This window comes from Pinus tabuliformis, chromosome 9, assembly GCF_031772625.1.
Source record: "Pinus tabuliformis cultivar Carrire ecotype Pingquan chromosome 9, CPIR1, whole genome shotgun sequence".
In the NCBI taxonomy this organism is placed as follows: domain Eukaryota; kingdom Viridiplantae; phylum Streptophyta; class Pinopsida; order Pinales; family Pinaceae; genus Pinus; species Pinus tabuliformis.
In genome coordinates, this window is record NC_142307.1 from 340,072,125 (window position 1) to 340,144,213 (window position 72,089).

The 72,089-nt window shown below is 36.2% G+C and overlaps 3 pseudogenes; 2 read left to right on the top strand and 1 right to left on the bottom strand.

Annotated features, from left to right (window-relative positions):
- The first annotated feature begins 6,718 nt into the window (after positions 1 to 6,718).
- Positions 6,719 to 8,096, top strand: LOC149148607 (uncharacterized; annotated as a pseudogene).
- A 668-nt stretch (positions 8,097 to 8,764) lies between these two features.
- On the bottom strand, positions 8,765 to 9,576 carry LOC149148608 (ATP-dependent Clp protease adapter protein CLPS1, chloroplastic-like; annotated as a pseudogene).
- A 2,533-nt stretch (positions 9,577 to 12,109) lies between these two features.
- Positions 12,110 to 48,994, top strand: LOC149148609 (aspartate aminotransferase, chloroplastic-like; annotated as a pseudogene).
- Positions 48,995 to 72,089: the final 23,095 nt, after the last annotated feature.

The following is a 72,089-nucleotide window of genomic DNA, read 5'->3' on the forward strand; positions in this document are numbered from 1 at the left end:
GATCTAATCCTATAGGAACATGAACAAACCCTACATAACCACAGTCAAAGACACCTGACAGCTCCAAAATGAAACCTTGTCCATCCTAAATCATTAAGAGACCATACTTGATATTTTGAGAAGCCACACAACTCCTGAGGAGAAACTACGGAGTCACTGATCACTTCCAATAACAATAGATCAATCCTTGAAGAACATGCATAAGAAAACTTCACTTAGTTAGGCACCTATCAAAGAATATTGATTAATTTTTTTTTAGATATATATATATATATATATATATATATATATATATATATATATATATATATATATATATATATATATATTAAACTAGTTCATGAAAAGCTAGCATAAGGCTAGTCGATCTATCACTAAAGCAAGATGGAGGTATCAACAACAACTTGATATCACCAGTTAGGTTTAGGTATAACACTTCTCACCTCTTCCTTTAAGCACATAATGGTTTAAAAGTGTTTTTACTGGATGAGGGACAAATTTCATAAGATGGAGGTGGGCAGTGAACTTGGCCACCCTCAGATAGTTAAAGTGGAGCTCGCTCACCTTCCATGCAACATGGAAAATTCAAAACAAAGGGGGTGATTATTCAAAGGGGTGGGGGCCAATGGTCCAAAAAAGGAAATCTGTGTATGGTGGGTAAGGGGTAGCTCACAAAGTGCACTGATCCCACTACCACAAGAGGAAATAAGAAGGAAAAACCTGATTCAATTTGTACTGAGAAGTTCATTCCCAAAATGGTTGGAGAGTCCCACTAAGACATCAAGAGTTGAGCTACATATGACCAAGGGTCCCTTAGGGTGCTACAAAGAAGCTACAAGGTTGGAGATTGGGTGTTACAGGATTAGAGATAGTTTCAGAGGATCACACAAATTGCTATAGGATTAAAGAGCAGTTACTACAGGATCAGGTAGATAGGGGAAAGATGGTGCAAATTGGTAAAACAATTCATCCAAACACCCACAATCACGAAGAAATATCCTATGGAATGGTAAGTAGTTTTTTTCTCCTCACCTTTCATGGTCAAAAAATGAAATGATTTGATTGAAATTCTTCATGTACAAACATCTTATAGCAAGCCCTTAGAAAATTGAATTTCTCTTAAAAAAATCCTTTTTTCATATTAGGAAGGCAAGGTGGCAACAAAGGTATTTCACTTGAAGTTTGGCATATAGTTCTCCTCCCTCTGACCAAAAGAAGATTACCAATTCTCTCATCTCTATCTTCACTAGTATAAAATGACGAAATTAATGATTAGGTGACTAAAAACGTTAGTCACCACAATTATTTCAAGTGAATTACTACTAAATGTGAGCAATTTTAAGTGACCGAACTAAAAATTACTAACTTAAATGACTAATTTAGTCTAGGGATAAAATATATGACTAGGTAATAAGTGACTAAACTAAAACCGACTAACTTAAATGACTAATTTAGTCTAGGATTAAAAAATATGACTAGACAATAAGTGAAAATTATTTCAAGATGAGACTACCCTACAGGCCATCAAATCTCTATCATATCCACGAGGTCAACAACAATTTGTGGTTCAAGATATAGCTAAGTTGTAACAAACTTAGCTCTAGAGCCTAGGATTTGTTTCCACCTCTAATGTTCATGGTCAAAGAGATCAATTTCTAAAGCAGGTGGGAGCCAAACTATCACCTTTCCCATGTTGACTCCCTCTATTGAACATCATGGAAAATCTCCATAGATTAGTAATCCTTACTAAAAAAAACATTTCATTGGAAATGGTCATTAATCCTATGACATTACTACTTCACTATACTTTTTAACCAAACAGAGATTATTTTGATGTCCACCCTTCTTATTTCATGACAGGACTACCCTACAAGCTACCGAATTTCTATCATATCCATGAGGTCAACCCCAGTTTGTGGTTCAAGATATAACTAAGTTGGAACAAACTTATCTCTAGAGCCTATGTTATATTTCCACCCCTAATGTTTATGGACAAAGATAAATCAATTTTCTAAAACATGTCAGAGCCAAAGTATTACCTTTCCCATGTTGACTCCCTCTATTGAACATCATGAAAAATCTCCATAAATTAGTTATCCTTATCAAACCAAACATTTAATTGTAAATAATGATTAATCATTACCATGCCATCAATGAAATCAAATATCCTAAGGCCATAGGTGGTAACAAGGAAAATTATCTAACACAGATGGATTATGATGATCCAGTCATCCCTAAAAATGACAGATACCCAAAAAGGACCTTAGATTTGCCTAGACGTAGGCTTTTTAGAGTCCCAAAGAAAAAAATTGGATGTCGAGGAAATGGATGTGGACTCAGAAAAGAAATATTGAGGCTTTGTTCCAGAGGAGAATCTTCCAAAGGCCATACCCACTAAAAAGGTAGGTAGCTAACTACATTTTCTATTTATTTTTAATTATAATAATTACCGATTCTTGCCCATGAGGAACTTGAAAGAGTTAACTCTCTAGGATCAGATTGAGAATCCAACCTTCTACTTTATTAAATACAAAATAAAATGAATGTGTATATATACAATGGGATGAGCCCCATGGATAACTTTCATAGTGGGAAAATAGAAAACCTACGTGAGCTTACAACTCACAACACAACAAAGAAAACTAATTTGCTTTCTTTAGAAATTACCAACACCAACACCCCCCATAAGTGAAATGTAGGGAGGAAACAAACAAATGGGTCCCAACAACTAGGCCTGATGAGGTACCCATGTACAACAACAATGAAACCTCATAGAAAACTAGAAACAAGAAACCAAAGAAAAAAAAAATTAGTGAAGGTAGGAGGATTCAAGAGGACCCCCCAAAGACTACTTCCTTCACCCCAAGCATCGAATGAAGCTGAAGAAACCTAGGAGATGCAAGAGGTTTAGTGAAGATGTCAGCCACTTGCACTTTGGTAGGCAGATATTCCAGATTGAGAACTCTATCTTGGATTAATTTCCAGATAAAGTGCATGTAGATCTCTATGTGTTTGCTTCATTGATGGATTTATAGAGATGTTGATGGAACTTTAGTTGTCACACCAAAGAGTGGTTGGATGCTCCTGTTGAATTCCAAACTCCATCAGTAACTGTCGAATCCAAAGGACTTCTTGACTAACCAAGACTATCGTATGGTTCCCATCCTCGGCGGAAGACAATATAATTGTCGATTGTTTCTTGCAAGACTAGATAGTAGAAGTTGAACCAAGATGGTAAAGAAAGCCTAATGTAGACTTTCGATCATCAACAGAACTAGCCCAATCAGATTCAATAAAACCTTCCATCTTAGAAGAACCAATGGTGTACTGAATGCCAAAATTGGAAGTACCTTGAATATACTGAAGAATAGGCTGAGCTTCTTGCCTATGAATCTCATGTGGATCCTTGGAGAACCAACAGACAAATCCAACTGCAAAAGAGATGTCTAGTCTGGTATGTGTTAATTACAACAAACTCCCAACCAACTATCGATACAAGGCCAGAGCAACACTGGGTGATGAGAAACTAGCATTAAGTGTAACAACTGACTAAAATGGAGAGGGTGTTGACTTACAATCAACCATGCAATATATCTGAAGAAAATCAAGAGCATACTTTTATTGATAAATCAATATGCCATATAAAAATTGATGAACCTACAAACCAAGAAAATAATGTAGAAATCCAAGGTCTATCATGTCAAACTACTACATCAACTGTTAATGTACACTATGTATCATGGATGAAGAACTCTTAGTAATAATCAAATCATCCAAATATAGAACTAATACCAAAATATCAGTTCCTTTGCTTTTAGTATTAAATGTAGGATCTGAGTGACAACGAGAAAAGCCTATAGTCAGTAGAAAACTATCCATCTTCTCATACCAAGCTCATGGAGCCTGTTTGAGACCATACAAAGAACGATGAAGCATGTAGACAAGAAAAAAGTCCTTCAAAAAACTAGGAAGCTGCACCATGTAGATTTCTTCCTACAAATATCTGTGCAAGAAAGCATTCTTCATATCTATCTGATAAACTCACCAGCATTGTGAGGAAGCAAGAGACAATAAAAGACATATGGAATTCAATTTTGCAACAAGAGAAAAAGTTTCAGAGTAATCAATACCTTCAACCTAAGAAAAACCCTTGATCACTACTCATGCCTTATACTTGTCAACAGTACCATCTGCAACATACTTTGTCGTATAGACCCATTTGCAACAAACTAGTTTTTGTCCCTTAGGAAGAGGAACAAGATCCCATGTGTGATTATTCATCATAGAAGAATACTCCTCTATCGTGACAACTTCCCATTCAGGTATCCCAACAACATCAAAAAATTATTGGGGATCGTTTGAAATGGCATGAATGAAAAGAGAAATACCAATTGTCTTGGGATGAATATTTCTAGGAGCAAGAGAAAAATAACTAAAATCAGATACATCATAGCCATACCTTTCAGGTCACTTCTTCTGGCGAAGGCTTCTCCCCGCTTGTTCTTAATTAAGATGTTCCTGTCTAGGTTGATCAACTGCAGGAGGTGGTTTTTCTTTCGGCTGATTTTAATCTTCAGGAGGAGGATTCTCATCATCCTCTTGATCATCAAGAATAAAACTATAATCATGAACTACACCATCATGCTAACCTATGGAGAGAGTCGGTTCTAATGAGTGTTTGGTGTTCTCATCAAAATGAATAGCTTTGTGAAACAAAAAGTCCTTTGTAACATGATCAAAAAAACTATATGCTTACGTGTCTTCATAGTAGCCAAAAAAAAACAATGGTTGGCTCTTTTTCTCCCTAGTGTTACGTTTCTCATTTGGAATCAAGGCCCATGTCGCGATGCCAAAGACTCTGAAAGTAGAGACATCAGGTTTGACATGACTCCAAGCTTCCTTTGGAGTCATATGTAACACTTCTTTATGAGGCATCCGATTCTGAATGTAATTAGCACAGTTCACTGCTTCTGCCCAAAAGGAGGATGGTAGGTTCTTGGACTTAATCATGCAATTGGCTATTTCTTTCAATGTCATGTTTTCTCCTTTCAGCAATGCCATTTTGCTGAGGGGTGTAGGGAATAAAGTGTTAATGCAAGATGTCATGTTCTTTACAAAAATCTTTGAATGCCGGACTAACATACTCCCCACCATTTTCTGTGTGTGTATTCTTGATATAAAGAAAGGATTTCTTCTCAACAAAAGCTTTAAAACTTTGAAAGTGGCCAAGTCTTCACTTTTAAACTTAAGAAAATATACCCAAGATTTGTGTGAGAAATCATCAATGAAGGTAACTGCATACTTATCTCTTGAAAAGGAATGAGTTGGAAAGATCATAAGATCAATATGCACCAGCTTGAGAGGAACAATAACATGTAATTTTTTCCATTTTGGAAAGGGATCTTGATATTATTTGCCAAGAACACATCCTGGACAAACTCCATCTGTGCATGACACCATAAGAATCCCAAGAATAAGATTTTGAGAATTCATTTGTTGCAAATCTTTGTAGTTAAGGTTTCTAAATCTTTCATTCCAAAGCTTACTTAATGAATCAGAATGTGAGATAACAGAGTTACCAAATGAAGGCTCAAAACCTGCAAATATGTATAAGGGAGAGTTGTGATCTACCTGTCCATATGCAACAAAAACTTCTAGATCTTGTAGTTCTCGAATGAATACATCATTGCGAGAAAACGAAATTGTTTTCCCATCCCCAGAATGGGAGATCTGATAAATAGAAAGTAAATTTGTGGAGATGTTAGGCATAAGGAAAACATTCTTGGTGCAACCATCATCTAAATGCACAGTTCCTGATCCATGAACATCAAGCTATGAATATTATTCCACTGCAATCTAAGAAACACTACAATCATATGGAGATGGAAGCAAATTACTGTAATGAGTCATATGATGAGGTGCATCTGAGTCAAATATCTAGTTGCATGAGAATGCATGTAAACATCGAGTAGATAAAGCATGCCCTCTACCAGATGAAGAGGGTTTGGATATTGAAATATTATGTTGCTTCATCACTTCATTCAATGCTTCAATTTTCTTATAACACTTGGATTCTGGATGCCCTTCTCCTCCACAAAAGATGCAAGTTTCATTTGAACTCTTCTTCCATGGCTTGGAGGAAGACATTTTGAACTTGGAAGAGGATGGAGAGGGCTTTGACTTTTTCTAAGGTTTGGAGGGAGGCTCACTACTTTGAGTAGAATCCTTCTTCTTTTGAGGACTAGCTTTGGATTTTCCTTTGGAGATATGTGCTACAAGAGCTTGAGACGTTGAGCTAGAAAGAACATCTAACTGTTGAAGCTTAGATTGTTCTCTTGTTAAGGGGTCACAAAATAGCTAAAAATAAGGCATTCTAAAATTATCACCAAGTGAATCCATTGTAGAATAAAATGTAAAAGAAAATACCTGATACGAACCCTTCAACTTGGATAGAATCAGGAAAATGCACTCACTATCTGATTTGGTGTCTTCACATCCTTTGAGCTGTGCAACCAATGACTGGAATTTGACAAGATAGTCTTCAATAGAGGTATGCTCATCAGGGATCAATGAAGACAATTTCATTTCCAATTGTAAGGCCTTGAACTCATTTATTTTTCCAAATAGAGAGGTCGTCTTGTCCAAACTTCTCTTCGGAGCATCAAATTTATCAAGACAGAATAACAAATCATCTAAAACATGAAGCCCAATTCACCCTATGGCTTTATCTGCTATTTCACATGATAAAGATTGCACTAAGCGGACTTGGGAATAGGGAGTTAAGATATTTGTAAAATTGTTGAATTCTGATAAGGAATTAATGCAAATTAGAGCCACAATTACACTTGGGAGAATAACAAAATTTGCTCTGAAGGACATTTTAGAATAAATAGTGCCGCATTTGATTACTCTTATATGTCTTCCCTCCTATGGTGGGTCTCCATCTGTTCAAGATACAACTTATTTTTTCTTGGGAAGGATTGCACGGAGAGGGGATAATTTGAGATCTACTATTGCAGATTTTGGAACTATTTCCATCCTTGTAAGACTCTTGCTAGAATCTAAAGGGAGAATGCAGAGGGTGGTGGTCAAGGCTTTCAGGGAGCTTGTCGTATGTACAAATAGTAATCAATTAATTCTATCTAGGAGTGGAGCACAAGTAATAATGAATCTTATAGCTTCATCGCCTGATGATGTAAAGAAAACTCTACTGAAATATTGACTTCCTTAACACGCTTGAAGGACATTCAATGAGAATAAATAGTTTGGGTGGAATCCCCATGTTAATCTAGTCATCTAAATTAGGCAGGCTTACATCTAAAGTCAGGGCATCTCAGGTAATTAGACAACTAGGAGTCACCAGAAGGGTCAGAAGGATGCTTGTGAATGAAGGTGTTATCCTTGTTTTGATTGAGTTTCTAAAAGAAAATAATTTGCTTGCAAAGCTTGTTGCCAGTAATGCTCTTGGAATAATATTGGCCCATGTTGATTATCTTAGGCTTGTTTCTCAGGTTGGTTCGATTCCCCTCTTTGTGGAATTTCTTGAAGAAACCAATCCCAAGGGGAAAGAAATTGTTGAAGATATCATTTGTATTTTGGTAGTTGTAGAAGAGAATGTTATAGCCATTGCGGAGCTCTTAGTGAGGATACTACAAGGTTCCAATGTTGAAGCAAAAGCTATAGTAGAAGAGGTTGTATGGGATCTGTATAGCTACAAACATTATGTCTCTATTGTTAGAGCTTCAGTTGTATTGCATCTACTTCTGATACTGCTGGAGGATGATAATGATGATGTTAGAGAGAGAAGGCATATGGTGCTGTTGCACGATTGTGCTGACAGACTAGCATTAACAGAGGTTGGGGTCATCCCTATACTTCTGTCATTGTTGCAAAATGAATCAAAAGAGCTCAAAGATAATGTTGTTGAAGCTCTAATCAATTTCTCAAAGGACCCATCATTGAGTGATATGATTTAACAAGCATTTCATGTTCTTGCATTTCGAGAAATACAACAAAGACTTATGAGGATACAACAATCAAATGAGCATACCACTCACTCTCTAAGGTATAAAAGGTTGGCGAAATTTACATCCTAAGCCTTTTTGGTTCATAAATAGTTCTGGATGATATGAATATTTACCTTTATTCAAGTTTAATGACCAATCAAGCATGTGTATAGTGAGAGACATAACTAATTGGATATTCTCTCATTATTGAATAGAATAGGAAAATAGAACCAATCCCTTCAAAAGGCATTGTGGGATATTTTATTATTCGGCCAATTTCACTAGATTCTATTCAACACCTCTCGAAATTTTTTTCTCCTTTTAAACTAAAATCATGACCAAGTCACCAAGTCACCAAAATGATCTGCAAGGGAAAATAATTATCTTGCAATTTATAAAATACAACTAAAGGTAATTTTCCATGAATTGCAGACAAGGATATGCACTACAAAAAATTTAGCCATGCAACTGAAAGAAGACATAAAATACTCTTTATCATTTCCTTCATAATACAAGTTCCTGAACTACCACAAGTAGCATGATCTCTTTGCTTTGGTTCATTTCATTTATAGAGAGCTATAGATGTGCATTCAGAATTATAGAGGTATTAGCATTGCATTTTCAAGGGACTACATTCTAAGATTCCTATAGTTAATTTTACATATTGTACTTATATGACTAACATTGATGTGCATACCTAAAACACTACCCTAATCATAGTATGCAGTGCTCTTGACAAGTTAATATGACTGAAATCTTCAGCAACCATCATTGGAAGGCTCAAAGCTATTTCCTTGAAGCTGTGTACAGTGTTATTTGGCATCAACCTAAGCACAAATAATTACAAATGTGAGGCCATTGTAGTGGGATTTTTGTAGGATATTAACAACAATATCAAGGGTCTTTCCTGGCATAACATCCATCAAAACTTGCACATCATACTCCCATTTTTTATAATTGTCATTTTGCAATAATACATGATATGGTGGAGATGTCTTCCTTGATTTTATTTTATTTTAGTGACAAGAAAATAGCAAGAGACTTAGAAGATGCATCGAAGGAATTGGAAATTCTAAAGACATCATATCTATTTCATTGACAATGAAAATAGAATTCAAGTAAAATTCTAGTCACATACACTCTAATAACCATGTCCTTCGGAGTAGATATCTTTATTTGACAAAATTTCTACATAAGACAATACAATGAAACAAGAATCTATTCATAAGTCATCATTCTATTTATCGTAGATCAAACTCTGATTCTCAACCAAGTGTAGTTTTCTCAATTGTTGGCATCTCTATCAATCCACCACCTTTTCCCCATGGTGAGGTTGATCTGATTGCAGAAAACACCTAATTCATGAATGTCCCTTTTGACTGTGATATTTTTTCACCTTTGATACTTTGCAACTTTTTTGTCTTGTGGTTGTTCTCCTCACATTTCCCTCTTTGTACATGTAGTAGCTTACACGTGCTTAATTGCTAATTTACCCATAAGGGAAAGTTGATTTATGTTGATATGATTGGGGATGGGGAAGAATTAATCTCGAAGATATCAAACTAGCCATCACTTCTGACCCTACTTGAGAGTACAAACTCATGTTGTACATAATGAGAGGACAACTCTAGAATCGTGGGCCTCTTTCCATTATTCCTCTTTCATTGTTGTTTGCTTCCATGACCTTTTTTTTTCCTTTCCTGTTTTCCATTGATTTTCAATTGGAGAATACTTTGTGTGCACCCAGTGGTTGAAGGTCTAGTCGGCAGTAAATTGTGGTTGGAATTTCAACCTTTGAGATGGACCTAGCTCTAGCTTGTGAAGAATAATCTCCTCAAGGTTTTGATGCATGGGAGGGCTCTGTTGGGGCTATAGTTTTCATGTTGAAGGCATAAGAGAAAGAGGTATTTCTCTGCCATAGTTTAAACAAACCAACAAGGGCAAGATCTCCTATGATATTTCCATTCTTGTCTTTTAGTTGTAGATTCTTCGATAATGATATCAACAGTTATTTATGTTTTTCAATGATATGATTATAATCAATGAGATATTGCATTTATAGCTATTTTTGGGTTCTTAAACACTAAGTTTGTTTATGTTATTGTCATGTAACTAGAGATTTGATAAGGCCTATAGCAAAATAAGAGTTGATGGACAGCTACAATTTTAACCATATGCATTTGTATATCTATAAAGTGATTATTTCTTATATGTGTCATTATCTTTCATATTTAACCAGAAGAAAATTAGAGTGTAAACCTCCCCTCAAAGAATCTGTTACTAGTAAAATATATCATATTGAATTGCAGAATATATGGGTGAATGCCATCTTCCAGTTTTAAAAATACCTTTACTCCCTGTGGTGTGGTTGGGATGGTGACTATCCAGTCATGGTGATAGCATAGGTCTTGTCTAGTTACAAGTTGATTGGCTCTTCTAGAGTAGACTCATGACTGCATTAATTGCATGCATAATCACTCAGTCAAAAGTAAAACATTGGTAAAGTCTCCATAGCTTGAACACTCTTTCAAGTTCACCAAAGCAGTTCATAGCCATACTATATCTTCTATCAATAGATGCTTCATATGTAGGAAAAATATGTTATTCAATCATAAGATATGATAATTTAATTAATGTTGACAATTTACCAAATTGTGTCAATGGGACTATGGAGTATATGGAGTCAAAACACTAATAGTAATGTGGCAGTGACATGATAGCTCCTTAGTACCAAAGGAAAAGAAATATAGAGAAAAATAAAGGAGCTGGTAGGAAGGGGTATGTTGGAAGTGTAAACACTAACAAGGAGAGGTATTGCATGTTATACTAAATATGGATTCATTTCCTAGGTTCATAATTGTTTGGGATTGCTATGATATCAATTAAAATAGGTTGTCTAATTGAAACAAAAGACCTGGCTTTGCAGAATTCGTAGTGTGTGGAAGCCATCTCATGAAACTAAAAAAGCATTTTTTATTTGATCATTAATACTAGGTGGCCTAACTCTAGGAATGAAGCTTACAGAGCTTAGGGATACCACAACCTAACTTCCCTCTGGATGGTTAGTCTAATATGCTCAAAATGTCAAGCACATTTTTTTGGTTTTTCCCTCTTCCCAACTCTATCTGAGAATGGGTTTAGTTATTTTCTCGCTAGCTTTATTATAATCCATCTCATGGAAGATAGCCTTGTTATGTGATGAACTGCCATTCACAGTAGAATTGTAGGCTTCATGGCATATTTGGGGAGTGGAAATACTCTCTTATTTGTAGGAAAATGAATGGTGTGTTATTTAACCTCATACAACATGGTAAAAATTTGTTCTTGTTTTCCAGCATGCTAATTCATGCAAGCTTGTCCATGCAGATACATTTACGAGCCCAGAAAATGGACCTTAGGAAGCTTCTTGAGTTATTTGAGGGCATTGGATGTACTATGAGCAAGAATCCTCCTAGAGATTCTCCTGCATGTTCAACCCAATTGTGACAGCCTTAGCGTTTAGAAGGTTAACCACAATTGTTGACACAACCATAACTGTTAACCACAATTGGTGCCCAAAACCATAATTGTTAACAAAAAATGTTGACACAACCTCAACTCCACCACCGGGTCAAGTTTATCTAACATTTGACTGATGTTTCATCATGTGTGCCAAAGCTTTCTTTTGAGATGTTTAAACCCTTGGAGAACAACCACAATTTTGATTATGATTGTGTTGAATAGTTTGAATGAGTTAATGCTTATGTTATGATAAAATAATGCCATATCTAAGTAAAGGTATTTTCTCACAACAGAATAATATCATGAAATTTATGTAAGGTAGCTTGAGTAAGATGATTTCTTAAAGAATGCAAATATTTGTCATGAATGAAAAAGTGAATTCAAGATACTTGCGATTAAAAATATTATTCTATCATGATAAAATCAGTTGTCAGTGAAGACATTTGTTGAGGTGATCAAAGTCAAACTGATCAGTGATAGGAAATACTTTTTCTTGGAAGTGATATTCGAAATTTATCGTTGTTGGTTTCTGAGTTATGTTATTTCAAATTTGCAGTATTTTTAAAATTATTCTTAATCAAGAAAGAAATATAAGACTTGCAATGTATCTGAGGTTCTTCAGTGAATTTCTAAAACGTGTAACCATGTTTCCATATCTATTGATTTGAATGCATTTCTTCCAGCAACTCTATTTTCTGTAGTATATTGGTATAAATAAATTTTAATTGAAATTTGTTCCCATGGGTGGAGTTTTTTTTCCTAACAGAATGATTTTCTATACAGATTGTGAGCAGAATTAACATGGCTATTGCAACAGATGTCTCTCACTTTGAAGGAGTGACAATGGCACCTCCAGATCCAATTCTGGGTGTTTTAGAATCCTTTAAAGCAAATAAGTGATTTGAAGCTTAATCTTGGTGTTGGAGCTTATAGAACAGAAGATCTTCAACCCTGTGTGCTCAATGTGGTGAAAAATGTGTCATTCAATTCTTTTTTATTTTAGCTAATATGAATTGAATAATATAAAGGTTTTCAGGTCTTTATGTTAGTTTATAACATTTTGAGGGCTCTTTTAGATTTATCACTACTTCTATTTTGCAGGAAGAGAATCTGATGTTGAAGGGAGACAATGAAGAGGTATGCATGTGGTTCTAGTGAAGAAATTGTTGCACCTTTTCCATGGGAATCATTTTAAGTTTTTACATCTTTGACATTATCTTGTTATCCTTTTTCCACAATACCTCCCTGTTGAAGGTTTGGCTACTTTTAATAAGGCTATTATGGAATTGTTGGTGGGAGCTAACAATAATTCAACCAGGTAAGGATTGTATGTTGTCTCTAAATTACTTCTGGACATAGTAGGGTGGGGGTGGCAAGGTGAGATGGGTGGTAGAATAGGGCAAGTTATTTTTAACTTTTAGGTTGCACAATATTTTCCCTTATGCAGAATATGCTAGGAAAAGGATATTTGTATCTTTGTAGATCACCTAAGAGATGGTAATAAAGGTTGTATCATAGATCCCCTTTTTCAGACTGGCAGTACAGTGCTTCTGTGATGTGTGTGTTAGGATGATTATATTTTGTGCTTGTGTATGTGGAATTAAATTTACATAATACCCTGATGACACCTATCCAGGTGGCAATTGTCCAAGGCCTTCCAGGAACTGGTTCTCTGCACCTCATTGATACCTTTATTCAAAGATATTTCCCTGGAGTACAAGTCTTGATTTCTTCTCCAACTTTGGGAAATTATTATATTTTTTATTATGAGCTCTAAGTAATCTATTTAGAGTTGTGATAATGAAATATAAGTTATGTATTTAGAGTGGTCATACTCATCTTACAATTGAACATTTTTAATCATTTTGATGCAAACTAATATTTGATCTATTTGAAGCTATTTGATTCTAGTTTGATTTTGACCAAGGAATCACAAGAAAATTTTCAATGATGTTGGGGTTCCATGGTCAGAATACCGATACTATGATCCTAAAACTGTAGGACTAGATTTGAAGGGATGATTGCAAACATTAAGGTAAGAAACATTTTTGTTCCTGGATCTTTTCACTATTAATTTTAGAGGAGACTGATAGTTTCTCAATTTCCTTCAGCCTGCAACAAGTTGTTGTTTTATGCTGCTTCATGGTTGTGCTCACAATCCAACTGGAATTGATCTAACTCCTGAGCAGTGGGAGAAGATTGTTGATGTCATTCAGGAAAAGAATATTACTACTTTCTTTGATGTTTCTTATCAAGTTATTGATGATATGGGGGTTATGTTTACAACCTTTATATTGTGAATCACTCATTTCATATTACTTTGTTGTTTCATTTGTGTAGATTTTTCTATATTGACAAGTCTTATTTTGTTATTTTAAAATATTTTTTTAGTTTTTACTCATTCTTCATTTTCAAATCTTTATTATTGCATTGCAATTTCCCTCCAAATTTGATTATCAATCTGAGAATAATCAGAATATCATCAACCTATTGATTCCAGGATGCAAAAATATACCCAGAATTTGTATGATTACCAAGATGCAAGAGTCTATCAAGAATATCTACCAAACTAAATTGTACGGTGACATGGGAACCAGTAACATAGGAAACATTATAAATTGTATTGTTATTGACATGCATTTGACAATAATCTAGGTTGTCATAACATACTATGATACTAGCTAGTGGAAAGAAGGGGTTTATATGGGCTAGATTATTATTGGTCCACCTATTCTCCAACCTTGCCCTTGTCATGCAACTGAGCAAGGAGCACTTTCACCTGAGAGAGTACACAGGTTGTAGGTTTTCTTGGAGATACCCTTGGAAAGATTTGTGAATGTTAGCTCTAGATATGACAATATATATTTAAGAACGTATGAACTTCTTGCTTCAAGACGGGAGGCCACAAAATATCTAATGTGCCACATCATGTCGAAAGTGTTTTGGTATTAGGAAAGTGTCTCATGTTCCTAGGATCATTCAACAAAACATTTGAGGGAGGGATGCCTTCTGGACCCTTTCCTTTGTCCTCCTGTCGTGCCTCCTCATCCATCCTAGCAACCTCATGTAGGCTTATTGAGTGATTTCACTTGAAGGATGAATGTGGGTGTTTGTTGCCCACTTTGAAATAAGGAGGATTTCCTTTCCCAAATACTAACTTCTGAATGTCTTCATCAATCTCTTCAATTTTTAAGCCAGGGGAACCCTTCTTTCTCTAGGGTAACCTACAATCCCACAACTTCCAAATCTCTTGCCATGGACAATGGGGGTAGACCCAACTTCTTCATCACTTTAGCTATGGAATCTTCTAGATAAGGATTGGGGTGTGCCTATCCATGGATGTGGGAGGGTGAGTCAAAATATCAGCAAAGGATAAGCTCAAACCCATAACCATCATTAGCCAAGCAACTTCAACCACCCAATAGAGATAAGAAAAGGAAAAAACCAATTGCAGTGAAACAACAAAGGGGTGGTATGTTGTCTTACGTGCTGAAAAATAAAACTTGTTCATGTTGTTCTCCATAGATGAGGTCTATTGTTACATGTTATAATTTTATTGTTGTTAGGGAGGTAGGTGTGAGGAGGGTATCTTCAACCTTAAAGGATATCAACTAATAATGAGGTGGAAGCCTTGGAATTATACAAAGGTCTCCTAATCTTAAAATATAAAGGGTTCCATACAGCTACAATGGTGGGGACCCCTCAATAATTAAAACATTAATGTATCAAAATGATTTCGAAGAATTTCAGTCTATATAGGCTAGCACAAAGAATTATAGTAGAGGTTAAATACTTTGAAAAAATTTGAATTTTTTGATGTCCCATGAAAGAAAAACAAAAGTTTGTGGACAAGTAGACTAATATGGGAATTAGGTTGCAGATGGGTGTGTGATTCAAATGGGGCACTACTATCCATCTATCCCCATGAATGCATTTGAATCTTAGGGCGAGCCCTCATTTAAACACACATAAAATCATGTAAAGTTTGACACGATAGCAAGTTAATACACCAATATCACCCCTTGTGGTTCTTCCTCACAACTTTTGCATAGGTGTTTATGAAGGCTACAATGGAGGAGTCAAGTGCCACTTGTGGGTTTATTTGGAAAAAAAATTGGGATGAGGACTGCATTATGCTCCCTTGATTTGGGCTTTCACCCCCTCTCCAAGTGCAAGAAATGGGTGTGTGGGCTTGTTCGATAGGGAATTGGAATTTTGTTTGACTTATTTGTCTCTACTTTAGAATTTGACCTTTGGCATGATAAATGGACATGGAATGGTGGTTTTCTAATCGTTCAGATTACTAGGATTGTGGAAATGGCTCACCACCATTGCAAGACAGCTTGTGCATTTTTTAGCATGATAGGGTAAAAAGTGGAGTGAAGCACATGTGAAAGAAATAAGGGAGGTGTAGTTTAGTATGTTGAGTTCCACCATTCTTTGATGGGGTGTTATGAGGTTATCCTTACCACTTAGGTTCTATTATTGCAAGTGACATGGTAAAGCTTTGAGCTTCACAGAGTTGGGTTTACCCTGTGTAACATCCTTAGAATGAAAGGAAAATTTCTAGTAGGCTACTTTGAGAAGTGCATTACATGGAAAAAAAAATGGAAGGAAGATTATGAGAGGCATTTTATGAATAAAAAATGCGTTAGGGAATCTTGTGTAATAGACACAATAATCACATGTTGGAAATCTGGGATTCTCAAAAAAGCTATGCATTCATTGGGATTCACTACAAGAAGTATTTGGATTTCAATGTACATCTATGGTATCTACAACATATGGTCGGAAGAATTGTGGCCTATTTCAATTTACCTCTAGAAATTGTGTCATATTCCCCTCTTGAAGATTCAAGTCCATTTTTGGCTATATATTTGGTATTTTGGAGAATCATAGGGGTATTCAGCTTGTCCAAAATCTGGCAATGGTTGAAAGTACATATAAGGTTATCCTTGTTGCTACAATCGGGCAAGAGAGGCACTTAGAGGGATATTGGAAGTGAGACAAAGGAGGAGAAATAATCAGAGTGCATGTATTATCCATGGAAACTAGTATTTGTCTTTTCCATTTTTATATATGTAAGGAAATACACCTGTAAGGCCACTAGAGGTTGGATCAGGGAAGATTGAGTATATGGTTTGAAGGACTATAATTTTTCATTTTGGACATTCAGTTATGGGTACAACATTTCCTCTTTGTATTACAAAGATGTTTGGCTTGACTCCAACATTTTCTTATAAAAATTAAATTTTATTGTGAAAAAATATAATTTGATTACTACTGTGATGCTTGTATGTTTTCTTAGACAAGCTAGATGTGTCTAGTAGTATTTCATGCAGTAATGAACTAAAATATTGGTATGAAAGAGCTTATTTTCATGATTCAAATTTGAGATTTTACTTGAATTCGGAGGGATTTGCAAGTGGCAGTCTTGATCAGGATGCATTATTTGTGAGGTTGTTTGTAGCTCATGGGATGGAAGTTCCTATTGTTGAGTCCTACAACAAGAACCCAAGGTTTTATGAAAAACAAATGGGAGGTATCAATTTTGTGTGCTCCTCATTAGATGCAACAACTAGGTATCACTTGTAAATTGGAGATTTTTATTTTTCCCATTGGGTGTTTATATTGCTCCTAGATATTATAATACAATGGATTCAATTTTAGCCAGTTTTAGTTTGGATATTTTCCAGGATGTAAATGAATATGAAAGAATAAAATCAAGTGAGTATTTAGCATGTTCAATATCTAGTAATGGCTTAAAGTACATATAAGATCAGCCTTGTTGCTGCAATCGGACAAGAGAGGAACTTTGAGGGTTGTTCGAAGTGAGCCAAAGGAGAAGAAATAATCATATACATGTAGTATGCATGGAAACTAGTATTTTTCTTTTCCAGATTTATATATGTAAGGAAATACACTTATAAGGCCAGTAGAGGTTGGATCAAGGAAGATTGACCATATAATTTGAGGGACTATAATTTTTCATTTTGGACATTCGGCTATGGCTACCACTTTTATTTTTTGTATTACAAAGATGTTTGGCTTGATTGCAAAATTTTCTTATAAAAAATATATTTGATTGTGAAATAATACAATTTGATTACTATTGTGATGCTTTTATGTGTTCTTATCCAACTTTTATGCGTCTAGTAATACTGCATGCAGTAATGAACTGAAAAATTGTTCTGAAAGAGCTTATTTTCAGGATTCAAATTTGAGATTTTACTTGAATTTTCAAGTGGTAGTCTTGATCAGGACGCATCATCTGTGAGGTCATTTGTAGCTCATGGGATGGAAATTTCTGTTTCCTAGTCCTATAATAAGAACTTGGGTTTCTATGTAGAACGAATAGGAGCTATCAATGTTGTGTACTCCTCATTAGATGCAACAACTAGGTATCACTAGTAAATTGGGGTGTTGTCCTCTCAGGAAGATATGGTGTTATAAAGGTGACAAAATCGAGACATATTCCTTCTTGCATTATCTACCTAAACAATTTGAGAACCCCTATACCTCAGCCATGTTAAGCACATCTAATAACTATGGAATTTCATGAAACCACATTTCTTTCAAGCATTTTCTCAAAAACCTTCAGTGCTTCTCCAGTCATAGGGGTGTATCCCTAGTGTTCATCTATAGTCAATACTTAAGAGAATTTGTGGTTAGTAGTTGTCCTTGATGTGCATGCAAGAAACATAGGACCCAAGAATACTTGAGAGTTAAATTATATGAGAGAAATTCCACTTCACAAAACTACTAGACAATGAAAAATGAAAGAAGAGATGGACATGTACTTTAAGTGAAAAATATCTAATTATCAAAGTAAAGACATTTAGGCCATCCACACCATTGTAACGAAATCTAGAATAATTTAACTAATAGATTTGAACTTTGTAACACATGGCAAAATCAAACCCTATTTTGTATTAAAGAAAAATTTGTCTGCATCATGATAGAAAGTACAAAAATGGCTACATAATAATAAGTGCACAGAGTGGAGGTAGCAACGAAAGAAAGAGGAATGTATGAAAATGTTGTTGGTTGTAGAGTGTTTCTTAGTGATCTCTCTACTATCTGTCCTCATCATGTTGTCTTTATAGAATCCTAAAAACTCTAAACTAGGTCAACCTAACCATGCATTCTCATGCAAACAACAATCACCAAAAATAATTACACATTATTCTTATGTGGCTATCTACAGGCCACTAAAGCACATAAATCTTAGCGCTAACACCAATAAAAATATGTATTTAAGACAAAACATGTGCATGGAAAGGCTGGTCACTAGCTGATACAAAAGAATTTTGCTGTCGATTGTCACTAAACTACAAAGTATTGACCTTGTACATGCATATTAATGATTCCTTAATCCCTAGTTAATTGTTGTTGGAAAATAGACCTGTTTTATTTCCAAACAGTCAAGAATTAGGAATCAAGTTGTTTTTAGTGGATGATTGTGCTGGAAACAACAAGATAAGTGGCTGGTATGATAGAAGATTGTCTTGCTACCATTTTCCAAGTTTTGGGGAGGAAAACTGTCGTAAAATGACTGCTAAATCACCAAAACTACCAATACAGACTGTTTCCTTGTTTGTGAAGCACCAAAATCATGGCTCAATGCAAACTCTAAATCAAAATTCCATTTATAAAGAGGATGTCGACCTAGTGTTTAAAAATAAAAATGTTTCCTCTCGTGAATCCTCTAGATCCCCACATTTTCGGAAATGAAATCCTCCTTATTTCAAAGTGGGCAACAGACACCCACATTCATCCTTCAACTGCAATAACTCAAGAAGCCTACATGAGGTTTCTAGGCTGGATGAGGAGGCGTGACATGAGGAAAAAGGAAAGGGTCTGAAAGGAATCGTTCCCTGAAATTTTTTGTTGAATGATCTTAGTAGCACGAGACACTCACCTAATAAAATAACACTTTGGACCCAAACAAAGTTTTTGATGTACCCCAAGGGGGTTGCCCAGATAAGTAGTGAAATGTTTTTATTCAAAAATACTTAAAAGGGGCTTTATAGACTTTATCTTCTTCCTTAATATAACATACCTACATTTAACTTTTCATACTTCTATAAAGGTTTGGCCTCAAAAGGAAATAACTTTCTATCCCACAGACCAAGCAGTGTCATGGATGTTAATAAAACTTTGATCTGTCATGTTATATTTAGTGGTATAGTAAGGGTGCCCTGTATGAAAAGGGCATATAGAAAGGCACTCAACAATGAAAGGGCATGGATCTCAATGGTCATGGTACCATATGGGTGTTCAATGTGAAATTGGCACAAAATTAGATTATGTTATAATGGTGCCTGGCATTAAGGATGACATATAACTGACCTGGTAGTGGTAGATTAAGGGTGCTCAGAATTAAAAGGGCATGATCGTATGGTAAGGATGCATGACATGAAAGAGGAATGTGGCTCAGTGGTAAGGAACTTGGCAAGGCTACCTGGTATGAAAAGGGCATGTAGCTTAGCAGTGTGTTCAGAGTGTCTAGCTTCAAATGGGCATGTGGCAACTTAATTGTACAATGAGGGTGTCCAACATGAAAAGGGCATGTATTTAGCTCAATAATACACAAGGGTGCCCACTTCCCAGTATAAAAGGGCATGTTCCTAGCCCAATAGTACATAAGGGTACCCAAGATGAAAAGGGCATGTAGCTAGCTAAGCCATATGAGGAGGACAACAAGTATAAAAAGGGAATGTAACTCTAGATCGCTTATAGTAAGGATGCCCAGAATGAAAATGGCATGTAATGTTTGGTAGTGGTACATTAAGGATGCCCAGTCATTTGGGGGCAGGTCTAGTCTATCCAATTTTTCAACTCCTTCATCTGTCTGAAGTTAATTAATTTGAACAGATATTTTTATAGTTGCGCTTGATAGAAAGTTCAGATGTGTAGTTTTTAAGCACTACAAAAACACAAACCAGTGATACTAAGAGTTGTTGGATGCAAGGAATATATACAATGCTTGATTGTAGCTAGCAACACTCATGAAACATGCAAAGAGAAAATGAAGTCCCCATGGAGAAATTTACCCACCATAGATCTCATAAGAACTTCAAAATTATTGAAAGGGTCAAGGAAAACCAATAAAGGCTAAGATTTTTTATTTTTTCAAAAGATTTATGGTCAGAAAAATTTAATGTATAAACATATGAACATATCATAGTAGAAGAAACTTAATCAGGAGACCTTGTTTTCCATTATGTTCTATTTTCCTTTCCTATCTTGACACTATTTATATTGTTAAACATTTTATATACATAACAGGGTTGACACATCTTTATCCCATGAAACCCTCTATTCCCATTTCTCATTCGTTTTCCAATTTTTTGTAACATAGTTTATAGATAAATTGAAATGAAATGTGAATAAGAACCCAAATTAATGACAACTTACCATATAAATGGTAAAAATAGCATGCAAATACTGCACTAAGAATCACAATAACAACATCATTAACTGTTTGCACAGTAATGAAATGTTGATTATCAGATCAGATGCTATTATTACCCAAAATATTTCAAAATGCAAGGCCAAAAGCAGTGCAATAGCTGAGAATGGAAACACATATAAAAACCCTGCCAATAGCCTTTATGACGATGGCAGTGTCTTCAAGATCAACCCTGACATGAGCAAGGGTGTTCAGATGATGAATTACTCTTGGAGGACCTCTGGGCATTTTGTTGTCTTCCATCCACAGGAACATGATAGTGATAAATTGGAAAATATCCAAACTGTACACCAAGCCACAAACATCGCACCCCATAACGCCTGTAGAATTCCTATTACATTCCATATGGGCAGGTTTTTCCACTGTATCAGTTAATATGTGGTACATAGTTCATGGGCTTAGGCTGAAAATTTTTTCTGGTCAAATCCAATAATAGGGATGATTCAGGTGGCTCTAGAGACACAAAAGACAAAGAGGGCTTATGGAAGCTCGAAAATCAAAGTGATCAGAATTCTTTTGAACTAGGACCGGAGCGTAGATCTCATCGTCCTGATTGCAACGGTGTGAACGTTTCGTCAATTCGAGCTCGTATGAGGGAGAATGATCCAATCAAAGGTTTGGTCAAAGTTGGACTGTGTGCCAGGTTTAAGTGTCCTACAATTTGACTGACCCCGGGGCATGAAACCTAGCTCCTGAAAGTGGGTGAATTTGTTGGATCATTAAAGTGCCCAATATCCCTAATCTTTGGAATATTTGAAAATGATTATTATTATTTTAAAAAATAAAATAAAATAAAAACATCAAAAATAGGGGTGGGAGGCCACCACCCCCGCCACCCATCAGATTGTTGATTTAAAACAAAATTTAAATTCAAATTTGGGTCGACAGGCCATGACCCCCACCGACCCTCCAACCAACCCCATCGCATAAACGAAAAATGTATTTAAATGGGTCGGTGGCCATGACCCCGCCAGACCCCCGATCAAACCGCACACATATAACCCTTTTAATATGGGGTGGTTGGGCCACCTCCATTGGACCCGGCCCACAGGCCCAAACCTCATACCACATACAATATGTGCCCTCAATTAATGCAGGTCTGGTGGGGATTGAACTTGCTGGGCCGACGTGGGCATGTCCCCACTAGGCGGCCCCATGTACAACACAACTTTACACAACGTGCGAACACTGCCTTTACTTTGCCAACAAACAAAAAAACACACCATGATTTAGTGAAGGTTAAGGGGCAGGCCGCCCAATGTGGACCCGACCCCAAAAATATTAATATAGTTTCAAAAATAAAACAAATGGTGTGTTAATTTAGAGGGGTTAGGGTTTGACCACCCGACCTCCTCCCTATAATTCAGATCTCATACCAATCTACCAAGCCACATATTGTTGACAACTCCACCCGTTAATTTATTATAAAACCCAAATTTCATTTCCACGGGAGGGCGTGGAGGAGCAGGCGCATGCACAGAAATTGAGGTGATATTTTTTAATTAATTTATTGTAGGTGGAACCATGATTGAGCAAAAATTCTCAAGAGGGTGAAATTTTTGCAATGTCCAAATTGGAAAAAATTTATGTCGATCTTACACCTCTCAGCGACACAAACCAAATGGCACATTCAGTTTCTTGATTTGAGCAAAATATTTGCAGAGGACCCAGAGGAGGGAATCTTTAAGGAATCTAAAAGATTCCTTGAGCCTTATATTTTCATTTTCTCTTAATTCAGAAACTTGACAGTTGATTTTGCACTATTCGATGCCACAAATCTAATGGTGTGTTCAAATTTTCCATTTGCTCATTTCATCTTTCGCCACTTTTCAAAGTGGATTGTAGGTGTCAGCATTCATGTGCGAGCAACCATTTCCATGAGGTTCGATGTTGCGAGATTGATGGTACGACCAGCTTCAGTAGTTTGGTATCCTTTTCTTCAGATGGCCCTTGAATGTTAGGTATATGCATTGTATTCAGGTACTTGTTTTGCTATGCATTGTGTTGCACAGATCCTTGTTTGATGTTTGATGTGGGATCTTGTTTCTTACTTTTCTCATGATTCCTGCTTAATGTGACACAGAATCATTTGTAGGATGTACTTTTTGTCATGATTCGTCATGTTTTATTTTAGATCCCCTTGTCGTCATGTTGATGGGATACTCATGTTGTCACCATGTATGTTTGCATTGAGATCCCTTTTATGCCATTTTGGTGGGATGCTCATTATCATCATGCATGAGTTTGTGTCATACTGATAGGATTCCTTTTTGACTGAGAGTTCCTGTAGCGGAAAATCTCTTAGAGCCACTCCTGTGTGAGCGAATTTTCCTCGTATGATAGTGACATCATCCCTTATGTACATCATCACTATTGAAAGCACTTAATACAGTAGCCTACACCATCTTGACACCGAGGCCCAGAGACGTAGTACCTCCTAGACGAACTCTCTTATAAAAGGCTTATGTTTTCATGTGTTGATGAATGTCATGTTCCTCTTCTTTACAGCATGCACATGTTTTCATTTATGTTCTTTTAAGAATTCAATTTAACACATCACAAAAGTAAAATGTCTTAGAAGGGTCCTTTGTCACACCCAGACGTGGATTAAGTGGTATGAGAGTAGTCTTTGCATGGATATGAATTGCAAGCATGAATAATGGAACGTGCAGCGACAGAGGATGAAAAATCGATGTACAAGACCATGCTAAAAATTTCCAAAAGGGTCAAAATAATGTATGAAACTCTATAGAAAGAGACAGAGGAAAAGGAGTGATTACAGCGTCAGTTGCAAGCCACAGAAGAGGCCCTCAAATAACTATAGTGCAACAACCAAAATCTTCAAACAGAGAATGCTAAATTGAAGATGCTTCTACATGAAGAGAAAGAGGGAAAAAAAGTTTGATACAACAACTACACGATAAGGACGAGGCCTTGGAAAAGATGCAACGTGACCCATGTGAAGTAAAAAGTAATTCTTTGAATTCATGTATGTGTCCTGATGATGTTTTCGCTATTTTTGAAAATCATACCACAGGAATTGGCTCCTAACTGTTGAAGAAATGGGATATGAAGGAAAAGGCTTGGGCATTAATGGACAAGGCATTGTCAATCCCATCAAAGTAGAGGAATTACCCTGTTGAATGGGACTTGGGTATGTCAAAATGGAAGTTGGGGAATGGCCATGATAGCTAGTGAACCGCCGACAACAGATGATGAGCAGCCTTCATCAGTTCTTTCGAAATTGACAGAGGAGGTAAAAGATGTTCATTTCCTTTTGGTTTCATCTTCACATAGTATGATTTCTGTTGGAGATGTGGAGTCCTGTTGTACTATGCAACAACCCCCCATTTTTACTATATATAATAAAAATAGGAACCCTTTTAAATTGAACTTTTCCCCCCTTTGTGAATAAAATGACAACTCTTAAAAAATTGTCACTTTTCAAAAACCCTTTTTAACCTAGAAACATATTAAACTTCTCATCACAAATCGCAAATTGCATGATTCCTTAGTAGCCAAGTTAAGCACATTAAAAAATATACCAATATGCGACTTGCAATTGAACTTTGTATGTGAAATTCCAATCGCATATCGCACATCGGAGGATATTATGTCAGCTGCTTAATTTTTACCTATCAAAACATTGATATTGCGATATCCCGATATTGCGATCTTGCAATTCTGCGATATCGCATATCGCAGATCACAAGATCCATCAACTAAGTTTCATTTCATGCTAAAGCTTAAGTATCCAATATGACGTATTTAAAAGATGTTTAATAAGTGTTTTCAAGTTGGACACGAGTTAGGTTAGAATGAGTTAATACGGTTATCATCCTTATGCATGTAATCATGGTGTTCATTATGGTTTATTAATGCTGAACTCGAACTCAGATATTTTCTTTCAAAGTGCAGTCATTTCATCAAATCTTTTATTTTACGCAACAATTAATTGTTGTTGGTTTTAATAGGAACTTCGCTCAAGAGATGTCCATTCGAAAGGTGATGCAAAAGCATACCAAGCAATCTATCGCAGAAACTTAAAACACAAAGATGTCGTCCATATTTACAGATACAATATGCGCTGTAGATGGAGGTGCCACTACATGGAAGACTATCTATACTACACTCGAGAATGAAAACCATGAAGTAATAGATGTTCGACCAATAGCTGACAACACAGAACCATCAGGAGTGCAGTTCAGAGATGTTGCATGCTCTTTCCTTCACCAAATAGCAGCAAGGGCTAGACTCTTGCCATACACAGATATGATAAGATGGGTAGTAGAGAATATAGTAATCAAAGGTAGACTTATCAAGACAGCTAAAAATATAGTCTTGGGTTCTTCAGAGCTGAAGATTTACAACAAATGTACAAGCTACCTGATGCCCAGGACATCTATGACAAACAGTTTGTTGCAAATTTTGTAAAGGAAAACGAAGACCCGTTTCAAATAATACGGGAATGGAGAAGAAGAGACAATAAATTAAAACAAGATAAAGGGGTATGTACCCCATCTCTTCTTCGGCCAATCCTTATAATTTTGTGGCTTCCATGTTATGTAGATTGTATGGTCTTCCTGATAATTCTAAGTTCTCGATCAATTGGGTTCCGTTAATTGAGGCTTGTCTTAATTCTCACATTCTGAATTGGGCAACCATTCTATCTAAAAATTTGGCCAAAGAGATTACTAAATATCGCCAAACCAGGGCTGCCTCCTCTAGAGTAGTTCCCCAATTCTTCATGTATGCATATGTCTTTGATGCCATTTGTTTCTGCACTCATTTTCCAACCATGGGTTGGAAATGGACTACCAATGATCCTTCTCCTATCTTCCTAAGTTATAAGAAAATGTGGGAACAAGATTATATTCCACATTCTCACCAATTATGCCAGGGAATTGTTCTTTCCTTACATCAGTTAGTTTTCAACATAAGATGTCCGAGATTCACAAAAGAAGATATCACAGACCTCCAAGCAATCATAAGGTATTTTCTTGAAGAGTCCTTATCTTATATCAGGATATTTGGTAGCCAAGCTTTCCCACATGTCTTCCCTAGATATGCATTAGATAAATTATTGGCAAGAGAAGTAGCATACCAAATAGTAGGAAATGGCCTCGCAAAAGCATTGAGGGAAATGAAGAAATCCCTAAGGCCAAATTTTCCCCTTTGGTATGGGTCATTTACCCTTCTTAATTATGGTCATGCATATAAAGAGTATCAGAATATGTAGTTATTAAAGCTCCCCGTTCTACAAGCAAGGCCTTTTGATCCAAAAAAAATAGCAAACAAATTCACCCTTTCAGTTAATATCAGACCTGTAACTCATAAAACTTATGAGTTTGAATATTTACTTGAATCAACCAAGGACTTTGAGCAGATTCTAAATGAAACGAAGACAAAGTTCGACCCAGAGAAGTTAAGAAGACTCTATGAGTTTAGAGGATAGAGGTTAGAATATCGCCCACAATAATTCTGCATTACTGATCATATAACTGAAACCAAGTCTTAGAAGCAAAATAAGCCAGGCACATCACGAGAGCAGGAAGCAAAAAGAGATGAATTAGAGAAGTTGTGGGATGCATTCAATGACAAACTATAGGATACCCCTAAGGTATCATCAACACCCGAGACCACAGGATTTTAGACCCCACCAGGGCAAGTATCAGCAGTGACCACTGAAGGTCCAAAAATGAGTTTCCAAGATGCAGAGGTAATCCATGTAGATCCAACTACTAAAATTGTCTTGAATGTAATAGATATCCCTCCTCTAGACATATTTTACAACCCTCTTCATAAAGTTGTTATAAAATATAGAGAAAGAGGAGGAGAACCAAAACTCCTTCAAAACATGAATTTATGGATGTCCTATGGAAGGACACACAAATAAATCCGATTGAGCATTTGACTCAGCTATCTTAATTTTCCGGAGCCTATGCTACAACAACAATCGACAAAGAAACCGAAGTCTCGGTTTTGATTAAAGAAAAGGAGGACCAGATCACACTATTACTGTGACAATTAGATGAAGAAAGAACTAGCGTGAACTGTCAAGCAGAGGAGCACCTGCATAAGCTACAATAGGATATGGAGGTACTAAAAATAAGTCATGAAAATGGATTATCTACTAAAAACAAACAAATCCAGGAGCTAAAAAGTGACCTAGAAAAATATAAGGATATTCCTACTGCAGAGGAATTCATTAATGAGGCTTTGACACTGAATACTTTACTGACAAAGAAAAAGAATATCTTCCTCCAACATATATCAAATATCATTCCGCCTCTTAATACTAGTGAAAAATTAACAAATATCACTATTGATCAAAGAATTGAGTTTAGTGAACTCAGTTTAAGATCTTTGATTTATTGAATGGCAGGATTCAGATGAAGGGAAAAGGTGAAGTTTCCCAAAGATCAATGAAATACATAAGGATATTCTATTCACTGATTGGGACTCACATGTGAAATAGGCCGAACTAGCAATAGCTAGAGCATTGGGTATTTCAAGAAGCATTGTCAAAACAATAAATCACATGTTGCACACATCCAACCTCATAAAGGATAGAGACCCAAAAACACTTCCTAATCTTAAAGCATTAGATCAAAATTGGAAGAATAAGAGTCAGCTACAGAAGGAAACAATTGAGGGGCTATCAAAAATTGACTGGGAAGTAGTATGGCAACTTTTGGTCAAACCACAGAGTCAAATCATGACCTTGAATTGCTCCTTCGATTCAGTACAGAAAATGTTGCCACCATCACATGATGCTATATTTGCAGGTCAGCTGAGAACACAATTCAGGATGCCACCACAAGTCAAGCCAATGTCCGACAATTGTGAGCTGATAGGCAAAGATGGCAGCCATGATTAATCAATGAAGACTTGAGTCATTTTTCAGCAATTTTGTTTTAGGAAAGTTGGATACTAGGAACGAGGGAGGTTATTTGAAACCTCCTCATAGATATTTTGTATAAGTTATTTTTAGTTAATTAAGAATAGCATTTAAACTCTTCTCATGCATTTAGAGAGGGGTCCAGAATTTTATTAAAAACATTTACAAAGAATGCGCTATCGTAAGTTTGTAAATGCCTTGATGGAATCATGGAACATGGTATTTTCAATTAAATGTCTTTTTGTTGATCACTGTTGATGCATTACTGTATTCTTTGGGATACTGATTTGTAGAATATTGATTATGGCCTATTGTCACTAGTCAAATGAGCAGAACGGTACACATTTGGTACTATTATCATGTTTGCTAAATCTTTGTTCTAGTATTAGTGATAAATTTATCTTTCATGAATTACGTATGAAATTTTTCATCTCTATTTGAAGTATCAATTGCACTATTGTATGATATCAGAATAAAGAATGTTTTGTTTTATATGTGATCATTAGAATATGTGATATGTTTTTCACAATTCTTTTGATTAACTATTTTCTCAAAGCAATCATCTTGCAATATATTAACTCTATATAGTCTATGACTGATCTATATCATCATAGATTACATAGACATCCTTTTATATCACATAAAACTAGCAATACCTTGGGTTAGATTGAAATAGATTTAATTAAAAGTCGTTAATTTTAGAATAAAGTTGTGTTAATTTCTGGTTATTCTTTTGCGAATCATCAAAAAAATCCCGCAAATCATATAAACCCAAAACACTGGGAAATTGGTCCCATCATATCTAGTTGGAGCCACTATCCCAAACGGAAAAGGAGCTACTCTAAGGTTTGGACCGGTTGGTTATCGCCCTTATTGTTGCCACAAATTTCTGAGGCCTCAACATTTTTCGTGCTAGAAGGAGGGCCTAGACTATGAATGACATATAAATCTAAATCTCAAACTCAAAGCCTTCATAAGAGATAACCCCCCTTAAAAAATTCTACAGCTTCTCGATCATGTTCTAAGTCACCCCCTCAGAAGTCAGAAGTTGTAGAAACTTCGCCCTCATCTCCTGAAGTATCTTGACACTTACTTTCTTTAGAACATATTCCAGAATCTCCTAAAGTTCAGTCATTAGTTCATAAACTAGAACAAATATATATTTCTACTGAAAAGCCTGATAAACCTGAAGCTTCTGAAGAAATTATTACGTCTCTATTCAGAGAAACTGATATCCTAACGCGATCAAAAAGTGATAAACTTAGAATACCTCCCTTTGAGATTCCAATACATTCACAACATAAGAAAGTTCCCATGTCTAGATCTAATTCAGATACAAGTGAGGTCCATAAAATTCCCCTCCATTGACTCCCTCATTCACTACACCTCCATTCACATCCTCTCATCTTTCCATTTCTTCTACTCAAACAATTAGTGCTACCACAAGTAGTACTAGTCCAATTGTAAGTTCTACATCCATACCCACTACTTTTGGATTTGCTTCTATATATTTTCAAGTCCTAACTCAAGTTATGGCTAATCAGCCTTGGATTAATCCTGGTGTTGTGTTGTTTTCAAACCCACATCCTCTTCTAGATCATCCAGATAAATGGTTACCCAAATACAATGCAGGTGATGGTCTTCCTGCTGAAGAACACATCAAAAATTTTATGTTGGCCATGAATTTGAATGGGGTTGCGCATGAAGATATTGTAGTAAGATTGTTTCCCTATACTCTTAAAGGATCTACAGGATCCTGGTACTTTTCTCTTCCAGCAGGAACTATAACAGACTGGGTAACTTTTGAACAACTATTTCTTGCAAAATTTGGAGATGATAGAACTGTGGCATCTTTAATCAATGCTCTCTCTAACCTGAAAACAAATTCAAGTGAAAGGATCAAAGATTTGAACTCTAGATTTAAGAAGTTATTAAACAAAATCCCAACTGCTTCTAAACCTTCTATTGATGTACAAATAGAGTGGTACATTTTTTCTTTACCTTCTAATATAGCCATTTTTGTAGATAGAGCCGGTAAGGCTACTCTCTTAGAAAACATGAAAGAAGCCCTGTCTATAGAAAAGAGAATTTTAGCCTTAGAAAAACAATCTGAGATGGAAGATAAGAAATCTAAAAAGGTGACTTTTAGCCAAGAATCAAAGAAGAAAACCCCAAAGGATCCATTCAATATTGAAGGTCTTCAAAAGTATTGAAAAGTATGTGAAATGATATGATTGAAATAAAGAAACAAGTAGCTAAATCTTCAGTTCCCAAGAAACCATATCGCCCATACAATAGAAGTCCTGCTTCACCATCTCATCCTCCAAATGTGATTTCAAGTGCCGAATTAGATCAAGATGTTTAAGACGCCTCAACAATTGAATAAGAAATAGAGCTTGAAGAAGAAGTGAAATTGAATTAGTTATGGGACTTTATTCTTCACACTGAAGAAGAAAGAGAGGCTATGCTCGCATCTACAAGGAGAAAAACATCTGCTGACTCAACTATACCAGTTCAGAAACAAAAATCTCCCCCCACAAAGGAGAAAACATTGAATAACAAATCTAAAATTGTTCAAACTGATCCTATTCCCCTAGATACTTCTAAAACTTTGACAATTTCATATACAGTGGAATACAATATAGTTGAAGACATGAAAAAGATTAAAGCAAACATTTCATTATATGAAATGACCAAACTAAAAAAGTAGCATAAAATCTTACTAAGAGAACTCAACACAGTTCTTGTAGATCCCATACCACCACCAGTTATAGCCCAAGCTGACAAAGATATGGGAAAACCTCCATCACCTTCAAACAAGGTAAGCCCAAATGATCTTGTGTTGATTGGCGATAGATCTAAGTATCACACTCATCCTTTCATTTTGACTTATGAAATTTTTAATAAAAATGTTCATAAATTGTCTCATCGATCTAGGAGCTTCTTTGAATATCATGCCAAGATCTGTGTGTGCAAGACTTAATGTTACCCCTAAAAATTTTGTTGTACATATAGTCCAATTAGACAGAACAAAAGTCGAAGTTGTTGGAGAAATGTTATCAGTATCAATTAGATTATCATCCAACCCAAAGGTGTTGCAAGTGATTGATGTCTTAGTGGCAGACATCCTTGAATTTTATGGTCTTATTTTAAGCAGGGATTGGTCTGAGAAACTACATGGATATTTTGCAACCGATTGGTCACACATGTGGTTACCATATAATGGTAAACCAAATCAAATTAGAGTTGATCGTGAAAAATTCATGAAACATACAGTCACTGAATTAGAAGGAGTGAACGAGCCGGTGATTTTCACTAATAATATTATTGGAAATTATTCTGCTGAATCATTCCTTGGCTCATTCAATGCCCAAACCTCACCTTTCCCAGAAAATATTGTTACTTCTCAGGTTGAAATTTTTCTGAATTAGGCAATTCTAAATGTATTAATTTTAGCAATAAAATTTTAGATCATTCTTTGTTTTGGAATCTATACTTTCACGGTTCAAAATTATACGATGGTGTAGGAGAAGGTTGCATTTTAATCAATCCGCGAGGAGAGAAAACAATGCTAGCTTGCAGACTCAAATTTCAATGCACGAATAATACTGCCGAATATGAAGCATTAATTCAAGGCATGTACAAATCCATTGGATTAAACGTTAAATATTTGCAGGTATATGGGGACTCTAAAGTAATTTTTAAGCAAGTCAAGAACACAATCCATTGTATTTTTGGACACCTAAAACATTATCAAGCATTAGCTCAGAACCTCACTTCTCATTTCACTGCATTTAATATTTCAACAATCCCTAGGTTACAAAATGCAAGTGCTGATTTACTTGCTAATGTAGCATCTAAATTGATACCGTCAGAAGAATTTAGTCCAGATAGATTTTCGATTGAGTTGATTTTTAGGCCTTCCATTCCCGATAACATAACAAATTGGAGAGTGTTTAATGATGATACAGATATAATCGACTTTCTTTCATCAGATGGATCTTATGAAGGTCAAATTGTAGACGAACATGAACATGACCTACAGATTGAAAATAAACAAGATGCAAATCCAATTCCCAAATCTGTAGTCAATATGGAAGATCTCTATGATTTAAAATATAGGTTTAAAAAGACTACCAATTCAAAAACATAGAGTTCTACTCTAAGATTTGAGTTAATTAATCTTGGTACACCTGATAAACCTCAAAACATAAACCTAGGTTTGGGCTTAACACCCGATGAAAGGATGTCATTCATTAAATTGCTAAGAAAATATAAAAGTGTCTTTGCCTGGGATTATTTAGATCTCAAAACATATGACACTTCTATAATGCAGCATACTAAATCCATGATTTCAAGTGACAAACCTATCCAACAGAAGCTTAGGAAGATCCGCCTATACTTAGAAATTCAAATTAAGTCTAAACTTAATAAAATTCTTAAAGCGAAAATCATTTTCCCTGTAAGAGATTCAAAATGGGTGTAAAACATGGTTCCTATTAGGAAAAAGAATGGAGACATTAGGATTTGCATAGATTTTAGAAATTTGAATAAAACTTGTGAAAAAAATAATTTTCCTTTGCCTACCATAGAGAAGATTGTGCAATCAGTTGCAGGTTCTGAATTGATGTCTTTATTGATTGATTTTTAGGTTACAATCAGATTATGGTTCATCCAGATGATAGATTAAAGACTACATTTAGAACAAGGTGGGGAACATATGCATATCAAAATATGCCACTTGGATTGATCAATGTCGACGCTACATTTCAACGTGATATGGACATAGATTTTAGAGGACTAATCAACAATTCAGTTGTAATATATTTCGATGACATCATTGTCTATTCTAAAAATAGAAACAACCATATTAGTCACCTAAAACAAATCTTTTAGAGATGTGAGAAATTCGGCATTTCTTTGAATCCTAAAAAATCTTATTTTGCCTTGGTAGAATGTAAATTATTACGATTTGTAGTATCTAAGAAAGGAATCTATATCGATCCCAATAGAATTCAAGAAATTGAAAACATTCCCCTGCCACATAAAAAAAATGACGCAATCATTTTTAGGATAAATTAAATTTGTAAAAAGATTTATTCCTGATTTTTCTCAAATCGTCTTACCCCTAGAATCAATGATCCAAAAAAAAAAAAAAACTTTTAAATGGGGAAAAGATGAGAAAGATTCTTTTGAGTTGATAAAGAAAGCCATCATTGAGGCTCCTTCCTTAACAACCCCCAATTTCCTAAAACCATTTGTATTATACACATTCTCTTCTGATACCTCTTACACAGTAGTTTTGACACAGCTAAATGATCAAAACGTTGAAGCACCTATTTCATTCTTTAGTTCTAACTTACAAGGTGTTGAGCTAAATTATTCAGTTGTGGAGAAATAGGCCTTTGCTGTATTTAAAACTTTAAAACATTTCAGACCTTTCCTCCTAAAACACACACTAAGATAATAGTCCCTTACCTTGTTGTAAGGTAGCTGTTAATCCAACGAGAAGTGGGGGAGAAAAGAGAAAATTGGGTTACTGTACTTTAGGAATATGATGTAGAAATATATCCTGCTAAAATTATTAGAGGTCAAGGTTTTTGCAGAATGCTAATCGGAGCCTCTCATTTACCAATAGAGGATGATCAATCTACTGAAGTGAAATTATCTAAGGTAAGCGTCAATGATTCTAAATCGCAATATGTTGATTTGAAACTTTTCTTGAAAAATGGACATGATCCATTATATCTCAATTATATAGCTAAACGTGCTCTAAGGCTTAAAGAAAATCAGTATCAATTAATTGATAATGTGTTATTTAGAAGAAAATATGATGTTGTATTATTAAGATGTTTAGAGAAAACTTACGCTGAAAAGGTAATGCAAGACTTACACAACGGGCCAGCTAGAGGTCATTTTGGAGGAAATACGACAACACATAAAATTTTGCATGCCGAGTACTATTGGCCAACCATTTTCAAATATGCACATGAATATGCAATATAATGAAAAGTATGTCAAGCCATAGCTAGAAGAGAAAGGAAAGCAGCACTCCATTGGATCCAATAAATATACAACAACCATTTGAAAAATAGGGGTTAGATATTATTGGTGAAATAACTCCAACCTCCTCCAAACAGCATAAGTATATTCTAACTGCAACTGATTATTTTACAAAGTGGGTGGAAGCTATTCCATTAAAGGTAGTTAACACCCAAAACATTACGGATTTCATTGATTAGTTTATAATTACTAGGTTTGGTCTCCCATCAGCTTTAATGTTTGATGATGCATCTTACTTCTCCGGAAATGTTATGGTAGAGTTTTCTTTGAAAAGTGGTTTTAAATTGAAATATTTAGCTAACTATTACCCACAAGGTAACAGATTCACTAAATCTGCAAACCAGAACCTAATTAGAATTTTCAAATGGACTGTAGAGCAAAATCATAATATCTATCATAAAGCACTAATATTTGCTCTCTGGGAAGATAGAATCACTCAGAAGGCCTCAATAGGTACTTCTCCATTTGTATTGGTTTGTGGGAAAGAAGCAACTTTATCCACAAACATAACAATACCATCTCTTGCTTTAGTTCAGTTTATTGATGAAAACCCTTCTTCTTCTCTTCAACTTAGACATGGTCAAATCCTTAAATTAGAAGAAAAGAGGGAGAAATATAAAGAAATACATGCTCATCATCAACAGATAGTTAAAGCTTCATTTGATACAACATCCACCACCCCAAGAACTTTTGAAATTGGAGATCTTATTTTGAAATAGGATAAGGCACATGAGGAAAAAGGTAAACATACCAAATTCCAAAGACTGTGGCTTGGTCCATTTCAAATCATAGAGAAATTAGGCCCATCCACATTTTTGTTACAAGATTTGTCAGGTAGAAAAGACTCTTTACCTATAAACGGGCAAATTCTTAAAAAATATTTTTCTTAGTACTTAAACGTTATTTTTAAAATTTTAATTTTTAGGAAAATAAAGATTGAATATTATCTCTTTTGGTTGTTCAAAATTTTACATTTTTGATACTTTACTTGATTTTTCTTACTTCTATAAATAAGAAGAGTAAAAGGATAATTATAAATATGATATTTAAATAAACCTTATTTCTTTGGGAAAATTTTGAATTTACTAAAGACATTTAGTTTCTGCAAAGACTCTTGATTTTATAAAGTATAGATGATTTTGTACGAGTCAAGAAAAGAGCTAGTAACTTAGCAAGGGTTCTTTGCAAAAAGTTATTTACCAACTCTATAATTAGCATCCATAACTCTTAAATGAGCCAATGATTCACCCCATATGATAAAATTTCCTTTTTTCACAATGTAATTAAAAATATTCAAAAAACTTAAAGGATAATAAGTGTCATCACAAGCTTTTTTATCATGATCACAGGAAAATAACTCAGATTTATATTACGAATACTGCATATCATAATAGGGTAATAGCTATTGGTTGAAATAATCAAAAGACAAGGGGTCTCATCACGAGCCAGCCTGGTCAGTTTAAATTACAACCAACGAATGACATTGTTACCATCAGGTCACCAAGCCTGGACAATGGATTTTAAGAATATTTAAAGTAAAAAAGTACCATAAGAAAGGAACAAGTCCCAAGTAAAAGAACATTGAACAAAATTTTGATTAAATTTTGAAATTAGGAAACAATTTAAGATAGGACTATGAATCATTGTTGGTTAAAAGTTAACCATGTCGAGGCTATGAATGCCTGCTGGCAGTAGAGGCTCTATCTATGATAAATGAATAAAAATCTATAAAGCCAATTTTAAGAGAATACCTACTTTATCTTTATAAATCTAAGTACTGTCTGATACAAAAAAAATTGTTTTATTACCTAAAGACCTGAGTAAGAAAAGAAGTGAGATAGGTGAATACTTTATATTCCATAGAAGCACTGTTTAATTTATGAATCATACAATTCTTATTTTTTCGCAACTTTTCTTGTTTTGAAAGTTTGAGAAATGTCAAAGAAACTAATCAGAGATAGATGGTTCTCACAAGTGAATTGCCAATAGTTGTGCTATGCAACAACCACCCCCCCCCCCCAATTTTTATTATATATAACAAAAATAGGGACCCTTTTAAATTGAATTTCCCCCTTTTGTGAATAAAACGCCAACTCTTAAAAAATTGTCAGTTTTCAAAAAGCCCTTTTTAACCTAAAAACATATTAAACTCCTCACTGCAAATCACAAATCGCATGATTCCTTAGTAGCAAAGTTAAGCACATTAAAAAATACTGATATGCAACTTGCGATTGAACTTTGTATGTGACATTCTGATTGCATATCGCACATCGGAGGATATTATGTCAGTAGCTTAATTGTTACCTATCAAAACCCCGATATTGTGATGTATCAATATTGCAATCTTGCTATTTTGCAATATCGCATATCGCAGATTGCAAGATCCATCAACAAAGTTTCACTTCGTGCTATAGCTTAAGTATCCAATATGACGGATTTGATAGATGTTTAATAAGTGTTTTCAAGTTGGACACGAGTTAGTTCAGAATCAATTAATATGGTTGTCATCCCTATGCATGTAATCATGGTGTTTGTTATGGTTTATTAATGTTGAACTCCCTCCCGGATATTTTCTTTCAAAGTGTAGTCATTTCATAAAATATTTTATTTTACGCAACAATTAATTGTTGTTGGTTTATTAGGAACTCTGCTCAAGCGATGTCCATTCGAAAGGTGATGCAAAAGCATACCAAGCAGTCTATCACAAAAAATGAAAACAAAGAGATGTCATCCATTTTTACAGATACTGTATACGTTGCAGATGGAGGTGCCACTACATGGTAGATTATCTATACTACGCTCGAGAATGAAAACCTTGAAGTAACAAATGTTCAACCAATAGTTGATAGCACAGAACCGTCAGGAGTGCATTTCAAAGATGCTGCATGCTCTTTCCTTCACCAAATAGTAGTAAGGGATAGACTCTTTCCATACACAGATATGATAATATGGGTAGTAGATAACACATAAGTTGAAGACAAAATTATCAAGACAGCTAAAAATACAGTCTTGGGTTCTTTCAGAGCTGAATATTTACAACAAATGTACAAGCTACGCGATGCCTAGAACATCTACGACAAATAGTTTGTTGCAAATTTTGTAAAGGAAAACGAGGAGTCGTTTCAAATGATACAGGAATGGAGGAGAAGAGACAATAAATTCAAAAAAGATAAAGTAGACCTGTATGTACCCATTTCTTCTTTTGCCAATCCTTATAATTTTGCGGCCTCTATGTTATGTAGATTGTATGGTCTCCCTGATAATTCTAAGTTGTCGATCAATTGGGTTACATTAATTGAGTCTTGTTTTAATTCTCACATTATGAATTGGGAAACCATTATGTCTAAAAATTTGGCCAAAGAGATTAGTGAATATCACCAAACCAGGGCTGCCTCCTCCATAGTAGTTCCTCGATTCTTCATGTTTGCATATGTCTTCGATGCCATTTGTTTCTGCACTCATTTTCCAACCATTGGTTGGAAATGGACTACCAATGACCCTACTCCTATATTACTAAGTTATAAGCAGATGTTGGAACAAGATTATATTCCACATTTTCACCAATTATGCCAAGGAGTTGTTCTTCCCTTACATCAGTTAGTTTTCAATAGAAGATGTCCAAGATTCACAAAAGAAGCTATCACAGACCTCCAAGCAATCAGAAGGTATTTTCTTGAAGAATCCTTCTCTTATATCAGGATATTTGGTAGCCAAGCTTTCCCACATGTCCTCCCTATGTATGTATCAGATAAATTATTGGCAAGAGAAGTAGCATACCAAATAGTAGGAAATGGCCTCACAAAAACATTGAGGGAAATGAAGAAATCCCTATGGCCAAATTTTCCCCTTCAGTGTGGGTCATTTACCCTTCTTAATTATGGTCATGCATATAAAGAGTATCAGAATATGTAGTTATTAAAGCTCCCCATTCTACCAGCAAGGCCTTTTGATCCACAAAAAATAGAAAACAAATTCACCCTTTCAGTTAAGATCAGACCTATAACTCATACAGTTGATGAGTTTGAATATTTACTGGAATCAGCCGAGGACTTTGAGCAGATTCTGAATGCAGCCAAGACAAAGTTTGACCTAGAGAAATTAAGAAGATTCCAGGAGTTTAGAGGACAGAGGTTAGAATACCTCCCACAAGAATTTTGGATTATTGATCATATAATTGAAACCAAGTCTCAGAAGTAGAATAAGCCAGGCACATCACGAGAGCAGGAAGTAGAAACAGATGAATTAGAAAAGTTGTGGGATGCATTCAATGACAAACTACAGGATACCCCTAAGGTATCATCAACACAAGAAACCATAGGATTTCAGACCCCGCCAGGGAAAATAGCAGTAGTGACCACTGAAGGTCCAAAAATGAGTTTCCAATATATAGAGGTTCCTGCAGATCCAACTATTGAAATTGTCTTGAATGTAACAAATATCCCTCCTCTAGATGTCTTTTACAGCCCTCTTCATAAAGTTGTTGTAAAAAGACAAAGAAAGAGGAGGAGAACCAAAACTCCTTCAGAATATGAATTTATGGATGTCCTATGGAAGTGCACAAAGATAAATCTAACTGATCATTTGAGTCAACTATCTCAATTTTTTGGAGCCTGTGCTACAACAACAATCGACAAAGCAACAGAAGTCTCGGTTTTGGTTAAAGAAAAGGATGATTAAATCACACTATTACTGCAACAGATAGATGAACAAAGAACAAATGTGAACTGTCAAGAAGAGGAGCCGCTACATAAGCTACAATAGGATATGGAAGTACTGAAAATAAGTCATGAAAATGACTTATCTGCTAAAAAAAACAAATCTAGGAGCTAAACAGTGACCTAGAAAAGTATAAGGATATTCCTACTGCAGAGGAATTCATTAATGAGTCTTTGACACTTAATACTTTACTAACAAAGCAAAAGCAACTCTTCCTCCAACATATATCAAATATCATTCCACCTTTGAATACTAGTGAACAATTAACAAACATCATTATTGATCAAAGAATTGAGTTCAATGAACTCAATTCTAAGATCTCTGATTATATTGAATGGAAGGATTCATATGAAGGGAAATGGTCAAGTCTCTCGAAGATCAATGAAAGACATAAGGATATTCTATTCACTGATTGGGACTCATAGGTGAAACATGCCGACCTAGCAATAGCCAGAGCATCGGGTATTTCAAGAAGCATTATCAAAACAATAAATCACATGTTGCACACATCCAACCTCATAAAGGAGAGTGACCCAAAAACACTTCCTGATCTTAAATAATTAGATGAGAATTGGAAGAATAAGAGTCAACTACAAAAGGAAACAATTGAGGGGTTATCAAAAATCGACTGGGAAGTAGTATGGCAACTTTTGGTGAAACCACACAGTTAGATCATGACCTTGAATTGCTCCTTGGATTCATTACAGAGAATGTTGCCACCATTAAATTATGCTATATTTGTAGGACAGTTCAGAACACGATTCAGGATGCCACCACAAGTCAAGCCAATGTTCAACGTTTGTGAGCTGAGAGGCAAAGCTAGTAGCGGTGATTAATCAATGAAGACCTGAGTCCTTTTTGAGCAATTTTATTTTTGGAAAGTTGGATACTAGGAATGAGGAAGGTTGTTTGAAACCTCCTCATAGATATTTTGTATAATTTATTTTTAGTTAATTAAGAATAGTATTTAAACCATTCTCATGCATTTAGAGAGGGGTCCAGAATTTTATTAAAAACATTTACAAAGAATGTGCTATAGTAAGTTTGCAAATGCCTTGATGGAATCATGGAACTTGGTCTTTTCAATTAAATATCTTTTTGTTGATCACTGTTGATGCACTATTGTATTCTTTGGGATAATGATTGGTAGAAGATTGATTATGGCCTATTGTTACTAGTCAAATGAGAAGAATGGTACACATATGGTACTATTATCATGTTTGCTAAATCTTTGTTCTAGTATTACTGATAAGTTTATCTTTCATGAGTTACGTATGAAATCTGTCATCTCTATTCGAGGTATCATTTACACTATTGTACGATATCAGAATAGAGAATGTTATTTTTTATATGTGAGCATTAGAATATGCGATATGTTTTTCACAATTCTTTTGATTAACTATTTTCTCAAAGGAATCATCTTACAAAATATTAACTCTAAATAGTCTGCGATTGATCTATATCATCATAGATTACATAGACATCTTGTTAAATCACATAAAACCATCAATACCCTAGGTTAGATTAAAATATATTTAATTCAAATTTTTTCATTTTAGAATAAAGCTGTGTTAATTTCTAGTTACTCTTTTGTGAATCATCAGAAAAATCCCACAAATCATATAAATCCAAAACACTGGGAAACTGGTCCCATCATATCCAGTCGGAGCCACTATCCCAAATGGAAAAAGAGCTACTCTAAGGTCTAGACAGGGTTGTTATCCCCCTTATTGTTGCCATAGATTTCTTAGGCCTCAACAGATCCCAATTACAGGGAAAAACATGAGGCTCCTCACAAGGACGAAGCAGGAGGAGGAAAAAGAACTTGGTGTTAATAACCAAGACATGACCCAACTATTGGAGGTTGTAAAAACACCTCAATTTGCAGGCTTGAGATACACCAAGGGAGAATATTCAAAGGTGTCAGATTATTCCTAAACATCATCGAAATCGTCGATAAAAGAGAATGATGGAAACACATCCCCATCATCCCATGGCAGTGCCTATTGCAGGGAAGGAGCTGAGACAAGCTCTCATCACCATACTTACACCAGAGGCGACAAGGAAAGGTATAACCACTCTCAATATTTGAATGCTCATTTTGATTATAATCATGTTTTTAATGATGGACATAAATGAAGACATCGAAAAACATGTACCTTTTGTGGATTACATAACCATACATTTTCTAAGTGTTGGAAAAGAATAGAAGCACATAAAATGATGAGGCATGAAAGACCCTCTCAGTAGTAGGTAAAGAAGATCTGGAGGAAGAAAACCTATTGCAGTCATTGTGACATAAGTGGCCATCAAAGAGCCACTTATTAGAGGCTCCATTCAGAGCAGTGCTGTAAAGACAAAGTGTCGGTGCATGAAACAGGTGAAACAATTGTTTGACAAGAAAAGCCACCACAAGGAGGTGACCCATTCACAGCAATAAGTGAAAAATGGTTTCTAGATATGTTAGCTTTTCATGGTTGTGCTTTTGTAAATCATTTGTTGCATTTTAAAATGTAAAAGTGATGATGTGTTTTCCATCAATTGTTCAAAATCAATGATGTCTAGTCTTATTTTGAGTTGCATGATAAAATGTGAAAGTGATGTCATGGTTCTATTACTTGTCAAAGAAACTAAAACGGTTTGGCCTTATTGTTGTAAAATCATGTGTTACAGTGATGATGTGTTTCCCATCGCTTGTTGAAGCAATAATGATATGTTGGCCTTGTTTTCGTAGTTGTGGTATTGTTTCCATTTTGATGTAAACTTGACCACCGAGTATGTGTTATAAAATTGTGGCAAGTGTGGGATCCTTGGGTCATTAGTTGGTCATGAAAGTCAAGCATGTAATTTGCAAAACAATGTACTACAGGTTGCAAAGGTTGTAGGTGTCGGCTCATCGCTTAAGGCTCCGAAGAAAAAATGTGAAGGAGATGGAAGCGAGACCCTTTTTAGGACGCTTGTGATGTAGACAAGGTACAAAGAAGTTTTAGATTATTTTTCATGATTTTGGAGGAACAAAAGCTCCTCAGTGGGGAGGATTGATCCAGGTGGCTCTAGAGACACACACATGACAAATAGGGCTTATGGAAGCTTGAAAATCAAAGTGATCAGAATGCTTTCGAACAAGGACCAGAGCATAGATATTGTCTTCCTGATCACAGTGGTGTAAATGGTTCATCAATTCAAGCTCGTATGAGGGAGAACGGGCCAGTCAAAGTTTTGGTCAAAGTTGGACTATGGGCCAGGTTTAAGTGTCCTACAATTTGACCGACCTTGGGGCATGAAACCTAACTCCTGAAAGTGGGCGAATTTGTTGGATTGTTAAATTTCCTAATATCCCTTATTTTTGAAAGACTTGAAAATGATTATTATTATATAAATAAATAAAAAAACACATTTGAAAATGATTATTATGATTAAAAAAAACACATAAAAAATAGGGGTGGTGGGCCACCACCCCCGCCATCGACCAGATTGTTGATTTAAAACAGAATTTATATTTAAAATTCGGTCAACGGGTCATGATCCTCATCTACCCTCCAACCAACCTCATCGCATAAACGAAAAATGTATTTAAATGGGTCGGCGGCCATGACCCTGTCGGACCCTCGATCAAACTGCACATATATAACCCTTTTAATATGGGGTGGGCAGGCCACCTCTGGTGGACCCGACCCACACCCCGAAACCTCGTACCACATATAATATGCACCCTCAATTAATGCGGGGCCAGTGAGGATTGAACCCGCTCGGCCCACGTGGGCCAATCCCCACTGGGCGGCCCCATGTACAACACAACTATACACAACGTGCCAACACTCCCTTACTCCGCCAACAAACAAAACAATGCGCCATGATTTAGAAAAGGTTAAGGAGGGGGCCACCCAATGTGGACCCGACCCCAAAAATATTAATATAGTTTCAAAAATAAAACAAATGGTGTGTTAATTTGGAGGGGTTGAGGTTTGACCACCCAACCTCCTCCTTATAATTTGAATCTCATACCAATCTACCAAACTACATTTTGTTGACAACTCCAACAGTTAATTTATTATAAAACCTGAGTTTCATTTGCACGGGATGGCATGGAGGAGCAGGAGTGTGCACAGAAATCGAGGTGATATTTTTTAATTAATTTATTGCAAGTGGAACCATGACTGTGCGAAAATTCTCAAAAGGGTGAAATTTTTGCAGTGTCCAAATTGGACAAATTTTAGGTTGATCTTACACCTCTTAGCGACACAAACCCAATGGTGTAGTCAGTTCCCTAATTTGAGCAGCAAATTTGCAGAGGACCTAAAGGAGGGAATCTTTAAGGAATCTAGGGGGAATCAAAAAGATTCCTTGAGCCCTAGATTTTCATTTTCTCAAAATTTAGAAATTTGATAGTGGATTTTGCACTATTTGACACCACAAATTTAATGGTGCGTTCAAATTTTCCATTTGCTCATTTCATTTTTCAGTCACTTTTCAAAGTGGATTACATGTGTCAACATTCATGTACGAGTAGCCATTTCCATGAGGTTCGATGCCCTGAGATTGATGGTACGACTAGCTTCAGCAGTTAGACATCCTTTTCTTCAGATGGCCCTTGGATGTGAGGTATATGCAATGTATTCATGTACTTCTTTTGCTATGCATTTTGCTGCATAGATCCTTGTTTGATGTTTGATGTGGGATCTTGTTTCTTACTTTTCTCATGATTCTTGCTTTATGTGACGCAGAATCATTTGTGGGATGTACTTGTTGTCATGATTCATCATGTTTTATTTGAGATCCCTTTGTCGTCATGTTGATGGGATACTCATGTTGTCGCCATGTATGTTTGCATTGAGATCCCTTTTATGCCATGTTGGCAAGATGCTCATTATCATCATGCATGAGTTTGTGTCATACTGATAAGAGTCCTTTTTTACTGAGAGTTCCTATAGCAAAACATCTCCTGGAGCCACTCCTGTGTGAGGGAATTTTCCTTGTATGATAGTGACATAATCCCTTATGTACATTATCACTATTGACAACACTTAATGCAGCGGCCTACACCATCTTGACACAAGGGCCTAGAGATGTAGTCCCTCCTGGATGAACTTCGTTATCAACGGCTTATTTTTTCATGTGTTGATGAATGTCATGTTCCTCTTCTTTACAACATGCACATGTATTCATTTATGTTCTTTCAAAAATGCAATTTAACACATCATGAAAGTAAAAGGTCTTGGAAGGGTCCTTTGCCACACTTGGACCTAGACCAAGGGACATGAGAGATATGCAGTCTCCTGTGCAGTACTGTATTTTAAGAATGACATTGGCCTCAACTTTTGCTGATTTGTAATTCAAAACATGGATTTGCCATATAGGAAAGGAAAGGTCCAGAGTTGGGGTGGTAGCCAATGGGGTTATAGACTTCTCAACAAAATCAAAACCTTGGGTATAGGAAACACTGAGCTCTAGCACTGTACATGATTATCTATATCAAAATTTTCTAGAGCTATTGTTTACGCCATTTTTTGTTTCTATTTTGCATCCATAGATAAATGATAATATCAACTCATCATTCCAAATGAAACATTCAACTAAATTTATTAAAAAATATGTAACATTTGTAGTTTTCCAAAATTTGACGAAGATGAAAGAGCCAAGGATAGAGCACACAGAGATGATAACAAAACTCCACTCTATCAAGGATATTGTAGCTGAACTTGTATCATCTCTGATCATATTCTAGCAAAGGATCGGGTCAAGAGATTCCTCTCCTTTTAAGAAAAGTGATGTACCTATCCCATATGGAAAATAAGACTTCAAAAGCATGGGTTATATTAAAAAAACTATACTTCAATGGCAATGATTGTCACATTTTTGTCTCTAAGATTTTATCTTTGACTGTCCTCCACTATTGCTTTCTAGAACCAACTCTGAATCAATGGAAAGGAGGAATATCTTTTTTTTATCAAGAGAAATATTTTGACATCATAGTACACACAGGGATGATAGAATGGGAGCATGAGAAGCTCAATAAATATGGTCAATATTTTTTTGAAATCTATTAATAGCATCCTTGACTTTATACTCCCAAGAAACCTAACTAAATGCTGAAGCCTGGAAACCTGCTCCTACAAGAGACCATTGCAAGGATCACTCTTAACTTCAACATGTTCTCACTTGTTCTAGTCTGAGGTCCATGTTTGTTTTGACTTCCACATTTTTTTTTTCTGTGTATCATTGCATTGATCATGTTAAGGCTACAAAAAAGGTATGCCGAAAGGTTACTCCAGCCAAGGTTTGGTCTACAAAAAGATACATGCTTAGCGATGATTATTCTAAGAACTATTTAAAGTTCTTTGCAAGATGGACAAGAAATCTCCTATGCTCAATTATTTTCCTTTTGAATTTTCTAAAATGACATGGGATGTTGTTGGGGATGACCTACTAATGATGGTAGGGAGATCTTCCATTATGGCAGGATGGGTGACCTTTAGAATCAGGCCTTGATCAAGTTGATCCCTAGGAATTTGGTAAAGGATGCCATTAGCAGCAGGAGGCTTATCGTTATGTTGAATGTATCTTACAGGGTTCTAGCAAAGACCCTTGTCTTTTGAGGGCCCAAAAGGTAGCTACATGTATTGTCTGGTTTGAGAAGATCAGCTTCATTCAGGACATATTCAATTTGGTTATTATCATCACAGTGTGGGAATCTATAGAGTTGTCTAGAGAAATTGGCCAGGAAATGTTGTTGTTGAAGATTGATTATGATAAACCCTACAACAGGGTAGATTGGAAATTTATCCTCCATATGCTAACATGTTTTATGTTTGGCAACAAGTTTGTTTCAGTAATGCATCAAACATTGCTTTTGTGACTCGGAAACGATTGAACATAATTGTATTACATAAGTTAAACATACAAGGTTGCGACTTATCTCCCTATTAGACATGATTGTAGCTCATACTTTGGACTTTCTCTTGGATGCCATCAAAGCTCAAGATAGGGTTCATGGCATTCTCATTGAGGATAGCACTGAACTGAGCAACAGTTACTTTTAAAATGAGTCCCTTCTCTATTACAACTTGATCTGGAGGCGGTAAACAATGCCTTTGAGTATTTGGATATCATTTTCCAAGCATCTATAATCATGGTGACTGAGGCCAGTTCATAATTCTAGTTTATTGTTCCTTATGCTTTTCCGTACTGGCTCAACCACTCTTAGAAAATAGTTACATATTGTGCAATACCTAGGGATCCCTTGGTAGTTAATGTCATATTTGAGAATAGAGTAAGCCAAGAAATTATCAAGGAAGGGTGAGGTTATCGAAATTATTATTAGAAGAATAGAATAGAATATTTCTAATTACTTCATCAAGAGACCGATTCTTACAAAAAAAATTGTATAAGAATTTTATGCATTGCCTCTTTCATTTATTACCTCAAGGCTGTCTTTACCTACTATATTTATATTTTCAATACTCATGTTTCAAAGTTCTAAGCATTCTCAATATGTTTACTTGTTCAAAGAGAAAATTCAACCAGCTATGTAATTGTAAACTACTAAATGTTCATGGTTTATGAGTTTTGCCTGATGTTTATTTCCATCTGAATTAATATTTTTGGACTGTTAAAAGTCAATGATGTACAATGATTAGAAAGCTTACTTTTGATCAATAGTGCAACTCATGTGCTTATTTCTACAGTGTTAGTAACATCGACCACTGCTGCAACTATTTCTACGACACTATTAACACCAACCACCCTTGCACTAGTTACAAGAACATATAACTCTTGGTGTGTTGCTAAACCAAATGCAGATCCCAAAGTACTCCAAGACAATATAGATTATGCATGTGGACAAGGAGTAGACTACAGTGCCATTCAAGCAGGTGGTCCATGATTTACTCCAAATATTTTTGTGTAGCATGCAATGAATTCTTATTTCCAGCTAATTGGTCACCGCAACTATGATTTTCATTTTTCTCAAGCAAAGGTTCTCACACAAGAGGATCCAAGTATCTATTCATATTTGCACTATACTTATCACTTTAAATAATAGATTTGAATCTTTTTTACTCAAGCCTGCACCTTAACTAGTGTCAAAGAGCCAAGCATCTCCTTTTAAAATGGAACAAATGAGTTGTTATAATTATAAGGTTCCTTGTTTGAGTTCCTCTCAAGACACTGGCTATCCAGATACCCAAGAATGAAATTGCTAAGAAAGATATAGATACTCTTCACGTTTGCATGACCACTTACTAACACTTTCTTATCACAACCCAATTTGTTTCTTACTTTAGGGCCTAGTAACAAACCTTTTGGATATCATGGATTTGTTTGTGATTATCTAGTTTATTGTCTATTATTAGGCCTTCTAGGATTTTATTTTACTGACTGCATTTTCATTCCATCCTTAGATATCAATTTTTCCATCACCCACACCCAAAAACTATCAAAAAGTCATTTTGATCTGTCAAATCGAATATAAGGGTATATTCTAACCCCATTCCTTCATATTTTTGCTTGCAACAAGTCGTATTTTACGTCTCCCTCGTTTTACTCGAAAACTAGATGCAAGTCTAATTTTGCTAATCTTTCAACATACCCTATTGAACTTAAAACCCTTTCAGGACCCCATTATATTAGCCTCTTAGAACCTTGCCTTTTTATCCTAGTAAACTTTATCACCTGGTAAGGGAACTTCCTAGTCGAGTTTTGATTCTCTGATAATTACTAGGGAATGTTCCAATTTGTAAGCTAAAGAGAAAAAAACACTTCAGTTACATTGAGATATTTCATTTTAACTTGGTAAGGGAACTTCTTAGCCAATGTTCGATTCTCTAACAATTACCCATGAAATTTTCCAATTTATAGGCTAAGAAACAAAAAACACTTGACTTAGATTGGTATTTTTCATTTTAAGCCGGTCTTCATTGCATTTGTAAAGAATTATGTCATTTTCATTGGCAAGAACTACAATATAATGAACTGACTGGAATTTTCTTGTGTTGCAGGTTATGGATGATCAAATTAATATCTAGGAAAATAAGGAGAAAATAGTATATAACCTTGATATAATTGAAAGAGTGGGATCCCTTTATTTTGAGTAGAACAAGTATGCCCTACCTTGTTTGAGGAGCTCATTGAGGTTGATTTTTCTAATGTCATGCTTGATTGATGCCTTCTCATATGTTAGGAAGACTTTAAATATGAATTAATTTGTTCCTGAAACAAATTAGATTCAAATTTTGAAGAAATAAAAGATAAAAACAAATGTCAATGCCTCCGTTTGATTGTAACTTGACTCTATTGTGGGCAGATTACAGGAAATGTGATTGGAAAAAGGATGGGGAGACAATACAAAGCATGTCTTGGATATTATTCATTTTCTATTAGAGATCCTTTAGGCACCTGGGCCATCGAATTTGGAAATGTTTCTAGTAGGGATTCCTATGGTTTTTAATGCTATTATTCTTTCACCTCATGGTTATTTTGGGAAAGAAAATGTTTTAGGAATGTTAGACAAGACATTAGTGGATAGGTAAAAAAAAAATTTATAATTGCAATGTCCATTCCATGATATCCTCTCTTTATTGTTTCATTATATTTTGAACGTTTCTTTTGATTTTGTTTTGTCTTTTAACTAGGAAATTGAAAATACTTCATATCATGTCCATTTAAGTGAGAACCAAGGCTTGAAGTTGAAATTAGTATTACATGATATTGATTGGAATCCTTATAGCTATTTTGTGTTAAAATATTTTCATGGTTATCATAAAAATTTACTTTCATGTTGTTATTTGAGCACATGTTGTTTATATACTTGACCAAGTTCATGCCTTAGAAAATGAAATTTTGTTGCGAATAAAATGACAAGGATTAAACAACACACCCTGGATTATTTGTTTTCACATCTTATCTACAACTTGAGCTTTTTAGCATGTAACCTAGTTGGCATGATTATGCCTAAGCTTTCCCTGAAGGTTGAATACTAAGTTACTAAGGTGTTATTTTATAAGGTGACATTTTATTTTCTTTGTTTATACAGGTCATCTCGCCACATTGTAGTGGCTACTATTTCCCAACTCAAGAAAACTTGTTTGAGTTTCTTACTTGTATGGGAAAAAATGGCTTTGACATTGTTGATGTTGAGGTATATGTCGTATAAACTCATTATAGTCTAATTTAGTTTATATTCTAGTGTTCATTGTATTTCATGTCTTACACTCTGAATTTTATTTTTTTTTGTTTTCGGAAAAGGAACTTCGTATTGATGGTAAGAAGCGGGAATTGAAGAAAGAGGCCGAGAGCAATAATAATGGAGCGATAAATGCAAAAAGCGAGACATAAGAGAACTGGTTTAGTGATACCCTTAGAGTCAATATCCCAGATAAGACATGCACATAGAGACTAATGTTCAACTCTTCAGAGTTCGTGAATTCACCTGCAATGCCTTGACAACACAATGATAATGTTTTGAAGTGATAAAACATCATTTCATGTGTAAATTGTAGTCCAACCAATGTTATGTTGGAAATTCATATTGTAATACTTTAGCATTTCATATAATATAATTTGTGTGGTTGAAATTATTTATTGTTGCATTTGATATTGTTCAGTATTGTAATTAACATGCAACTTTGCGTTTTCATATTAGACGAACATGCACATTGTATGACATTTTTAAAATTTAGTTGCAAAATCATACAAATTAATTTATGTTGATTAATAATGAACACATAAAATCAATCTAAAACTACTAAATAAAATAAATATACGAGTAAATTAGTCATTTGCAATTATTATTAATGAAAGTAAATGAAATTAATATAAACTACTAAATTAGTCATTTATATAATGAATATGAAACTACAAAAAAAAATGACTACTGAAAATGATAAATTTGTGATTGCAAATGATGACTAAATTTTGCATATATATGAGTCTATGACTATTAGTATCTAATTTACAGTATCTTATAACATGACCAAAATTTAGTCATATTTCTCTGGTCATTAATTGGTTTCATACGATGACTAAACTTTACATATATATGACAATTAGTAGTTAATTTACATTATTTTACAACACGACTAACATTTTGGTCATATTTCTTTGGTCATTAATTTGTTTTCTCGGGTGATCATATAGTCATAAATTTTGTTGTATATTTTGTCATTAATTGTGCAATTAATGACTAAATATACTACTAGACGATAAAATTGAGACAACCAATTAATGACTAAGTTAAACATGACTAAAAGTTGGTCGCTGTAGTATCCCTCCCCTTAATAATAAATAATAAATAATAAATAATATAAATAATAAATAATAAATCACTTAAATAATAAAAAAATAATAGTTCATAAATGATATTAAAATTATATACAAAATAATAATAATAATAATAATAATAATAATAATGGTTATTCTCTAAATAAGAATAAATAAAAATAATACAAGAAAAGCATGAAAAAGAAGAAAATAAAACAAGAAAGCTAACGAAAAGAAAAAGTAAAAAAACAAGAAAACTAAAACATCAAAATAAAAGTAAAGAAAGCTAAAAATCAAAGTTGCATGTAGACATATGAAGTTTGTGCATGTGGTTCCCCATCCAATGTTTGCTCTATTTATTAGAGGGTGAGGAGGATGGGAGGCATTCCATCTTTCCGAGTTTCTACCTTACATTCTCTTGGGAGAATGGTGTTCTAAGACCTAGGATTCAATGGCAGTAGTATGTTGATTGAGGGCTCGGGGGTGGCCAGTTGTAGCAAATCCTTGCACAATTCAGCCTATAGTTCTGTGGAGAGTTGTCCCCAAAACTTTGTTGTCATCTAGAAGACTTCGATCATAGGTAATATAGGTATGTGCTTATTTGTTTGATTATGATTTTAATTAGGAAATTAACTTTATATTTACTTTGGATTGTTACATATGGTATCAGAGGAAGTTCGACCCTTAGGGCCTATGAGTATGTTAAAAGAAAAAATATTTTGTTGGGATTTTTAACTTGACTTGTTTTGAAAGTTACAGGATTCTTACTTCTGGGAGGCTGCATATTTATTTTTTATTCCTATGAGTAATTTCTACGGCAACTAAACTTTGGGATCGGGGTTTTTAGATTTCCACAATTCTGATTTGTTTTCATTAATTCATTAGCCATTTTTAATAATTGTTTGTAGGCTCTACCCCAACATAAAATGAGTATAGGCATTAGATAAAGATCGTTTATCATAAATTTATATATTGTGGTTCTAAAGGATAATTTGTTTCTGCGATCATTTTTGTCCGAGAATTTTTTTTATTTGTTTGTTTATTTAATTATGGTATCAATATTTGGGTTCTCTCTATGTGATCGACATGCCCCTTGGTGAAAATTTGACACAACATGGAAGGTTGAACACTCATGAAGAGATGCACTAGATCTTTATGTTGGAAAATATGTGCAGAACAGCCTTACCTTAGACAAAGGACTGGCAACAGACCGTTTCTCCAAAAGATCTTCCTCATCGATAAGAATTGATTTCTTTTCAGTGCTATGTCCTTATATCTAGAGAAGGTTTTCTTGACATAAATTCAAGTGTCCCTGAAATCTGACTATTGAGGTTCTGCATTAATTCCTTGTTAATTTTGTTGAAATCTGTGATTGCAGTTGATTAATGGATGGAAGTCATGCTGTGGACTTTTCTATTGTTTAAGCGCAGGGATCCTGGGGTTAATTAAACGTAGAAATCTATAGAGCTAAATTTGCATAGCTAAATCTGCATTGTAATTACTGATCATTGCAGTTTTTCTTTCTTTCTCTCACGCCCCTCTTTGTATACCAAGCTTTCCGACCCATTCCCTCAGAGAAGGGATAGATCATGCATATATAATCACTAATACTACCATAAGTTCAGACCAGTATCTTCAGGGAAATCGAGAAGATGGTTAGAAGATAACGAGATTTGACTTGTCGCTAGTTATGTATATTTCAAATCTACTAGGATGGGTTCCCGATACAAATCATGCACAGTTGTGTGATGCATCCTCATTTAAGCAGTTGAGCAATGGATTTTCATTCAATTTTAGAGCGGTCTTAGAACACATCAAATCTCTGCAATTTTAGGTCTCTCAAATTACAACATCGATTTTTTATATGATAGGAAGTTGCTGGACAAAATGTTTTCTAAATATATAAACCGATGTTTTTAAGCATCATTTGTTTGGCCTAATTTTGATGCCCGGAACCTTGCAAAGAGCTATTTTTCTTCTTTAATTTTTTTTTTCTTTTTTCAAATTCTTTTGAAGGTCAGTTTTTTCAAGCCATTTTCTGTCCACCCTGCCATTCTATGCCAAGGAGGGTGGCAATATTTATAATGAAATCCCATTATGTTATTGCAGTTTGACCCTTCAAATAACAAATCTTGTGATAATGGCTACCATGGGGGCTTAATGATAAATACATACAATTACCTAATGGGAGTTGGGGGTATAGAAGACGTGAAGAAGATGATAGACTCAGAATTTCCTAATTTGTCCTAAAGTTTCCAGTATTTTTCACGAAAATTTATTTTGGGGTATTCTCTCTTAGTTTTGTTTCTGAGTTATGGTTGTTAATCCCTTCATTGTCGTATGGTTGCAGACTTCTCTTGTTTTACGGTGAAGTTTTGTTTCTGCTCTATTTGAAGTTCTTTTTGGGTAAATTATGGATCTCTGCTTTATTGAACTTTATGTTTTTTGAAACCTTGTTGGTTTCCTTGTATTAGTACTCTGTTTGAAGGTTTGTTTTGTACTTTAGCTGTCTGCTCCATTCTCAAACTTTGGATTTACTAATAGTAACTGACTTTCTTGAAAATCTTGATCATGTTAACTGCTTTTTACATGGAAAACACTTGCTCTCAGGTGGCACTTTATTATTTATCATACTGAATTTTATTGTGCTATGGATTGATGGAAACTATCGATTTTTTTTTTTTATAAATACGTTTGAGCATTAGCATCTCATGCAAAATGTGAGATCTTCGAACACGAAAAAATTTTAAGCTTCTTCAACAAATTCTTTATGTATTTTCCATTAGGCTTCATATTTTGTCAGCAGTCAAGTTTCAAAGGAATTGAAAAGTTTCATGGCATAGTTTATAGAACAAAAATATTATAAAATGTGACGTCATTCACGCAGTTTTCCATGATGCTAAGGATTGCATTGACAGAAACCGAAAATCTGCATCGAGCTATCAATAGGTAGACGAAAACAATTCAATTAATATAGTTATAGCCAGTTGCATATAAATATGATCCACAAGGTTACCTAAAATTAAGTGCATATCTGTTCAAAGTCCAAGCACTAAAAGAAGCTCCTTCTCTCATCAAGAATTCAAAGTGCTAAAATCAATTGTAGAAAATAGGTTTGTTCAGAGTTTCCTGGTATTATTTCGATATTTATGTTGTAATTAATGAATGTAAAACCTGGTAGCTATTAAAGCTTTGTTAAGGGTTGGATATGGTGTTGCCTTCGCAGGTGTGCTTGCAGGTGGGCCATCTTATTAATAAAATGATTTTGTTTTGTGTTTTGTGAAGGATAACCTTCCCAATCATCCGATTCCGTTTTGGATGAGGTGGCTTTGTCTCTTCTTTATGGTGTGGAATATTTCTTCGGTTGTTTGATTTCTTAAATTCCCTTAGAGTAATCATTTAATAGCCATAAGAATCTCAAGATACATTCAATAAACTTGTTTAATGGTTTATTTTGTTAAAAGCAGTCCATTTAATTCTTCTAACATAAGTTATAATTGCCTAAGCAGAGACTTAAATATTTCACTCTACAGCACAAAATTTCAATTTATCTTTATCCTTAAAAATCATGAATCTATAGAGTTAATATTGGTGTGACATATAATGAATAAATTTTCTTTTGAAATTCAAGTACCTTTTTAACACAATTATGCCACCAATATTCTTAAGCTTTAGTCATTCGAATTTGGATTTTACATTAAGACAATTCTCTAAGTTTTATTCTAACATCATTATTACCTTCTAACTCATGTTTTCCATGGTTTTATACTACAAAATTTGTGATTGTTGATAATTTATAGTTTAATTATTGTAATTTATGGTTTAAGTATTGTGATTGTTGATGATTTATGATAAAAATATATCTTATTAAAATCATAAACTCTGATAATAAGGATAACTTATTATCCTTATTAGACTTTGATAATAATTATTATTGAGTATATTGGTTCTTATTTTATGCTTCTTCAGTGATGAATCTTGAGTTATAGTAGTGTTTTTATTTCTCGTACAAGGTCTCTAGATCAGCCTTATTTTCTTTACAGTTCATCAACTTTATTTTTCATCACATTTTGATAACTGATCTGGCTTTGGTAGACTGACATACTTGTTAAATTAGCAACAATCAGCTTATTTCTTAAGAATCATTACAAAAGTATGATATTAAATAAGTGAGACCTGAAATTCGAGGGGTATGACCATTTGTTTTGGAAGATCAACTGTAAGTGTTTGGTTGGTATAAGTTAAAGTTTGGTGCACTCATTATTTCCTCATTGGTTTTCTCATGCATCATTATAGACAAAAGATTATTTGTTTTAGATACCAGTCCTTTCCTTGGTGGTTCTCTACTCTCATTAGAATCTCATTACATGTTAAAACCACTATCTCATTTTTTTGAGTTGTTTGTTCTTGCATAGCTCTCTCTATTACAACCATATAACAAAGAGAAATTCTAAATGAGTCACATAATTAAGATATAGTTTTATTATGACTCATTGATTCATTGGAAAAGTATATAATCTTATAATCTTGATGGTGATAATCTACCCATAATTGACGATGTATAATTCTCTAAAAGACTATTGATATGGTATACTGGCATGTTTTGTAACAAGACTTTAATGCTGGTGTAACTACTCACCACCGGTTCATTTTACAACACAGATTACATAGCACTTGAAGTAATTGGATAATTGAAGTTGAAATTGTCACCAATTAAAGTGCTCTAAAATAGTGAAATCTATTCCAATTCATAATGGATAAACTCTGATATCTTAGCTGATCATTGTTCACTTGCATCTGTTCACTATTTTATTTGATCTAAGAACACATAGATAACCTTCCTTGGGTTGGATTGATGTTATCAATTTCCTTTAGCGATAGTAGTTGCTTAGCATTTCTTTGGTCTATTATTGCAAGAACACAACTCTCTCAATATGATCTTCTAATAAATTTAATTTTGCATTGCAATTTCCATTCAGATTACATGTATCTGCTCATTTACTACTCATATCATTTGTATATTAAACATCATCAAACTACCATTGAAGTTCCCTTCATTCTTGAGTGAATCAGTTGGGTTTGCAGTATATATATATATATATATATATATATATATATAAACCACAGGATGGTATATTTTAGTCTCAGTGGCAAATCATACAGATTTGGATTTCAGTGTAGATGTTGAGTATAATGTTACATGAGGTTTCGTGATTCAAGGTTAATTGCATATAGTGGATAAAGTTGTCTAAGGAGAAATGGAAAGGAGAAACTTGCAATTAAAAAAAAAGGATGATAGCTAATGATAGTCCATGTGATTATGGCCAACTTGGATCAGATGCTTAAGGTGGTGAAGTATCACAACAAAGGTAATAAATCAGTAAGAAGAGACAACCTATTTTGGAACATAATGGAAGAGTTTGGTATAAACATAACTTGGTACTCTAAAGGTATCACTATAAGGTCTATCTAAGGATGATGCCTGTAAAGAAGAAAATATTGGCAATCAACCAATGAAGTTGAATAATATGGATTTCATACAAGTCATAGGATGAAGGGTGGATTCCGCAAGGACTCATATAGTGCTAAACACTTTTACGAAACTTGGATGGTATGATAACATAGAATGATTGGAGAAGATAAGTGGTGTGCGTGACAACATCTATAACAATTTTCCCTCTAATGGGAGAGCCACATTGTAAAGTTTTCCATAGGTGACTAACTATATGAATGAATTATGGATAACAAGATGTATGATCAGGTAATTTTATAAGCAGATTACATTTGGTAGCTATCTTAATGAATTTATTTTTCAGGTATTACCCAAGTTGGGAAAGAGTAATGTATGAAGTTGCATGATGACCAAGTAATGATAAACGAGGAAGATATAGGAAGGAATGTTGCTAGAAATTTTATAAGGATACCGTGAGAAGGATTGTGTACATAGTGACAAAGAAGTAAAAATCAATTAATAGAGGTTGTATTGACTAGCTTTCACTCATTGTTTCATGAGTAGGACTTTCCATAACGTTAAAAGAGGTTGTTTCCACATAACACCTCACATTTAAATTTTTCATGGAAAATGATGGTAGTAGTGTTTCCAACTGTTTCAAAATCTCACATAATGATACTATTTAATAAGAAAGAGTCTTTTGCCCAACTTGAGGAAGGGGTGAATTTATGATAAAGCAATCAAGTGGTATCGAGATACGAACTTGACGAACTCGACGAGATAAGAAAATATTTCTGTGGATGAAGTGCTAATTGCTAAATAAGTCAACATGGATCAACAAATCCTTGTGCAAATAAATTAAGCATGATATAAAATTAAATCATGATGAAATAATGTTTATATGCAATTGCATATAGCATTATTAGAATCAATAAGCCAAAGGGTAAATGGATGTAAATCAAGGAATTTTAATTTTGAAATAGATGATGATGGAATAACTAGTAAATATTTTAAACAATGAATTTCACCAAAATTTCCTTGGGAAAGGATGAATATATAACAAGAGATTAATACCCAAGATGATGAGGCTCATGTGAAATTTAACGATGTACTTAGATGATTATACTGTTGGAGTAAATGATCAACTACCTAGTAGAAAGAAGTGGAAATAAATATTGAAAAGTAATTCACAACTTGATGAAAACATATTGACGATGTTTCATGATATCAAGGTAGGAGGATAATGATGCACATATGGATCTTATAGTGTTAATGTATCCATACGATGATAGTGATATGCATAAGTCAAGGTATATTGACATATTCATTTACTACATGATGATAAGTATTTAATGTTGAATACTCATGATGGATATGATATGCATAACGTGGCATAAGAGTTATGATGCTGTAATATGAGGTTTATTGACATGTGGTTCATTTATGTGAAGTTATGATATGTCTTTGACACAAATACGTTGATGATCTAACTTACGATGGTATTTCATGAGGTGAAGCATGTGATAGATGTGTACAAATTTATGATGTGCATGAGCATGTAGTTCGTTATTAGTCATAATGTTGCCATTAACATTGATGAATGTTCTCATGACGACATGCAAGACTTGGAATGTGGATTATTTCCTATGTGTTGGAGGGAATTGCTCCCCTAGGGCTTTTTGGGTTGAAACCCTAGCAGACTGAAAGTTGTCTATTCAAAGAAACATACATTCACACAGCCATTATACTATTATAAGCAAATTCTATGATAAGGGTGCGTACCTTTGGTCCTATGTTTGAGAAGGCCTTTAGGGTCCAAACCCTTCTTGGAGTTCCCTTCTTCTCTTTTGTCCTGCAAAACAACCAATTCAAAGAACACAGCATTATATGGACAAAACTTATAAAGAAACCATCTTCATGTTATAAACAAAGGTAGTTATTTATGAAATCCAAACAACCATTTACATATGAATTCTAAACATGAATATCATCAACATAAAGAAGATTCATTTCGGGAACCAAGACATGTGTTTCTTTTATTATAGACAAATAAAGTACATAAAAAAGGAATATTTTCATCTGAGTCACCTTCAGCAGGCTCCAAGAAAAGCTTCCTTCCGAATCCGTTCTAGCCTCAAGCCTCTAACAAACTTCTTCCATGACTCTCTCCATGATGTCATAAATGGTGGATGAACATCAACACACAAGGAAACAAAGGTTTCCTGTACAAAATGGGGGAAGTGCAGAAGGCACAAGGGACTTCAGACCTGGTCAAGGGAAAAATCTCAGCATAATAACCTTTCTCTCTCTTCTCTCCTCCTTTGGCCTTCCCTTTGAGGTCTTTTTATACCTCTCCCAAAGTAGTTTTTTAGTTGGGAGTTGGTTGGGAACAGTTGGGCCACGGGCAGTAACAGGTGATCAGTAGGTAAAACCCGCGATCTCCGCCCGAAAATAAGGAATTTTATATTCTTTTAAGTGTTTTAATACATACACGCGGGTTGGGTATACACAGACCCGCATATACACATGTTTTACTCAGGGCAATGTCACGTATAATGGATAAAACACTATTTTTAAAATTTTAGGACCAGGTCTGGAAGGAGGGGTTTCCCTAGGCTATGAGTACAGTGTCACAAACCATAGGAGTGAGATTTGGAGCTATAACAGATGCCCCCTAATATATGAGGTCAGAAGGGGTACATGATGTCTGAAATATATTATGCAAGTACATGGAAAGGAAGTCTGTCAAAAACCGAGGAGGACTTCACCAGAATTCGACCTGCCAAGCCACCAAAGGAGATCAGAAAGAAACACTGTCTGAGGCGGGCATAACCATGCTCAGAAAAAGTAAAGCATGTCCACATATCAAGTACAAGTGGATCCACTAAGTATACAAGTATAAATGACTGAAAGATACATAATGGATCATCTAATCATGATGAGAAAGTACATGTCTGAATATCACATATAAGCCTGTCAATGATGCTGAAAGATGAAATGGATCACTGATATCAAAGACTGATCCCAAAAGGTAACTGAACATGATGGAATAGGATGGTACTACACTGCAAACTCAGGTGCTAACATATAGAATGTCGCCATGACTGACTGCAAAATATAAAGTGGAGTTGTATCAAATAGCAGCAACAGGAGCAACTGTCAAGTGAACCAATGAATGTTGATACAACCTGAGGTCTTCACCGACCGCCGTGGTACATTTCTACACCATGGGAATAAATGATCTGAAGTCGACCATGTGAGAAATCGTTTGATTACCGGTCATTGATGTATACGTTAACAAACGCGAGACTACTCATCGATAATGATAATGAGCATCAAGGTACCCAGTACAATCTAACAAGTGTGAGTAGATGAGCTGGAGTCGAACACCTGTAAGAATCTATCGATCAGGAGACAATGGTGGTTTCCCACTGTCGATAGCGAAGGATCTGCCACTAATGACTGCAAACCCCAAGGTACTGCCAAATGGACTCTAGATCTTTGCCCCAGAGCAATGAGCTGGAGTTGATAGGGAAAGATCCACTAGAAGGAAGGCATTAAGGCATCCTTCATCAATCTAGTGCGAGTGTAACCCGTATGTTATCACTAGGAACTATAGTTCATGTATATAAGGTTGTCCATAAGTTTTTATAAAGTCTTGAAGTCTTGTAAATAGGTTTATTAGTATATGTCAATTTCAAATTTGAAATTCAAGAGTTATTGGTGTGAATTCGTGTAAAGGAAAAATCATTTGACACCCTCCATAATTGTTAGTTAAAGCATGTCATGTCATTGGTACTTTGCGTAGTTTCGCAGCGCGGGTATGATGTCTTTGGTACTTGCGCAGTTTCGTAGCGCGGGTGTGATTGGTCAGTTTAGCTGCGAAATAATGTTTTCGTGTTTTCGCAGCGCTCTGTTTGTCAGCGATTTCGTAGCGCATCCTGTTAAATTTGAACTGCCCGCGCTACGAAATCGGGGTTTCAGGGTTTTTTGCAGCGTTTTTCTCTGAATGTCAAATCCAAGAGTAGTGAGTCACAAGTCCGTTTATGATTGTCATTTCACACCCTCTCCATGTCATGATAAGCCATTATTTCGCCATAAGGTCCGAAGTCATGTAGTTGTGTGTCAGTTTAGGGGATGTTATAAGAGGTGGTCATTTCATAATGGGTTCTTCATATCATATGAACGTGTTTTCTATATGAAAAGCTCAAGTCTATATTTAAACGGACTACTGCAAGCGAACCTGCTCTCCAAAGCTGAAGATTGTTTTCGTGCTACAAGCTACCATTAGTCCCTTGTGTAAAAATATTCAAAGAAGCATGGAAAGAAAGGAACACCGTTCTGGTAAATGTGTGAGAACAGAGCCGGAGGGGTTAGATGTTACTCTCGGGGATGAGGAGGTAGAAAAGGCATTTCGAAGTGCTGGCTGCTGGCGATTTTGCGAAAAATTGAAGGGAGGACATGCAGAAGTGACCAAGGCTTTCGCATTGAACTTCACTGAACTGAATTCGAAGGTGGCTATGTTGGAGTTTCCGGTGTCCCCTGAGGTTATTTCCACTATCACAGAAATCCCAAGGGGTGGCCAAGAATGGTTCAAGAATTTCAAGTTTGACATGGGTCCATGCAAGGAGTTTTTGAAGGCACCTTATGCAGATAAAGATCTCACTAAAGCTGTCCCAAGGAGCTATCTAAAGGAGAGTTATGCTATGCTATTGACATGTATCCAGAAGTATCTGACATGTGAGGGTAGGTACAATAAAGTTTACTCCTACCACTTCAAGCTTCTGCTACACTTCACTGGTAAGAGTTCAATAGACATACCTTTTTACTTGTTCAGGAGTATTAGCAAAATGTGTGATAAGATTCAGTTAAAGAAAGATGCTTATGAAACATCCCTTTTTCATCATGGTTTAGTAAAATTGTTGGTGTTGGATAGTTTACAAAAAATTGGTAAAGACTGGGATTCATTTGTGTTTATGGCCGGTTTCCCAAGTAAAACAGGCCTCACTCCATTACCTGTAAGAGAAAGAGAAGAAAGGAGTGAGGAAACTACTTTGGCTGAAATTAGGAGAGAAGTAACAGACCATAAGAAGCCCAAAGCTAAAACAAAGAAATCAGAGAGGTCTGTAGCAGTTAAAGAAACACCTGAAGCATCAATGAAGAAAACTCCTAAGCCAGCAGTTAAAGAGATACTTGAAGCATCAGTAGATAAAACTCCAAAATCATCTAAAGTATCTGAAAAGGAAACACCTCAGTCATCAAAACAGAAGACTCACAAAAGAAAAGATGAAGCTAAATCCAGTGAAGTTGAAAGGGTTTCAAGGGTGAGAACTAGAGGCCAACTAAGCAAAGAAAAAGGAAAGTCAGTCCCTGTGGAAGAAAGTCCTATTTCAAAGGGTAGTTTAAATGACTTACTTGAAGCCATTGAATTGGAACAAGATCATCCAATCCAAATTGAACCACTTGAACTTGAGCAAGATCAATTGGTACCACCAATGCATATTGATCTAACACAATCCTCACCTGAAAGTTCTAAAAGGTCAAGGGCTTCTAAAAGGTTAAAGTTTGAAGAACCAAGTGAAGAATATGCCTTTAAACCACGCAGACCAGTGACCAGAAGGCAAATTAAAGAAGTGGAGAGAGCTCAGAAAGAGAAAGCACCTTCGGAAATGCCTAGGACAGAGGCACTTGAAATCTTCTCTGAAATAGTCCAAGCAGCTAAAAGCAAGAACAAGGATAATAAGGTTGTTATCAGTCAAAGTGGAAATGTGACTGCCACTAAGAAACAAGCTGGAGCATCAAAGGAAGAAATACCTCAGGTTCAAAATGTTTTTAAAGAAAAGGCAGTAAGATATACAAGTTACAAGAAAGCTGTAATGAAGGGTAAAACAAGTTTGATCAGTCAGGCTAGCTCGGTATCTGATGCATATGTATGGACAGTGCCAGCTCTGAAGCAGGCAAAGATTATGAAACAAATGAATGCAAGTTTAAGAGCAGAGAACAAGATGTTAAAAGAAGAAGTCATCAGCCTGAAAGGGAAGCTAGACAAACTAGCTAAATGATCCAAGGAGGAATGTGCTTCCCAAATTTTGATATATTTTGGTTATCATCTTTTTAAAGCTTTTTGAGACCTTTTGATGTCCTTGCACCTGTATAGAATGACTGAAGAAATCACAGACTTGAGTTATTGTTGCTGTAAGGTTCATGTGTTTAATTTTGATGACCTACAGCAGTTTCGTAGCGCGCTACGAAACTACTGTAGATGACTGTTTATATTGAAAACTTGAGTTTGAATGCTGAGGTCAGCAAATATTTAAAGGGATGACTTAATGCCAGCATGGAGACTATAGAAAGTCAGTCAGATGTTTTAAAAGGATGCCAGGTGTAAGTATTCGAAGAAAAGGTGAAATTTTGTCTTTTGTTGAAAGTTTTCACTTTATGTCCGAATTTTTAGGGTTATGATAGAGCTGCCGAGGTGTTAAGGGGTACACCTGTTCAGTTATGGAATGGCCAGATCATTGGTTTTCTTCAGTCATACGGGACTATCAGGGGATTAAATGACTTGAAACATGATCATTAATGCATGAACACTAATGGGAGGCAGAAACCGTGAATATAGGGTTCAGATTCTTATTGGTTGATGAATCATCTATACATCAGGCATCCGAAGCTGCTCATCCATTGAATGTGTTTTCAGTTTGGTTTGGTTATTATTGTAGTGCTACAGGTGGCAAGCTTCAAGAACGCAGCAAAGTATACGAGGAGATAGACTTGAAGTGTCAATGTAATGGGGTCCTATGTTTTCGTAGCACCATATCTCTTGTAATTAATTAGTTTGTTTATGATATAGTTAAGGTCATTAATGACAGAATTCCGAGCTCCCTTCATGCTTGTTGAGGAGTCTCAGGTAGTAGTGTTTTTGATTGGCTATATATAGAAATAACTCTTATGTAAAAAAGGTTGGATATTTTATAGAAAAACAGAGTTGTTTTGGGCCATTGTAAGACCTTTTTGACAGTAATAGTAAAACAGTGTTATTCTCTTCTCAAGATTCTCGATGGATTGTCATGTTCAAATATAATGATGGTGTTTTATACTTTATGTTATTTTATAGTCTTGTTGTAATGCAATCACTCAGAATTCATAATCATATGCTCTGACTTCCTGTGTATTCAGCAAGCTATGTTTTGGTGGAGTATGTTTGACATGTAATGCAAAGAGCCTTGATTTCCATGAGATGACCATGTTTTCCTTGTTTACTTAATATAATAGACTCCATAGCCCAATGAGAACCAGTTTGATGTGTTTCCAACCAGCTTTGCTTTCATGATTAAATAAGGAGTTAGCCATCCATTGTTTGAAGGATTTTATCAAGAGTTTGTGAGAGAGCCCTCTCTGATCAAAGAGGCTAATCTTTGGTCTAAAGATAGGTTGAAATAGTTACATGAAATCTCGCTTGGTTGCAGCCCTCAGTAGTGATTTTGTGATAACACCGTAGGCCAATAATATGGAACGAATCGGACGAAAAAGATGTAGTAACCGAACCGAAGTACATTTCCGGCGTACACAAGATGTGGCTAGCGCGCGACAAAAACCCTCTGAACCAACCAATAATGAAAGCTGACATAGAGGCGAGGTATCCACCAATAAGTTAAAATGGAAACCAAGGTACTGCACGAATCCCAATGTGTGATAATGTAAGCTGATGTCGAACACAAGGGAAACCACTTAGTCAAAGACCCATAATACTGATTGATGCTGAGCACAAGGTGACCTATCAATAATGAAAATAGGGCCAGGGTGTAGCTCTAGGCCTGTCCTCAGAGCAAGGTGTCGTCGTCGATAAGGACAAGACCCGCCAGCAAGAAGTCAATGGGGACCTTCTCAAACTGGCACGAGTATAGGACCAATATAGCTGTTGTGATGATAGACATGACAGTGACAACAAGGGATGGCCAACTGAAAAATGAGTCAAGAGACACTGTAGAGAGGAGGACTCAGGCTAAGTTCCCTTGAACAAAAGCACGACTCAATGTGATTATGTGGTAGCATATGACGAATCTGTATAAGTTTGTCATGCAGGAGGCACGAACGAACCCTCCACATGATTGGAAGAGATAACCAATCGGGGGAGAACTAACTCAATAACAAGGTTATGGCGTACCTAAGTCAAACTAAATCCCACCCATACGGAGGAGACTTTGTTTTGAGTGCTTTGTTAAAGGACGACACGACTGACTCTAGCTGCCAACAATAAATGGAAATATTGTCCCGTTCCTGTTCTTTTTGGAATATTTAATTTTTTTGTCTTCTTCTGTTAAGCTGGAAAAAGAATAAAAGAATGCTATGGTACAGTGGAAAGAACGAGTGTCGGTGAAACAGATGATCTAGTTCCTGGGAAAGGAAAGTTCCTATGCTCAATGCAGGGAGGTGAAAACTAGTCAGTGACACTCAAAGGTATGTTCCTTCCACAGGTCAAGGTGTGTCAAGCTGCAGAAGTCAAAGGTATGCAAGGTTGATTTTGTAGTTGTCATGGTCAAAAGTTGGCTTAAACACGAGTCCAAGTGAAGCCGGGTCTAGGCCAAAAGGTGCAGGTGGTCAACATGCAATGCAGTAGTACAACTCAACACAAAGGAGCCTCTAGGGTATAAGGCGAGAACAAAGTGGAGAAGCTAAGAGGAATGAGTCTTCAACGCATAAGTCACGGTGGGACTACAGAGGACTCCCGAGCCTACTCAACGGAGCAGCATGGGCAACAAATGTCAGTGAGGTGCTAACTACGATGCCCATGTAAAGGATGGCTCTACCATCATGTCATGATTTAAAGAATCGACGAGTGAGGATGGCTTACGAACCATAACATGATGGGATCGACCCTATGGTAGATGTATCGGCAAATGGAGGCTATTATGCATAATGCAACGGAAAAATGGTGTCCCTAACCTATATGCCAGTGAGAAAACGATACCTGCCATGACGGGTCAGCAGTCATGGAACCGTCTCGAAACTGAAAAACGTCCAAAATTTCCTGAAAAACAACCCATTCTCGATATTCCAAGCTCCCAAGTTAAAAGTCACATGAGGCCAAACAAAATAAAATTTTGAAAAAATTTTGCATTTTCAAAACTTATAAAAAGAATTTTGGACTCACCATTTTTACCATTTGAGTTTGAGAGCAAAGTATTTGGATCAAAAGGAGCAAACTTCCCACAGCCAGATTCAACCGTTCAAATTCGTCAAAAACCTCCAGGTAACTCTTATACTTAGCTTGCAATTGATTGTGACTGGTTTTAAGATTTTTGATTGATGTTTCACCATTGAACTTTTGTCAAAAATTTCCTTGCGGTGTATACGTGGGTTGGGAATATTGAACCTGCGTACACGCGGGCCTTATACGCGACTTTGTGCACAGGGACCCGTGTATACGCCGCGAACCATTTTTAAACAAAAACTAACGGTTTTAAATCAATTTTTCTCAGGATTCCTATCACGTGGCGTGAAAGAGAGCACGCAACAGTTGACAATGAAGTTATGAACAGTCCTGAAGCATTAGATGCCCTACGGGGATGTGGTTTGCTTAAATTTTTCAAATTGCCAAATATGAAAGCGAACACGCGTCTGCTTGAGATGCTCATCGATTATTGGGACGTCGAGGAGGAAGCCTTTATGATCGATCAGATGCCGCTCAGGGTAGAAGTGAAGGATATCTATTTTATCACGGGCCTTTCCTGAAGGGGAGAGGTAGTACATTCCTAGGGCAGGACACATAGTAGCCTCACAATAGAGGACTATGTATAGATCTACTGCTCGGGACATCCCAGGAAGGTTGGGAGCCAGATTTCCATTTCACATGTAGCGAGTTTATCACCTAGGATTATCATGTTCACCATGGCTCGAGTGAACTGATCATCCTCTCTGCATCAGGCGTCATGGCTAAACATGAGTGTGGCAGTTGACTGTCTCACTACTGTGTTCGACTGGTGTACTCCTCTTCTGGCCAACATGAAGAGCCAGCTCACTTCTATCAAGAGGGGTGAGACTAAAAACTTTGGATATGGGACTATCTTGTGTACTTTCTTTTTCGAGAAGGTTCCCGCACTCCGCCCCACGGTAGCAATTTCCATCTGCACCCCACGCGATCCACGCATGGGCCGGTGGGCTAATCTGATGAAACTTCTGGGGGGTGGGGAGGTCCCAAGGACTGCCTTCGACGATGACTTCTTCACCTGGTGGGATCATCAGATCATCACCGTGGATGACTACCCCTATGCTGGGCTGGATTTCCGAGGAGATCCTGATCTAGCGTTACCACCGAATGCAGCATGGGGCGAGATTGGTAAGATTTTATGATTTTATGATTTTTTTGGATATTTCAAATATAATGATGAATTCTGAAAAAATAATTTTTGGTGAGATTCAAATGACTGATATGATGATCATGTTCCAGAGGTTGGGCCAGTACGAACAGATGGGTTCCCGCAGCATGGACGGCGCGGTCGAGGATCCGAAGAGGCGGCTGCTAATACAGAACGGACTCTAAACAACGTCCAGTGACACTTGGCGAGACTGAGCTGCCGAGTACCGATGGCCATCATAGAGGACCTTCCTAAGGATATGCAGCGTCATGTGGTTGGCATGCCACGTGACTGGGTTCGCACTTTTTGGCGTGTGGCCACTGGGATAGTTGCATACTTAGACGCTCATCTTCAGCCGAGGCATTAGATATGCTGGACATGGTTATGGGAATTTGAGTCCCAATTTTGTATATTTTTGGACACACATATGTACACTCGAGACGCTTTACGATATATATATAGATATATATATATATATATATATATATATATATATATATATATATATACAGCTTGACTTTTTGATGCTTAATTTTATTATGATGAATGATTGACGTGCTAGTCTAATGCCTGATTAGCGATAGAATCAGCTAACAAATTATGAGATCTTGGAATGTGCAAATAATTAATATAAGTAAATGATATTTGCAACAACCTCACCCTTAAATACTGGCGATATAAAGATGGATCTCTTACACGATAAATGTTATTTAACTGAGACACTATCAATTGAGAATCAAGATACACTACCAACGAGTCGATCCGATGAGAGATTGCCTCAGATAATAAATTAATAACGACAGTATATTCAGGCATATTGTTTGAAGCAGGACTGATACATACGCCTCTTGATGCCATCAATTGACCAGTTGGATAATAAAGTACCCAAGCGGCGGAAGCAAGATTCCGAGTGTGCCCACTAGCACCATCGGCAAACCCAAAATAGACCAAGTCATCCCCTCAACACCTGCCACAGCAGACCAAAAAGTGCTTATATCATAAAACTCTCGACGATATATGTACAAATATACATAAAGTACAAAGAAGCCATTGCTTGGCCAAAACTAAGCAAAGTACTTCTTTAGGTAGAGCCCGTTTTGGGGCTCCGACAACTTGTTACCCTCGAAATCAATTAACTCATACGATCCTTTTTCTAAAACTCATTTAATAATGAAAGGACCGTACCACATAGGCTTAAATTTTCCTGCCCCCAAGGTGTCTTTATCTTGGTCATAGACCAAGACAAGGTCACCTTCAGAAAAGACTCGAGGATGGATAGACTTATCATACTGAGTTTTAACCCTTTTCTTATGAGCCTCATTCATCGTGGCGGCATCTCGACGCTGCTCATCGAGATGTTCCAAGTGAACTAGGCGCTCTTCGAGACTCGAAGTCTCAGGGAGGAGCTCAATAGCTAACTTAAGAGATGGAATTTTACATTCAACCGGAAAGATAGATTCGATCCCATAAACCAACTGAAAAGGTGTAAAACCAGTAGCCGTTTTGATGGAGGTTTAGTATGCCCAAAGAGCCGAATACAACATAATGTGCCAATTGGACCGATTTTTATCGATTGTCTGTTGGAGTATCGTCTTAAGAGTTTTATTGACTGCCTTGACCTGTCGATTGGCCTGAGGATAATAAGGGGACGAGTTCTCCTGGCGAAAACCTAATTTAAGAGCCAATTCAGACATCAGCTGATTCTGGAAATGACTGCCATGGTCAGTGACAATCTCTCTCGAGATACCGAATCTTGAGATAACCTGATTGAAAAGAAACAATGCTGCCGTGTCACTATCATTCTTATAAGTAGGCATGGCCTCAGCCCACTTCGTAAAGTAGTCTATAGCCACGATAATGTACCTGTGATTCGCCGCTGAAGGCGAATTACAAGTCGTAAAATCAATACCCCACTTAGTAAAGGGACTGACAGTGACAACGAGAAAAAGAGGAGCTGGATGCGCACGCATCTTCCGAGTAAAAATTTGACACGGGTGACAGCGTTTGACCGCTTCCACACAGTCTTTAAAGAGTGAAGGCCAGAAATAGTCGGCACGTAAGATGTGTTGGGCTGTAGCAAGCCCTGATAGATGACCACCACAAGCTCCACTGTGGCAGTCATTTAGCACTGACTCTGCCTCCTCTAAGGTTAAACAACGCCGAAGGATTGAATCAACCCCTCGATGGTATAATGTGTCACCAATGATAACATAGTTTTTAGCCAGGTGACGTAATTTTCAACGTTCATCCTTGGAGAAAGTAGAGGGAAACTTCGAAGTCTGGAGATAGACAATGATATCTCCATACCAAGGGTCGAGCAAAGAGATGAGGAATAAATGTTCGTCGGGAAAACTTTCCTCATAAACAATATCCTCTCCACAAGGTAGCTCAGAAATTAGCTCCGCGAAAACCATGGATTTATTAGATTTTGAAGACAAGAACTCGAGGTCGAATTCTTGTAAAATGACTATCCATCGATTATATTTGCCCCCAATCACTCGCCTACTGAGAACAAATTGAAATGGATTGACTACCACTAAGACAAAATTTTTGCGTAGCAAGATATAATGATGGAGCCGCTAGACAGCATGGACAGCTACCAAGGCCAACTTCTCAACTGGAGAATAGCAAAGTTCAGGACCTATTAAGCCTCAGCTAAAATAATAAATCACATGCTCCATGAGAGCATCGTCCTCCTGAATGAGAACCATACCAATGGTTGATTATGTTGCAGCGAGATATAAAAGGAAGTCTCTACCATAATCCGGTGGACTCAAAAGCGGGGCAGAGACTAATGCCTTTTTCAAAGCATCAAACGATCACTGCGCAAAGTCGTCCCATACAAATGGAACTCCTTTTCATAGCAAATGCATGAACCCTTTAGTGATCTCGGTATAGTTTGCTATAAATCGCCTTAAGAAATTAGCCTTCCCTTGAAGACTTTGAAGTTTTCAAACCGAGGACGGGGGAGGCAACTAAACTATTGCCTCAACCTTGAAGGGATCTACCCGAATCCCTTCATTGGACACGATGAACCCTAACAACCGACCGGACGTAACAATGAAAATGCACTTGTTTGGATTCAACCGGATTTTATAAAAACGAAATCGCTCGAAAACCAATCGAAGATGACTAGGGTGATCGGTTCTCTTCTGAGAACGAGCAGCGAGATCATCCAAGTATGCCTCGATGACATGTTTGATGTCGTGGAAAGCATATGACATAGCCTGCTGAAAAGTGGCTCCAGCATTTTTAAGACCAAAAGGCATCTTTCTATATGCAAAGGTACCCCAGGGACATATAAAGGCTGTCTTATGTTGATCTTCAGGACGGATAGAAATTTGATTATAACCCGAAAAACCATCCATGAAGGAAAAAATTTCATTACCCGCACACTCATCGATAATTTGATCAATGAATGGCGTGGGGTAATTATCTTTCGGACAAGTCTTGTTTAGGTCCCTAAAATAGATGCATACTCGGATTGTTCCTTGCTTTTTATCCATAGGGACTGGATTAGAAACCCAATCTAAGAGGAACAGGGTATATAAAACCCGCCCTTAGCAGCTTCTCAACCTCAGCTTTGATAGTTGCTGCTTTCCTTGGGTTAACTGGCCGAAGCCTTTGACGAACTGGTTTTGCATTTTCATACGTCTTGATCTCATGTTGAACTATAGAAGGATCAATGCCAGGCATTTCCTCATAAGACCAAGCAAATACATCTCGAAATTCCTTGAACAGGTCGGTATAAATTTGAATTTCTTCAGGGGAACACTCAATTCTGATGAAGAGATTCTTGACGACGTTAGGGTCCCTAGAGATGTTTATAGGTATCGTTTTTGAAAGCACCAACATATTTCCTTCGGCACGAATGTGTGCTGGAGCCAAAGGGTTTGACACCGTATAAACATCACTAGTAAAGAGCTCGGAGAATCTAGATTCTACTTCCTGCAATGGAGGAAGAAAGTATGAACGATGGTGTAAGTCTTCGCAAGGTCAATCTATACCCATCATTGCTTCGAGGATTGCTTCTTTAGAAGGTAAAAATGTATCTAAGCAGTCCAAGGCAGAGGTAGAATCAAGGCTCCAAGCTGGGGCCACATCACCATCTAACTCCTCTTCGGAAAAAGGAGCAGAGTGGTTATCTGCAGAGTCTACGATATACTGATATCTAAGCTCAGCTGTAGATATAGGGAATGCCATTCCATTTACTTGTCCTTCAACTAATGTGGTCGTAGGTGAAGGCAAGGTCCAAGGGTCTGAAAAATAATGAGTTCAAAAGAACTCTTCTCGAGGAGACTCCTTAGATGATGAAATGGCATTGATTTTAGCGAAAGGAGATGGAAGATCAAAGGTACCCATCAATGAGGAATACATTCCCACTCCTAAATTCTCAGTAGGCGGGCGAGGGTTATCCACTAAAGGAACAATAGAGTCAGAGCTTGCTTGAGGATCGATTGGACAATAGTCCAATTGATCAACCTTAACGATTTTCCCCTCATGAGGAAAGCAAATGACACGAAACAGAGTCGAAACAATGGCATCCATTTCGTATACCCAGTTCCTTCCTAATAGGAGATTATAGCCTAGGTTAGCATCTATGACCTCTACTTCGATATTGATGACCTTCCCTCCAACACATACAGGAAAGGCCAGGATAATCCCATGCGGCTTATGAGAATGACCATCAAATGTAGTCAAGACGGTTGGTGAAGGAACAACCAAAGGCGATCCAATGGCCTTCCAACATGATATCGACATGATGCATGTGGAAGCTCCTTCATCTATAATGGTGCGAAAAATATTGATTTTCCGGTATGTATACTTTATTTAGAAAGCCATATGATGAGGGAGTCACTTTTTGGCATTTAACATGTCAAAAGTGAGCACTAAAGAATTACTTAGATCGACTGCTCAAATAGCGGAAAGTAAAGCACTTCTCTGAGCCGGACATGACTGGAGAATCTCTAAAGCAAACATGGCGCACGGACTCTGAGCCAGATCCTCCACAATGGAGTAATTCTGGGCGGCCCTAGCATTAGGATTAATCGTTGTGCATTTAGCGAAACCTTTCGGTATCCGTGGTATAGTCTCGACAGGGTGTCGCTCAATATGAAGGTGAGTACTTCCGGGAATAGTCGTCCTTGGAAGTTTCGGCTTCACCATAATCACGTGACCGAGTAGCCACATGGATGTTAGAACCCATCATGAAAACATTCGATGATTTTTCCCCTTCCCGGTTGCTCCCTGCAGAGGTTCTAGGGTTTGAACTCGCACCAGCAAGAAGTTGCTGCCCTTGGGGAAATGGGTTAGTTAACACAACTTGAGAACTAGAAGTCCCTTGTTGTCCTAACAAGCACTGAGCGTCCTCAATATTAGGGCAAAGATGAGTTAAGTGGTCTCCACTGCACAACTTGCATGGAAACTTGACTTTCTTTCTCGGCTCATTTCTACCACCACCAGCATTGTTGCCGGATTTATTTGCATCAGGCTTCCCATCCTAGTTCTTTTTCTTACCTTTCCCTTTCTTTTTCCCATTGGAATTTTGATTTCCTTTGGGGTTATCAGATTGGACGGCATTAATTGAAGAAGGTTGGGAAGTCGGGGGATTATACAATGTGACTTGGTTGTTAGAAGCAGTTTGTAAGGACAACTGCTGCAATTGATTCAACAAGTTCACGGTAGTTGTGTCTACTGACCCGACGATACCATCTGCATGCGGACCTGGCTTCGACTTAGCTACGTCAACCTTAGACCCAGGAGCATCTGGCAAGTATTTTTGTAGGATCCCAGACTGAGAATAGATCAATTCTAATTGTTGGGCCCTAAAAATGGCTTGCTCCTCAGAATAGACCCCAGACATGGAGAAATCCTTGGAGATCTCGGGTTGTAAAGATTTCAAAAACCACTCGAGACGGTACTCCGGAGGGATTTCAACTTTAATGAGACTCTTTCTCCGTCTCCATTCCTGAATATGGTCAGAAATGTGAGTTGCCTTATCCTGATGAAAAGTGGCCAGAGGTTCAGTTCCGGCATCATAGCGGACAGGCAACTGGAAATGATTTAAGAAAATATTGGCTAAGTCAGCGAAAGATGTAAAGTTGCCCCCTGGCAACTCTATATACCATTTGGCCACATTACCAGTCAAGGTGCGCTGAAATAGTCTCAACCTAATCGAGTCGTCGATAAGGGAGTTAGATGAGCACCACAAATGGAATGTGGTTACATGGTCACCTGGGTCTTCACCACTCTTCCCTTCGAATTTTGGAATGTACGAAGGGAGTTTGGTTGGGATCGGAGGCCAGGCCAGATTGTACTTGACTGGGTCATTTGTTAACTTAGTGATATCTGTCAAGTTCAACGT